Below are 72089 nucleotides of genomic sequence, written 5' to 3'. Positions count from 1 at the left end.
ACCAGCTTATGAGGTTTATTTAATGTTTATATGAATTTCTAGTAGACTTAAGGTATGAAGATACAAATTACAGAAAGATCCATTATCCGGAAAACCCCAGGTCCCGAGTATTCTGGATAACAGGTCCCATGCCTGTAGTAGTATTTAAAGGGCATGTAAAGGCAAAATGTTTACTTTCTTTAATGGAAAAGAAATCTATATTCAATATACTTTTATTAAAAAATGTGTACTGTTTTTATAAGACAGTTTTTATAATAACCCTGACTGTATGCAGTGAAATTCTCCCTTCATTTACTGCTGTGGGTAGGAATTGTCAGACGGCCCCTAACTGCTCTGCAGGGAAACAATCATACTTATGAACAGCAGTGGGAGCAGCTTTGTTTGTTTCCCTGTAGAGCAGTCGGCGACTGTGTAGAGATTTGTATTGGATTTTATTTTTGCCTTTACATCCCCTTTAGGGCAGAGACACATGCTGCTATTTTGGGAGATTAGTCGCCCATTAACAAATTGCTTCTTCTTCGGGAGACTAATCTCTCTGAACTGCCTTCCCGCCAGCTAGAATGTTAATCGCCAGTTGGATGGCGCTCCGATTGCTTCGGCTTTCTGAAGTTTCCTTGTGAGGCAACTTCGGGCGACTTCGGAAAACAAAACGTTCCGAGTGCCATCCCACCGGTGATTTATTTACATTCTAGTTGGCGGGAAGAATTGATTTGTCGATGGGCGACTAATCTCCTGAAATAGAAACTGGGATTCTATTTGGAGGATTATTTTGCTACAGCCACTGGTTCTGCAAAGTTGCAGAAAGTTTGTATTAAACAATACAAAAACTATAAAATCCACATTAGATTACATGACAACACAGGACCCAGTACAGTCTGTATATTCTGATTATTAATCAGTCTTGCTGTATCGGCTTCTGGAAGATATTATTTGACTCTTTTGATAATTTATGACGATCCCTAAGCAGCCCAGACCACACTGAGCGTGTGCATAGTCTTGGTCTTGCAAAGATGTTTAAAGGAAAACTATACCCCCAAAATGAACACTTAAGCAACAGATAGTTCATATCATATTAAGTGGCATATTAAAGAATCTTACCAAACTGGAATATATATTTAAGTAAATATTGCCCTTTTACATCTCTTGCCTTGAGCCACCATTTCGTGATGGTCTCTGTGCTGTCTCAGAGATCACCTGACCAGAAATACTGCAGCTCTAACTGTGACAGGAAGAGATCACCTGACCAGAAATACTGCAGCTCTAACTGTAACAGGAAGAAGTTGGAAGCAAAAGACACAACTCTGTCTGTTAATTGGCTCATGTGACCTAACATGTATGGTTTGTTGGTATGTTATTGAGTACAGTGAATCCTACGATCCCAGGGGGCGGCCCTTATTTTTTAAAATGGCAATTTTCTATTTATGATTACCCAATGGCACATACTACTAGAAAAGTATATTATTATGAAAATGGTTTATTTACATGAAGCAGGATTTTACATATGAGCTGTTTTATGCAAAATCTTTTTATAGAGACCTACATTGTTTGGGGGGTATAGTTTTCCTTTAACAAAGTTACAAGATGGTGACCCCCTGTGGCCAATTTTGAAAGCATAAATCATTTGTTTTATTAGGTTACTGGTTCAGTAAGTTTGTTTATATTTAGTATACAAAATACAGCATTTCTAGCCTTATTCTATTTTAGACTTTACTTCCCCTTTAATAGTGCCGCAAAGGTCTTAACTCTCCTCTGCTCTCCTGCAGGTGAAGTGATTAAACCTGGGGATGTTAAATGTATTCCGAATGAAGGGATGCCCATTTATCGGAACCAGTATGAGAAAGGAAACTTGATTGTACAGTTCCAGGTAAGGAATTGTATGTTGGTTGTCCAGTAGGTACTTTGTCATTCATTAGTTATTTAGTATTTGCAAGATTTGTATTATTCCTGGGCTGTTTGAAAGACTGAGCTTGCACGGGGTTGGCTTGCATGGTCACGTCGTTTTGCCTCTGGTACAAACACTCGGCCCTTCTTTGATTCAGGGTACTGATTGGTAGATTCTGTATTCTTATTACTGCTGTCCAGGGCCACCATCAAGGGGGGACGGGGTACAAGTGTCTTGCTTTCGAAAGAGCCGGGCCCCCCTTGACAGCGCCGAAGCCGTGTGGCCATTTCCGAAGGCCCGAACAGCTGAAATGCGGAAGTGCCGAACAGCCGTAGTCGTGAAGCGGCGAAAAGACCCAAAGTCACAAAAACAGCCGAAATTGAAGTCCTGGAGCGGCAAAATGTCCCGAAGTCATGAAAAAAGTCGAAATTGAAGTCCTGAACCAGTGAAAAGACCCGAAGTCATGGAAACAGTCAAAATTTAAGTTCTGAAGCGGAGAAAAGACCCGAAGTCATGAAAAAAGTCGAAATTGAAGTCCTGAAGTGGTGAAAAGACCCGAAGTCACGAAAACACCTGAAATTTAAATTCTGAAGCGGTGAAAAGACCTGAAGCCACGAAAACAGCCGAAATTGAAGTCCTAAAGCTGCAAAATTACCCGAAGTCACGGAAACTGCTGAGATTGAAGTCCGAAGCGGCGATAAGACCCAAAGTAAGGAAAACAGCAGAAATTAAAGTCCTGAAGTGGTGAAAAGACTCAAAGTCACAAAAGGAGGCGAAATTGAACCATCAATAACTTTTTATAATTTGTGTGTGTGGGGGAGTTACCTTTTTTAGCACTGATGTCTGTTTGGTCTTTTAACTGTTGTGTGGAGAAGGCGGGATCTGGGGTGGGGCTTGGGGGCTTGTGTGGGTGGGGCCATGAAAATGTTTTTGTACGGGGTCCTGTGATTTTTAATAACGGCCCTGCTGCTGTCCAGTGGGGTTGGCTGGAGCAGCACTGCTTTGAGAAACGCCACGTGTGATCTATCCTAATGGGCAGTTTTTTGTTTTTTTTTCTGTCCCGATAATTTTATCCTTCATCTTTCCCCCCAGGTGAAGTTCCCAGAGAACGGTTGGCTGGATGCAGAACAGCTGACCCAGCTGCAAGGCTTGTTCCCTTCCAGAGAAGAGCCGATCATTACTGAGGACATGGAGGAGGTCAGCCTGGCAGAGTACAATCCCTACGAGGAGCAGAAGCGTCGAGGCAGACAAGAAGTCTATGAGGAAGATGAAGCGGAACATTTGCAGCAAGTCCAATGCCAAACCTCATGATTGATGCGGTGCTGCCTCCTCTCTGCTGGATTTGTTTCAGAATCAGAGTAGTCGGTGCTTGTTTCTACCCTCACTTACGGGGCAGCTAAAAGAAAATTGGGCACAGCTGAGCCTTTCTACGGACCATTCTTGCGTCCTTTGCACGCCTGCACCTTGTCTTCCTCATCGTTCCGCTATTGGTCCTGGATGAAATGAGCCAGCCTCCACCATCTCCATGAAGTACAATTGTTAAAGCCACACCTACTATTGATGTGCGGGTCCCAACTGCCCGATATCCGCCCTCCCGTCCGAGCTGAGCCGAACTTCTGGGTTCCTTTTATAGACCCGCCCCGCCCAATTGATGATATCACAAAAGGGGCGGGGCAAGCAGGCGTGCGGCTATAAAACCGGAAGTCGGCAGTGTAAGGTGGCAGGCTGGAGAGCAGGAAGAAGAGCTCGACCTGGACCCCACCACCACCCGCAAATGAGGGTGCGAGGTCAGCCCGAACCTGATCGTCCCGCGGGTTCCGGGCCTGCCTGCACATCTCGAACACCTACTATTAAAATGGTGCTACCTACTCAAAAAAAAAAATATTTGTCTGGATATCTTGTACATTGTGTTTATAGGATGTAATTACGTGTATAGTGCGGGTAGGACTTTTAACCATGTCAGAACTTCACACATTCTAATGAACTTTGCTGATCTGCAATGGACTCAAAGCCAAAGTGGGATGTGGCCTGCCATCGGCCTTCTCATCAGCGACTCCACTCATTGGCTGACCATGTAGTGTAATGATCCTGCTCAGGGTGTAGCTTAACGAAGAGGAACCGCCATGTTCCAATCGGCTTACAGGGTACGGCTGGAGTGAGTCTCGGTGATGCTAGGGTAAGCAAATTATGGCTCCCAGCATGCACCAGTCCATCACTACAAGCAAAAGCCATAGGGTCACCACCATGGAGCCTCAGTTAACTTTATGATAACTAGGGATGCACCAAATCCACTATTTTGGATTCGGCCGAACCCCTGAATCCTTCGCAAAAGATTCAACCAAATCCTAATTTGCATATGCTAATTAGGGGTGGGAAGGGGAAAACATTTTTTACTTGTTTTGTAACAAAAAGTCATGCGATTTTTCCCTCCCTAATTTGCATGTGCAAATTAGGATTCAGTTCGGCCGGGCAGAAGGATCTGAATCGTAATGAAAAAGGCCGAATTCTGGATTCAGTGTATCCCTAATGATAACAAAAAAATGTATCTTTGGGATTTTTAAGACTCATCATTGTGTCTCTGAGAGCTGTATTGTTCCTGCTTCTTATTTATACGGGCAACCGTAGCAATGTTTTAATTCCATAGCGTCTCTTTAAAGGATAAGTAAACCTTTAAAATAAGCGAATGTAAAAATGATGAGGGGGCTATTCTAAGCACTTTTGTAATGTACATTCATTATTTATTTTGTTTTTATTCCAAGTTATTAAGGGATATCTTGGAATGTAAAAAAAAACCAAAATAAATAATGAGTGTAAATTACAAAAGTGCTTAGAATAGCACTCTCATCAATTTTACATTCACTTATTTTAAAGGTTTACTTATCCTTTATCAAGCTAGCGAACACGTTTCACTCGCTTCCTTTTATCCCCTTGGGTGCCACCTAGTGTACATTTTCTAGAAATTAAATTTTTACATCTGTGTGATCTGATACATCAGGGGTCCCCAACTATTTTCACCCGTGAGCAACATTCAAATGTAAAAAGAGTTGGGGAGCAACACAAGCATAAATTCCTGGGGTGCACTGCCAAATAAGGACTGTGATTGGCTATTGGTAGCCCCTATGTGGACTGGCAGCCTACAGGAGGCCCTACTTGGCATTATACTTAGTTTTTATGCAATTAAAACTTGCTGCCAAGCCTGGAATTCAAATATAATCAACTGCTTTGAGGCCACTGGGAGCAACATCCAAGGGGTTGGGGACCAACATGTTACTCACGAGCCACTGGTTGGGGATCACTATGATTCGCTATTAAGTTCTCTTATCTGTTTCTAATCAAGATACCCAACTTCATTCCAAAAAATAAATCTGTAGGTTACCTTTAAAGGGGGATATGGATCATTAAAATTCACCCATTAGGGGTCAAGCAATCCAAATAATGAATCGACCTCTATATCCAAGAGTTTTTGTTTGTTTTTTAACCCTTTCCCCGATCACTTTCTCTTCCTCCACCTTTAAACTGATTTAGAGCAGGTCCTGTCTCATGTTCTAAACATGTTTGGTCAAGTCTCTTGCAGCGTGATGTTCCCGAAGTCAGGCTCTGGTCATTCTTGATGTCCACCCCAAAAAAAAAAAGGATTTAATTGCACGAACAGCATTTTGTGGTAGTGTAGGAAAAGAAATGGGGGGCATTGTTGGGGTGCAGTTGCAGGCATGGCACGGAAATGACTTTTTTACTTTCTGTCTTAAAGTGTTTGTGGGCTTACATCTGCCTTGACCAACACAGAGACAAGAGGCTGCTCTGATGTTCTTCTGCTTAGGAAAGATTTGAGGGAGGTTTCTAATTATTTTCCTTTTATATTATTATATTTTTTAGTGGTCAGACTGGTGGGAAACTGACCAGCAGGTGGCGCTGTTGTAACAAAATTCATTCATATTAACAGTACATGTATCCCTTAATATCTTGGAATAAAAAAAAGAATAAATAATGAATGTACATTGCAAAACTGCTTAGAATAGCTCCCTAGTCATTTTTACATTCATTTATTTTAAAGGTTTACTTATCCTTTAAGCAACAGATAGATAAAAATTAGAAACCTGTCTCCTGACAACTTCCTTGACTACTTGGTGGTCAGACTGGTGGGAAATTGACCAGCAGGTGGCGCTGTTGTAACAAAATTCATTCATATTAACAGTACATGTATCCCTTAATATCTTGGAATAAATAATGTTAATTACAAAAGTACTTTAGAATAGCACTAATCAATTTTAAATTCACTTATTTTAAAGGTTTACTTTTCATTTAAATGAGTCCGTATGGTCAAGTTTTGTTCCCCCAATACATGTTTTATAACTTTGCTTAGTTTTTCTTTTGTTTTATTCCTGTCTATACTTTTAGAGATCTGCAGTTTATTGTCGGAAATGTATAAGCTGATTCTTTAATGATGGTAAAGTTGTTGAGCGTGGCCCCTCCCACAGCACAAACACATCATCAATATAAGCAACAACTTCTATAGATAGTAACATAGTAAGTTTGGTAAAATGCTAATGGGACCAGTCCCTGGATCAACTTGTACTATGAGCTATCTCCCATATCCCTGTATTCCCTCACTTGCTAAACACCATCCAACCCCTTCTTATACCTATCTAATGTATCAGCCTGTACCATTGATTCACTTCCCAGCTCTCCCTGTAACACCCCTTTCCCTCCTCTAATCTCATTGGCTCCCTCCTGTCTGCTGGTGAATAAAGCATCCGACCCTTCCTTGTACCTATCTAATGTATCAGCCTGTACCACTGATTCAGGGAGACAATTCCACATCTTCACAGCTCTCACTGTAACAAATCCCTTCCCAATATTTAGGTGGAACCTCTTTTCTTCTAATCGGAATGGGTGACATTGTGTCAGCTGGAAAGACCTACTGGTAAATAAATCATTAGAGAGATTATTATATGATCCCCTTATATATTTATACATAGTCATCATATCTCCCCTTAAGCGCCTCTTCTCCAGCGTGAACATTCCCAATTTGGCCAGTCTTTCCTCATAGCTAAGATTTTCCCTTTACCAGCTTAGTTGCCCTTCTCTGTACCCTCTCTAATACAATAATGTCCTGTTTGAGTGATCGAGACCAAAACTGTACGGCATATTCTAGATGGGGCCTTACCAGTGCTCTATACAGTGGGACCCCCTCCTCCCGTGACTCTCTGCCCCATTTAATACAGCTCAAGACCTTATTTGCCCTTGATGCTGCTGACTGGCATTGCTTGCTACAGACAAGTTTATTATCTACAAGGACTCCAAGCTCCGTCTCCATTATGGATTTGCCTAGTGCAGTCCCATTAAGGGTATAAGTGGATATTGTTACATCCCAGGTGCAGGACTTTACATTTATCAACATTGAATCTCATTTGCCACTTAGCTGCCCAGATTGCCAGTTAGTCAAGATCCTGTTGCAAGTGCCACATCCTGGATGGAATTAATTGGGCTGGATAATTTTGTGTCATCTGCAAACACTGATACATTACTTACAACACCCTCCCCTGAGTCATTAATGAACAAGTTAAATAAAAGTGGACCCAATACTGAGCCCTGAGGGACCCCCCCCCTCAAATTTGTCTGACATGACCTATCCTTCATAAAGCCATGCTGATTGTTGCTCATAATGCCATTCATTAGGACAACATTTTGAATGTAATCCCTTAACAAACCTTCAAATAATTTGCCCACCACAGATGTCAAATTTACTGGCCTATAATTGCCAGGCTGAGATCGTAATCCCTTTTTAAACATTAGAATGATATCAGCTTTTCTCCAATCCATAGGCACCATACCAGATGAAAGCGAATCTGAGAAAATCAGAAATAGGGGCTGGTGTAAAACTGAACTAAGCTCTCTTAGAACCCGGGGGTGTATGCCATCAGGCCCTGGAGCCTTGTTTACATTAATTTGTATTAAAGCTTTTTGAATCATATCCTGAGTCAGCCACTGACTAGATTGAGCTGAGCCATTAGTGCAGCTATAAAGTGAGCCTGGGAACTCACTGTAGGGAAGAACTGATTTAGCACATTTGCCTTACCTGTATCTGTTACAACCATACTGGTACCATTATTTAATGGAGCAACACTCTCAACCTGCATCTTTTTACTATTAATATACTTAAAAAACTTCTTGGGGTAAGTCTTAGCCTCCGCCGCAATTAACTCTTCATTTCCTTTCTTTGCCTTCCGCATTGCTGATTTACAACATTTATTACAGTGTTTATATTCATTAAATGCAGCTTCTGTTCCAACAGACTTATAGTTTTTAAATGCCTTTCTCTTTCCTATTCACTTCTTTACTTCTATATTAAACAACTAAAACTAGCCTACTAGAATGTAAATCGCTGATTGGATGGCAGTCGGATCGTTTCGGCTTTCCGAAGTCGCCCAAATTTTCCTCATGAGGCGACTTCAGAAAACGAAGTGCTCCAGGGTCCATCCCGCTGGAAATTTATATTCTGCGGGAAGGCAGTTCGGGGAGATTAGTCGCCCGAAGAAGTAACGATTTTTGGCTTGGGAACTAATCTCCCAAAATAGCACGGTGTGCCTTTACACTTTCTGTGATCTACATAAATAACTATTGTTTTCATGGACCCTCCCACTATGAACATATATCATATTATCCACAAAGGAATGCCATGATTCTAATATAGTAAGCAGTTATTACATACAGTGACCACAGGAGGTCAGTACTGTAACACTAAACCAAGAACAAGCTGAGACCTCTGAGTATCACTTATGTATTATAAGGGATAATGTACCCCCTACTGTAAATGATAAGGATATTAGAAGTCACTGAGGGGTTGTTCTGTGACCATATAAAGGCACAAGGCTGCAGGCTGAGTTATACAGGGAACTCTGAGTATCACTCATGTATTATAAGGGATAATGTACCCCCTACTGTAAATGATAAGGATATTAGAAGTCACTGGAACTATTTCCTATAATACACGCGTGCCAGGAGTCATTATGTGTTGGATTCTGACCCCTAACATGATATAGCAGATATAAAAAGTGGACTATATACTGGGGATTTAAGGAAAAAAACTATTAAAAAAGGTATATGGGAGTTATTAGGACATTCTTTCCCTTAAATTAGAACTAAAACCTAAAGACGGATTATGGATTTTTATTGGCTGCCTATTGTTCTACTGAGATGTTCTTTCCATATGGAGAAGATTAACTAGAGCGGGAGTAAAATATACGCCAAGCTCTTTCTTGCGTTTTTATGGGCTGAAATGTACATTTCAAGATGGAAACGACCATTTAAAGGGCAAGTATGACTTGGAAAAGAAATACACAGATGTTCAATATGCCATTTAATTTACTGTACCCAGGTATCAAATCAATGGCCTGACCCTAATACCACTATTCACCAGCAGATGGCGATGTTTATTCATGTTAATTCACAATCCAGGTACAGAGGGGCCGATTTATTACAGCAATGCCGAATAGTGAACTCTGAATGCTGCAAAGCAAGCTCTGCTATTTAACCAGCGGGCAATTGTACATCATGATACTCCGGTGGCAGTCAGTAGGTGCTGGGAGTTGTAGCCTAGTAACAGCTGCAATGATCTCAGACTGGCCCTGCCAGCATTAAAGGGCGCAAGCACAAGGATGTGACCAAAGCCAGGCCTAGTCTCACTGCCAGACACACACATTTCTGCTTTCAAAAGTAAGGAAAGTTTAGCTCTTAAACCCATGGAGGCTTTCTCCTGCCCCTGGTAAGGTGGCACTTGAAGCAGAACTGGCACTGAGCACAAGCGTTAGAGACCGACCAGGTTCCAGGAGTCGCTGGCAGTAGTAAGTCGCTCCTTGTTTCCCGACATTTAAAAGGGGGAACAAAGCCGATGTGATAAGAGGGCACAGGTTCCACCAACACTAGCGAGAGACAAAGGGTCATTATCTAACGAGGGGAAACCGTAGCTTCCCCCAAATCATTCCTGCCCTGTGCATTCCCAGTCCTTATTGCTGGAATCAGGTCTATTCATTCTAGGGACCGTCTCCTTGTTCCAACTGCCCTAAATCAATCTCATTGGGTTCACAGAGCTGCATAGATACTGGGACGCTCTCACCTCACTTGCTTTATGGATACGGCTAATGGCACAACGGGGTTCAGTGGAACTTACCTTAGGGTTTTTTTGCGGCTTTGGGACTCGAACTTCTGGTCTTTTTTATCGGATTCAGCTCCGTTTGCGGCTCTGGTACTTCTGGACTTTGGATCTTTGGCACTTCAGGATTTTGTACATTATCCCTTATAATACATGAGTGATACTCAGAGTTCCCTGTATAACTCAGCCTGCAGCCTTGTGTCTTTATATGGTCACAGAACAACCCCTCAGTGACTTCTAATATCCTTATCATTTACAGTAGGGGGTACATTACCCCTTATAATACATGAGTGATACTCAGAGTTCCCTGTATAACTCAGCCTGCAGCCTTGTGTCTTTATATGGTCACAGAACAACCCCTCAGTGACTTCTAATATCCTTATCATTTACAGTAGGGGGTACATTATCCCTTATAATACATGAGTGATACTCAGAGTTCCCTGTATAACTCAGCCTGCAGCCTTGTGCCTTTATATGGTCACAGAACAACCCCTCAGTGACTTCTAATATCCTTATCATTTACAGTAGGGGGTACATTATCCCTTATAATACATGAGTGATACTCAGAGTTCCCTGTATAACTCAGCCTGCAGCCTTGTGCCTTTATATGGTCACAGAACAACCCCTCAGTGACTTCTAATATCCTTATCATTTACAGTAGGGGGTACATTATCCCTTATAATACATGAGTGATACTCAGAGTTCCCTGTATAACTCAGCCTGCAGCCTTGTGCCTTTATATGGTCACAGAACAACCCCTCAGTGACTTCTAATATCCTTATCATTTACAGTAGGGGGTACATTATCCCTTATAATACATGAGTGATACTCAGAGTTCCCTGTATAACTCAACCATATACTGTATGATGTTCAATCAGAACAGGAGGAATTAAAGGGGTTGCTGTGGCTCCTTTTCACTTCTCCAGTAGTTGGTGCTCTATACACTGGCAGTTATGATTTGTTGTCAGATAGGTTTTTCAGTCTGTCCTTCATTACATGGATATTGGCCAGGATTAGTGGGCCGCTGTACATGTACTGATACTGATTGGCCAGCTTTAGGCTAATGCAACACAGGGTATTCTGTCTGCCACTGCCATCCACCCCTGTGACTGCCTGTTGCAGCTCATTTTTAAATGAAGAGTGCCCTTATCCACACAGAGGGAACAGCGACAGTCACACCTAACTGTCACTTTAGCAACAAACCCCACTTTATACCCAATTTATAGCTGCCATTCAGGTGTACATAGGGTTGCCACCTGGCCAGTATTTTAAAAATGATGGTTGATTCCAATGTTATTAATAGGGAAAAAAGATAAACATATATAAAGGTCGGTATTTTTTTTCCAGAAAAGGTGGCAACCCTAGGTGTATAGCAAGTGGTCAGTGATAGAGGTGGACTTGTTTGCCGCTTCTAACGGGGAGCAGTGCAGCGACTGTGAATGCCCATGTGCCGCAAAGACAAGGCTCCTGGCAGACAAGAGGTTTACTCTATACTTGCCTGAACATTATAACATTCGCTGCACCTGCCTGTTGTCAGTGCTGACAGTTGGATTTCCACTCAAAAGCATATTTTGGCCCCAAATGTCTGTCGCCAGATGTCTGTTCCTTTAATGCAAGCCGCAGGCTGCACAGACACAGTTGGACGCGTCTGCCCTCCCTGAAAAATGAATGGTGGAGAACGCGCCTCCTGCGTCAGAATCCCCCCCACACGTATTACAAATTTGAATTTTGATAAAGGGCCCCTGTGTGGCCTGAAATGTTGTCTCTATGCCACCATGAGCCAAGAAATCACTTAGTGGTAGTGATGGGCAAATTTGTTCCATTTTGCTTCAACGAAAAATTGCGAACAAGTCCTAACAAACAGTGGCGTAACTATAGGAAGCAAACCCCAGAGTCGCAGGGGGGCCCGGGTCGCAGGGTCTGCTTCCTCTATAGCTAATAAATAACCCTCCTCCCCAGCTGCTCTCTTACCTGTGGCGAAGTCTTGTGGGAGTGGGCGGAGTTGGGGCACAAGTGGGACATGGGCGGAGACAGAACAGGAAGTTGGCGGTTGGATGGGGATCGGAGTGCGCCAGTAGGGATGTAGCGAACTGCCGATTTGGTGTTCGCGATTTGGTGTTCGCAAAAAATGCGAACGTTCGCGAACAGTTCGCGAACAGTTCGCGAACAGTTCGCGAACACCGGCAAAAAATGCGAACGTTCGCGAACAGTTCGCGAACAGTTCGCGAACAGTTCGCGAACTTCGAACACCCGCAAAAATCGTTCGATTCGAACGATCGAAGGATTTTAATCGTTCGATCGAACGATTTTCATTCGAATCGAACGATCGAAGCATTCGATCGAATGCTTTTCATTCGATCGAATGCTTACATGCTTACAATGCTTCGAATGGAAATCGTTCCATTTTTAGCGGTCGAAGGAATTCGAATGGTCGAATGGTCGAACGATTTGTATTCGAATCGAACGCGAACTCAAAATGCGAACGTCGCGCGACGTTCGCGAACATTCGGCGGACGCGAACGGTCGAAGTTCGCGCGAACAAGTTCGCCGGCGAACAGTTCGCTACATCCCTATGCGCCAGGCCCCTCTGAAGTTACGCCACTTCTAGCAAATCACCAGGGCGTTTTCTGTTCCATTTTGGACCAAGCCCCAGCCATTGTGGCTCCATTGCAGCTTCCCAGGGGGTACTGAAAACCGTTTACAGATAAATCTTATTAAAGGAACACCTGCTAATAAGCTAAGAAAGCATTTAAGTGCCTTATTCCAGGAGGGTAAATATTCTGATTGCCTAATTTGCATAATGATAGTCACCCCTGCTCCCTGGCCGGCTCAGCTCGCTTTGAGACCCGGGAGAGGTAATACTGTTTGCCTTTGTGGGATTAACTGACAGATGGGGGCGACAGTGGAGATGCCCTGCTGGCCTGAGAGTTTAAAGAAACCTATTGAGATACAATGTAGATGAGCTTAATTTGTGAGACATTGGTCCCCTAATTGCGGTTGCCCACAGGCAAGCAGAGCCAATTATCTCATTCATTGATAATGATCCGGTGGGAGGCGGGGGAGGTCAGTCAGAGGAAAACAGAGAAAAACCCAATGAGAGTTTAGGCAAACAAATTGGCAGTTTCGCCTCTTGCTAGAGAATCTGAGTGGGACAAATGATTTATTTTATCAATTAATTGGTTCGTTAAGTACGTAGGCTCCATTCCAATGGAGAGGCGATTCTGAGACCAGGTCTGGACTGGGAGTCAAAATAGGCCCTGGAATTCCAAGGACACAGAGGCCCAAACAGCCCCCCACCAGCCCTCTAAATAGGGATTTTCTATAGAATCAACAGTAGCCCCTCTGGCATTTGCCAGCACCCACAGATTGCCAGTCCGGAGCTGTCTGAGACTCACTTCCTCCGTATTTTCAGGGTTCCCAGTGTCACTTGCACTCAATGAAGAAACTTTTTTAAAAACGCTATGTCAGGCCTTGCCCTAAAAGTTAAAGGGATCCTGTCATCAGAAAACATGTTTTTTTCAAAACGCCTCAGTTAATAGTGCTACTCCAGCAGAATTCTGCACTGAAATCCATTTCTCAAAAGAGCAAACAGATTTTTTTATATTCAATTTTGAAATCTGACATGGGGCTAGACATTTCGGCAATTTCCCAGCTGCCCCTGGTCATGTGACTTGTGCCTGCACTTAGGAGAGAAATGCTTTCTGGCAGGCTGCTGTTTTTCCTTCTCAATGTAACTGAATGTGTCTCAGTGGGACCTGGATTTTACTTTTGATTGCTGTTCTTAGATCTACCAGGCAGCTGTTATCTTGTGTTAGGGAGCTGTTATCTGGTTACCTTCCCATTGTTCTGTTGTTTGGCTGCTGGGGGGAAAGGGAGGGGGTGATATCACTCCAACTTGCAGTACAGCAGTAAAGAGTGACTGAAGTTTATCAAAGCACAAATCACATTACTTGGGGCAGCTGGGAAATTGACAATATGTCTAGCCTCAGGTCAGATTTCAAAATTGAATATAAAAAAATCTGTTTGCTCTTTTGAGAAATGGATTTCAGTGCAGAATTCTGCTGGAGCAGCACTATTAACTGGTTTATTTTGAAAAAAAAATATTTTTCCCATGACAGTATCCCTTTAACTCAAAGGTGAACACCCCCTTTCAACTTCCCAATCTCCAAATTATTCAACCACATACATGATCCAGTAAGTTTTCTACTCCACCATAAGCTACTTCATTGGCAGTCAATATCTTGCATCATCACAATGGCAACAAGATGGAAGTACAAGGTGTTTGGGCACCTCAATATGCACAACCTTTGCACTTATTTTAGGGTGACCACACTTGAGGCTTCCAGTCTATCCTCCCTGCACTACTGCTCCAGATGTTTGACTCAAGCTGGGCGGGATTTACACTTTATTGCCCCTCCAGTCCATTTTAGTTGCAATGACCCCCTTCCATCCCAGCTGGGGCAGCGACCCATAACCTCCCACCTAATCCGATCTGGATAACATAGTTAAAGGGACAACAAAGGGTTTGCTCAAGCCTGAAAGTGACGAGTAATATCACATAAGGGGAGGATTATATTTAGGGAGGGAGAATTGCTCTTGGCACTTGCTTCTCTATCCTTTCCAAGGAAAAAGAACAGCAGTACCACTTTGCTTTATGACAGGGATCTGTGTAACTGTCTTTAAAGGGGTTGTTTACCTTGAAATTAACTTTTAGGATGATAGCAGATAGCATTGGACTGGAGGGTCTTAGGTGCACTGGGGCTTCTACCATATGGACCCCACTTCCACCTCCGGGGCCCCTGACCCAATCTCAAACCCCCCCCACCTCCCCGAACCCCGATGTACCTGCTTCCTTCTCAGGGCTAGGGAGATTTCAGGGGGCAGTGTGGGGTCTCAGTAGTGTTGCCATCTTTTCACCCAGTGGACCCGGGCAGGGGGAGGGGTCGTGATGCGATGGGGCTATGACACAGCGATTGGACGGTCACCGCGTCGATTATAAGAAATCCTGCCTGGTTTTCCTAATTCGGAAAACCGGGCAGGCAGTTATGACCCGGGCAGCCCTTCAAAAAACCGGACTGTCCAGGGCAAAACTGGGCAGGTGGCAACCCTAAGTGTTAGGCAGGGTCGGATCTGGGGCAGCAGGTTGTTAGGGAACAAATTACCCTAGCAACCAGGCACTGGTTTGAATGAGAGGCTGGTATATGAACAGGTGAGGGGCCGAATATAAACATAAGTAGTAAAAGTAACAAGAACTATAAAATTGTAGCCTCCAAGAACAATACTTTCTGGTTGCTGGGGTCAATGACCCGCCTTTTGAAAGCCGGACAAATTCAAAAGTACAAGGTAAATTATTAAAAAACTAAAATAAATAAAAATGAAGACCAATTGAAAAGTTGCTAAGAATCAGCTGTAACATGCTAAACGTTAACAGGATGTTTGCCCTGGGCCCCTGCATATAATGGGGCTCCGCAGAGCAGCAGCTCGAGGGGTAGAAGAAATGGCTGCAGCCCCACGTGTGTGAGCAGTGAAAGGGTTACAGTCTCAGTGTCACACAAGGGTCCAGCCTTGGCCTCAAGAGCTCACACCTGAGCACACACTTGTGACTACACTGATGGGGGGGAGCTTTATGGGCAAGTGCCGGGAGTTTATTGCCGGGGGGCCGTATACCATTCTCAAGGGGCTGCTAAGTTATTCACACATCCCAGTCATTTCCTCTGCTGAATGAACAGCTGGGGAGAGACAATGCCGGGTTTCTCAGTGACTAATTGCTAGCTCTGCGCTCACCAGCAGGGGCAGTAACGGGACAGGGTATGAGTGCGGGGTTGTAACTGGCCCGCTATGCACAAATTACACATCAGATTCATCTTTTCCATTAAAATAATGAACTTGCTCGCTCCAGTACAGTCAGCAGCATGACTTGTAAGGGCCTGTCTATATAGTGACTTCCATCTCTCTATATTGAAATGAAAATAGGGGGTACGAGGGGGGGTAGGAATGTAGGAAAAGGGGAACTACAAACAAAATTTTCCAACTTACCAATACACGGTCATTAAAAATGGAATTGCAGTTATTTGTTAATGTCTTTGCTGACTGTATATGTTCTCTACACTGCTGGTTATGACTCATGAACGGTGCAGCAGAAGCTAGCTTATTAACACACCTGCAAGAGAACTGACTTCTGTTACATTGTGTGTGTGATGGTTTTGAACGGGAGGGGATACTTTGTTCATTGGGTACCCCTGGAACTATAGCAGGGTGACACCACAATGTTTCTATATATCTGTAACCTTGTTATGAGCTAAGGGGGCCCAGTCTGAAGGTCAGTTAGGGGGAGATTTGGGGTGAGTGCTTATTTGTACCCTGGGTACCCCTGTAACTATAGCAGGGTGACACCCCAATGTTTCTATATATCTGTAACCTTGTTATGAGCTAAGGGGGCCCAGTCTGAAGGTCAGTTAGGGGGAGATTTGGGGTGAGTGCTTATTTGTACCCTGGGTACCCCTGGAACTATAGCAGGGTGACACCCCAATGTTTCTATATATCTGTAACCTTGTTATGAGCTAAGGGGGCCCAGTCTGAAGGTCAGTTAGGGGGAGATTTGGGGTGAGTGCTTATTTGTACCCTGGGTACCCCTGTAACTATAGCAGGGTGACTGTTACCCCAATGTTTCTATATATCTGTAACCTTGTTATGAGCTAAGGGGGCCCAGTCTGAAGGTCAGTTAGGGGGAGATTTGGGGTGAGTGTTTATCTGTACCCTGGGTACCCCTGGAACTATAGCAGGGTGACACCACAATGTTTCTATATATCTGTAACCTTGTTATGAGCTAAGGGGGCCCAGTCTGAAGGTCAGTTAGGGGGAGATTTGGGGTGAGTGCTTATTTGTACCCTGGGTACCCCTGGAACTATAGCAGGGTGACACCCCAATGTTTCTATATATCTGTAACCTTGTTATGAGCTAAGGGGGCCCAGTCTGAAGGCCAGTTAGGGGGAGATTTGGGTTGAGTGCTTATTTGTGCCCTGGGTACCCCTGGAACTATAGCAGGGTGACTGTTACCCCAATGTTTCTATATATCTGTAACCTCATTATGAGACAAGGGGCCCAGCCTGAAGGTGTCACCATCTTGCCCTACTCGTTCCATCTTCTCTTGGTGTCGCTATCCTGCCCTACTGCAGGCCCGGACTGGCAATCTGTGGATTCCGGCAAATGCCAGAGGGGCTGCTATAAGGTCCCATAGAAAGTCACTATTTAGTGGGCTGGTGGTGGCTGTCTGGGCCTCTGTGTGGGCTGTTTGGGCCACTGTGTACCTGAAATGCTAGGGCCTATTTTAATTCTCAGTCCGGACCTGCCCTACTGTCTCCGTTTTCTCCTGGTGTCGCCATCTTGCCTTAAGTTCACCAACTTGTCCTAGTGTCACCATATTGCTTTACTGTTAGCTAATTCTCCTGGTGTCGCCATCTTTCCTTCATCTCACCAACCTCTACTGGTGTTGCCATATTGCCTTACGGTGACCAACTTGTGTTGCTGTTGGCAGTTTGCCCTACACACAGATCCTTCTCTCTTCACATCTCCTCATTTGACCCTCTAAATATTACTCTATGGCTCCTTTATCAACAATGGGCACATGAGTAGTAACTCATAGTAACCAATCAGTGAAGGCCTTTTTACCCTCCAGCTGCAGGTAGAACAATGAATGCCACAATTTGATTGGTTGCCAAAAGTTACTATTCATGGGTAAATTTGCCCAATGTTGATAAATGAGCCACTCTGTACTTATTATGTCTGAAAGAACTAATGAGGTTTAGCTCAATAGCAGGGAACTTTTTTTTTACCCATAAGTCATATTCAAATATAAAAGAGTTGTTGAGCAACACATGCCAATAAAAAAGCTTCTGGGTGCCAAATAAGGGCTCTGATTGGCTATTGGTAGCCCCTATGTGGAGAGACTCTGTTTGGCAGTACAATTGGTTTTTATACAACCAAAACTTACCCCCAAGCCAGGAATTCAAAAATAAGCACCTGCTTTGAGTCCATTGGGAACATCCAAGGAGTTGGTGAGTAACATGTTACTCATGAGCCACTAGTTGGGGATCACTGCTTTTTAGGATATTATATGAAAATGACGTAAAACGTGGTTTCCTCCCAGTTAGCTTTGTCCCTTGGTATTGGCATAACTATAAAATCAGCAGACCACATGGTGGGGCCAACAGATAGAGGTGAACCCAGTAAGACCCCAATCAATGTATGTCCCCGGCATCTATAGTTATTCCCAGATACAACTCTGCATGAGTTTTCAGGAGAGACCCTACAACGGCAGTAAAAAGATGGTGCTCCAAATCACTATAGAGACCCAAATTTTCTCTCTTTTTCTGGAAGGGTGAAGGGGTCACAGATTCTTAATTTGTTACCTCTTGGCCTTAACAGACTAACATGACATTTTACTGCTCTTCGTTTTACAGCCCCCAATGCTAAGCAAGTGTTTTGTCACCGCTGATCTGCCTGACCATAATCTTTGTGTCATTGTAGGAGATGCAACGGGGTCACATTCCACTGGGAGGTGAAGAGGAACCAAATAATTAGCAGTTTAGCTACATTACAGGAAGAGACCATTGCAATTTAATGCAGCTTAGTGCAAATAAAGGCATCTGGGACACCCACATTCAAAGGCAGAATGGAGCTTTAATGGCTCTGGGAACAACAACAACAGAGACGCCCGGGGCCCTTGATGTTATTATTGCAGGAGGCTTAAAGGCAGGTAAGTGGTTTAGGCCAATTCAGCAGGAGACTAAGCTGTTTGGGAAGAGTTTTAAGCAGAAGGAATGGCTCTAATGATGCCGGTGTATCTCAGTGATCAGACATAACCTCGGGCGCTGGGCTGAAGCTTCTGAACCTTAGCAAGTGTATAGGACAATGGATACAACAGATAAACCCCAAAAATAAAATGTTTCCTAATGAAAGAAGATGAAACTCTCAGTAACTTCCTATTATACAGTATATATTGCACATTGCCAGTGGTTTTAAAATTATTTTTAATTAAAAGTAATTGCTATGGAAAGCAGAGTCTGTCTCTCCCATTTTGCACTGCTGGTTCTGCTTTCTCAAACAATGTAGCAAAAATCAGCTCTCCAACAACCAAGACAGGTTTGTTAATCAGCTGGCTTCTGCTGAATTGTTTCAAAAGGCACATCTGTTATATCTCTGTATCATCCCAGTTACTATATGCTGCATGATAATGATCTGCCCGCCATCTCCATCTCCAGTATTATATGCTGAGTGGGGCTCAAGATAAAGCATCATCCAGTGTCGGACTGGGACACCAGGGGCCCACCCAAAAACCTTAGACCAGGGGCCATTCTCAGTACTGTTATTCATCATCTCCTCACTCAACCTCTATTCTCCTAGTCTGTTTTCTTTACATACTATAATCTATTATTCCATCTATTCAGCCTCTTTGTTCTCATAGAAAAAGGGAATGGCCATGAAATTGCCCAAAAGTTTAGCAGCCTGAGGGACCACTGACACCTGGGCCCACCGGGAGTTTTCCTGGTATCCTGGTGGACCAGTCCGACACTGGCATCATCTCTTTATCTATCCCTATCTATCTATCTATCTATCTATCTATCTATCTATCTATCTATCTATCTATCTATCTATCTATCTATCATCTCTATCTATCTATCTATCTATCTATCTATCTATCTATCTATCTATCTATCTATCATCTATCTATCTATCTATCTATCTATCTATCTATCTATCTATCTATTATCTATCTATCTGTCTGTCTGTCTGTCTGTCTGTCTGTCTATCTATCTATCTATCTATTGGTCTGCCTATCTGTCAGATATCTCTCTATCTCATTCTTAAAAAAATCACATCGTGGAACCTTTAGGGTGGTGGAACATGCAGCGTTCGGGGGAGATTAGTCGCCCAGTGACAAATCTCCTATCCTTTTGGCGACTAATCTCCCCGAATTGCCTTCCCGCTGGCTAGAATGTGAATTGCTGGTGGGATGACACTCAGATCACTTCGGCTTTCTGAAGTCGCCCGAAGTGTCCTCGTGAGGCAACTTCAGGCGACTTCAGAAAACGAAGCGATCCGAGTGCCATTTTGGGGAGATTAGTCGCCCAAAGAAGAGGAGATTTGTTGCTGGGCGAATAATCTCCCCTGAATGCTGGATGTGCCACCACCCTTAGGGACATTTATTTAGTGACCAGGACATTCCTTGTTTTTTGAGCAGTGTGTGTTGACAGGCTCCTTGCTTCTTCTCCAGCTGACAAATGGCACAAGCCCAATGGTGTCACAAGCCAAATGGTCTGGAAAACAGATATGAGACAGTATATACAGTATATACAACATATAAAACAAAGTCTGTCCAACCCAGGTAGGAGAAATAATAACTGTGGCTCTTGTCTCTAAAAAACAGGAAAAAAGTGGGTCTACTAGGGACACTTCAGAACTTGACACCATGGCCTCACTCTTGCAGAAATTATATATAGATAGAATTTAAATAAATATGTAGGCCCATGAGGGAAATAAGGATGGGCTGATGAAAACTATCTTAGACAGGGGCCCACTAGGAGCAGGGAGATCCTCAGGTGCTCTTGAAGGCAAGTCTGACCTTGGGTATAATTTTGATAAAAGCCCAATGTGTCCTGAGCCCTAGAAGCAGTGGGAGTTCTTCTTTACAAATAACATATAGCCTCCTGTTGGTCTGAGCAAGGTGCATAGAATCTCAGTGAAACCCTGGAGATCAAAGCGTCTGAGATAAACTTCTTATCTACAGACTTTGGACCTTTCTTTACTCTGTCCATCAAGACCTGTTCTGTTCTGGGGACTGATGGAAATACCTTTGGCCCAGGCCCATGTTCACTCTAATCTTTTGCTGTCCTGACCAAAGAAACCCCCAGCCCAGATTAAAAGTTATTTACAACAGAACAATGGGGGTTTAGGGAAGCACACACATTCTTGTTGGAATAACACTGCTATTTTGACAAGGTGGTCTCTGAGCAATGGTTGTTTAATATGATGGTGTCCAGCCTTCCCATTCACTCTCCTGTGGGGTTACTCATCTTGTGATGGCTCAAGGAATTGTTTTGTCCTCGCTGGGGATTTGTCCCTTCCCCTAAACTATTATTCTCCGTTTGCCTTTCCCATGTAAAAGAGGGGCTTTGCAATGACTCAGCAGCCAGCCTTTGGAATGGAGATAAGGGGCTGAATTAGCAGCCTTTATGAGAGTGACAGACACAGCAGGGGGTTTAGGGTTCAGGAAGGATTAGTCATTGACTCCTTTCATACTTTGGAATGTGTCAAGGGTATTCCTCACTCCAGAAAGGCTGGAGGGTCTCTACTAAAGTAAAGGTGGCCATACACGGGCCGATAAAAGCTGCCGACAGACCAAGTCGGCAGTTTATTGGCCCGTGTATGGGGCCCCCCAACGGGCTTCCCCGATCGAGATCTGGCCGAAAGTCGGCCAGATCTCGATCGGATGGGACAAAAAATCCCGTTGGATCGTGGCCGCATCTGTTCGTTGTTGCGGTCCCACGATCCGATCGCCCTAGGGCCCACGATCGGATCAGCTCGATATTGCCCACCTCAAGGTGGGCATATCGGAGAGAGATCCACTCGTTTGGCGACATTGCCAAACGAGCGGATCTCTCCGTGTATGGCCACCATAAGTCTCCACTGTGAGTCATAGGTTGGAAGAGATATATACACACAATACTGTGATTAACATGTAAAGTATATCCTTATAATTTGGGATCATTTATATCATCAACACAGCCTACCCCTTTACTTTAATACATAAGTCGCTATTTACGTTAGTCTATAACTTCTGAGATCAGTTAATTGGGGGAGCTCAGTTACTAAAGCCACGAGCATGTACCTAATCCAAACAGCAGAGACAAATTCACGTGTTTAGGTCGCCTCCTTCCCCAGAGACCCTGTATTAGAACCATTCCTTTTGGCTCCTGTACAAACTCTTTGACAGTAATGAGTTTTTCGTTACAGATGGTCTGAAGTATGTGGGACTCACCTCTCACCTAAGGCTTCCTAATGATGACTTCCCAGGAGCGAGCAAGCTTCCAGGGCTCAGCTTCTTCAACTAAGATCTTATTATTATCCTTCTGTTTAGATAGTGCTGACATAGCCTAGAGCAGTGATCCCCAACCAGTGGCTCATTGCTCTCCAACCCCTTGGGTGTTGCTCTAGGTGGCCTCAAAGCAGGAGCTTATTTTTCAATTCCTGGCTTGGAGGCAAGTTTTCGTTGCATAAAAACCAGGTTTAGTGTCAAACAGAGCCTTGTGTAGGCTAGCAGTCTATATAGAGGCTACTAAATAGCCAATCGTAGCCTTTTTTTGGCACCCGAGAAACTTTTTCCAAGCTTGTGCTGCTCCCCAACTCTTTTTACATTTCATTGTGGCTTGCGGGTAAAAAAGGTTGGGGACCCCTTTCCTAGAGGCTTCCCCAGTGGAACTTACGATCTAAGGTCCCTATCACAGTGACTCAACAGAGGCCACTGTTTAACTGTTTATATATTTATGAAATGTAACTGGTTGCAGCAAGTAACATTTTGGCATCTCCTTCTCCTATAATTAAGTTAGATATGCAAACTACACTAGGCCAATAAGTGTTGCTGGGCATTAGAATTCTAAACTAAGCTGAAATCCTATTTAAGGCCCCAAGACATCTGTAAGAATACTGTGTATTTTATCAATGAGAAGGTGAATCCCTGAACTGAGGTGAGGTGTAAATGAGTGCAGGAATTAATATCATTTACTTGGGTGCCATTATTACTTGGCCCAGCTCTGCCATATGACTCTTGAGCAGTGATCACCAACCAGTAGCTCATGAATAACATGTTGCTCACCAACCCCTTGGATGTTGCTCCCAGTGGCAGCAAAGCAGGAGCTTATTTTCAAAATTCCAGGCTTGAAGGCAAGCTGTGGTTGTATAATAACCAGGTACTGCCAAACAGAGTCACCTGTAGACTGCCATTCTACGTATGCACTACCTAATGACCAATCACAGCCCTTATTTGGCACCCCAGGACTTTTTTCATGCTTTTGTTGCCCCTCAACTCCTTTTACACCTGAAGGTTGCTGACAGGTAAAAAAAATGTTGGAGACCCTTGCTTTAGAGTATAATCTTACCAGCCCCATCCAGTCAAATCTCTTTAGGAAGTTCCAACCACTTCCTACATAGATGCCACATGGAGTCATGCAACTCTTCACTTCCATCTGCTTGGTGAAATCTTCCTCAGTAACTTAAGCAGGCCATGCGTGAGGCTACTCGTAAGGTCATTAAATAAGCCATTGCCTGATTTGGGAACTGAGGTGATGGGCAACGAAGTGGACCACATAGAAGACCCATCAGAAGAGAACCAAATATACTGTAATGCAACTTTGCTCCAACAGGGATTTGAAAGTGGGGATGGAGACAATAATGGCATTAGTGACCATTCATTTGGTGCAGGTCAGTTTCATCAATGAGCACAAGCCGAAAATGTAACCCTGGAATTACCACCAGTCTGCTGGTAATTCCAATGTTCCATCAGAGTAGGATAAGCAATTGCATTACATTCCGGTTTCAACCTTACAGTCTGGAATGGATGGTGATCTTTGGTCCTGCCACATGATGATGAAAAGATAAGATATATGAGTCTTCCTCAGCCTCTGGCCCATGTGTCAGTGATGGAGTAGGTGCTAAAACAGCTCACACATGCCTGTCAGTGCCTGAAGAGTGGAAGACAAACGAGGGGGCTTTGAATATAGAGAGAAGAAGTGTCTGGCAGAGCTGGGCAGCTGGGTAGGACTGGGTCTTTGTCCTTCCAGGGCAGTGTTAGAGACTGAACAGAGCTGGTGTTAGTCATGTGCAGTGCCGGAGTCACAAAGTCTAGCCCATGTGGTGAATCCCTTCCTAAATGCTTTGTTATTTCATTTTGATGCAAGGGCTGGTCCAATAGCAATTTGGAGTGCATGACGACTTGACTCACCAATCCTTAGATCAGGGGTCCCCAACATTTTTTACCAGCAAGCAACATTCAGATCTAAAAGGAGTTGGTGAGCAATACAAGCATGAAAAATGTTCCTGGGGTGCCAAATTAGGGCTGTGATTGGCTATTTGGTAGCCCCTATCAGCCTACAGGAAGCTCATTTTGGTAGTACGCCTGTTTTTTATGTAACAAAACTTGCACCTGCTTTGAGGCCACTGGGAGCAACATCCAATGGGTTCAGGCCCGGACTGGCAATCTGTGCGTTCTGGCAAATGCCAGAGGGGCTGCTGTAAGATTTCATATACAGTCATTATTTAATGGGCTGGTGGGGGGCTATTTGGGCTTCTGTTTACTTGGAATGCCAGGGCCCATTTTGACTCCCAGTTGGGGATCCCTGCCTTAGATGTTTCTTTTCAACCTTCTACTAGAAACTAGATCATCTAGAAGCCAAATGTGTGTTGCACTATTTTACTGAACTACTATGTACGTGTATCCAGTAACTGCTAAACAACGCTGCCATAACAATCAAAAAGGATACCATCACAACATTCCCCATTATCCCTAGGGGTGTTCCCTCATGCTTAACGCCCAACTATGTTTGCTTCTAGAGGCAGCAAGACTGATGGATTCCCCTGTAGAGTGCCACCATGGGAAACACTGTTTAGATCTGTATCTTGTGGTTGATGACACAATGTATATGCCTGAAGCAGGTCTTGTTTTAACACAACAATGCCAAATTAAACACATTTACACTGGGTTGAGAGAAACAGACAAACCATGGATCAGAATCTGTCTCTGCTTTGCGTAACTCTCTCTTTCACAATTATCTATCACGGATGCGCAACTTGCCTTCCACTCGTTGTAACTAAACTGGCTAATGTGAGATTTGTTTATCTCCAGCACTAGATCTTGAGCAACTATTCCTCAGAGTGCAATCAGGCAAGAACATACACCACATATACATACATTGCACAGACCTCGGCACCCTTGACATTTTTACGTTTTACCCTTCTCCGATGTGAATATTCATACAGGGTTTGTTTTGCCATCGTGGGGGAATCTATTTCCAGGCCCCAGCTTTCAGGAGATGAAAAATTCCCGATTATTGGCACCAATTTCTATGCTCCAGAAGACTTCATCTAGCAGTTTGTACTGAGATCTATTTATTATTATTATTATTAACATGTATTTATATAGCGCCAACATATTGCGTAGCACTGTAAAGTAACTGTGATTATACAACTACATCACATGAATTACATACATAGAATATATGGAGTAACAAACATCACAATCAATACAGGTACAAAGAGGTGAGGAAGGCCCTATGCATAGGCATACAGTCTAAAGGGAAGGGAGTAATACACAAGGTGTGGGAGTGGGCAAGATCGAAGTAAGTGGTGTTGTATGTGGTGTTGCGTTTGGTAGTTAAGCAGAGTGAGGGTAGGCTTCTCAAAAGAAGTGCGTTTTCAGAGATTTTTTGAAAGCAGAAAGGTTGGGAGAAAGTCGGAGAGATCGTGGGAGAGCGTTCCAGAGGAGGGGTGCAGCCCTTCCAAAGTCTTGAATGCGAGCATGTGAGGAGGTAATGAGAGAAGAGTTGAGTAGCAGGTCAGTAGAGGAGCGTAGTAAGCGAGTGGGTGAGTATATAGAGATGAGTTCAGAGATGTAGGGTGGTGCAGAATTATGAAGTGCTTTGAAAGTCAGTGTCATTAATTTGAATTTGATTCTGAAAGGTAACGGAAGCCAGTGCAGGGATTGACAGAATGGCGAGGCAGAGGATGAGCGGTTGCTGAGGTGTATGAGCCTCGCAGCAGTGTTCATTATGGACTGGAGAGGTGACAGTCTCTGGAGGGGGAGGCCAATTAAAAGAGAGTTACAGTAGTCTAGATGTGATATGATGAGAGAGTGAATAAGAATTTTGGCAGCGTCTTGGGTGATAAATGATCGTATTTTGGATATGTTCCTTAGGTGGAAGTGACATGATTTAATAAGTGACTGGATATGAGGAGTGAATGACAGGGCAGAATCTAGGATAACCCCAAGGCACCGGGCCTGGGGAGAGGGGGTGATAGTGGAATTGTTAACTATGATGGATACTTTGGGGATGCTACTGGTGTTTCTTGGAGGAAAGAGAACCATTTCAGTTTTAGAGAGGTTTAATTTAAGGTAGCGTTGCGACATCCAGGTAGAGATAGCGGACAGGCAGGAGGAGGCGCGAGTTAGGAGTTCTGGGTTGAGATCAGGAGATGAGAGATAGATCTGAGTATCGTCAGCATAGAGGTGGTAGTGGAAACCATACGAATTTATTAATTTGCCAAGGGAGGAAGTATAGAGGGAGAATAGTAATGGTCCCAGGACAGAGCCTTGAGGAACTCCAACAGAAAGAGGTAGGGGAGAAGATGATACTCCATTGTAGGAGACACTGAAGGAACGATTGGTGATGTAAGAAGAGAACCAGGACAGGGCTGTGTCACGAAGGCCAAGCGACTGGAGGGACTGGAGGAGGAGAGGGTGATCTACAGTGTCAAATGCGGCTGAGAGGTCAAGCAGTATTAGTAGTGAGAAATGATTGTTGGCTTTAGCGGTTAAAAGGTCATTAGTTAGTCGAGTCAGGGCAGTTTCCGTGGAGTGTTGTGGCTTAAAACCAGATTGTAGGGGGTCCAGCAGGTTATTGTCAGAGAGGAATGAGGTAAGTCGGTTGTAGACTAGGCGCTCAAGTAGTTTAGAGATGAAAGGTAGCAGAGAGATAGGTCGGAGGTTGTCAAGATTGGAGGGATCAAGAGAGGGTTTTTTCAGAATGGGGGTGACAAGAGCATGTTTTAGTTGAGAAGGAAACAGTCCAGTTGAGAGCGAAAGATTAAATAGGTGAGTTAAGGCTTTGATTAGACAAGGATTGGTATTGCGGAGAAGTTTCGAGGGAATTGGATCAAGCGGGCAAGTGGTAAGGTGAGAAGAGGCCAGAAGCTTTGAGACTTCCTCATCAGTGACAGGGGTGAAGGAGCACAGGAGAGACTGGGGAGTGTGGAGGGAGGGGGGTGGAAGTCTAGGGGGGTTGAGTAGTGTAATGTCACTTCTGATAGTGTCAATTTTGTTTTTGAAGTGCTCAGCAATATCTTGAGCAGAGACAGATGTGCATGGAGGGGGTTGAGAAGGGGAAAGGAGAGTGTTAAAGGTGGAGAAAAGTTGTGCTGGTTTTTTAGAAAGGGAGTTAATGAGTGAAGTAAAGTATGTTTGTTTGGCTTGGAAGAGGCTGGTGTTAAAGGAGCACAGGGGGAGAATACTTGTTTGTCGGGGGGTTACCAAATGGTCTATGTCTGATTTGACAATCCATGCAGTGGGCTAAATTAGTCTGATTTGATCATTGACCTGATCTGATCAGGGAGCATCCTATCAGTCTAGAACAGGGGTCCCCAACCTTTTTTTACTCGTGAACCACATTCAATGTAAAGAAAAAGTTGGAGAGCAACATAAGCATGCAAAAAATTCCCAAATATGGGCTGTGATTGGCTATTTGATAAACTGGCAACCTACAGGAGGGTCTGTTTGGCAGTACATTTGGTTTTTATTCAACTAAAACTTGCCTTCAAGCCTGGAATTCAAAAATAAGCACCTGCTTTAAAGCCACTGGGAGCAACATCCAAGGGGTTGATGAGCAACATGTTACTCACGAGCTACTGGTTGGGGATCATCGGTCTAGAACTATATTAATGTGCTGAACTGGTCCTTGTCTGATGCTGCATTCAAACCTGCCTATAGGCATCTGGCTGATTTTCAGCCAATAAGCTTCTGATTTGAAGGGGTTTCTGGCTTATATTGGCCCATTTGATGACTCTTAGATAAGCTTCTTAGATAAACTTATTTCATTCCCCTATGCAGCCTTTCTAAGCATCTTTAGGGTAAGGTCACACTGGGAGATTTGGGGAGATTTGGGGAGATTTAGTCGCCTCACGACAAATCTCCTCTTCTTTGGGGCGACTAATCTCCCCAACTGCTTTCCCCTGCCTTCCACCTGCTAGAATGAAAAATCGCCATCGCTTCGTTTTCCGAAGTCGCCCAAAGTTGCCTCACGAGGAGGTTGCTGGAACAAGCATCATTGCACTTTGCCGTGTGTTTGAGGATTCTGGGAAACGAGATTTGATGCATTTCAGCATGGGCACGATAATACGCCTGGTTGAAAAGCGTCTCCTTCCACCGATATGTAGTCTCATACGTATTTACGCAGTGGTCGACCTTTTTAAAAACCGTGCCATAAAAACGCATGTGTGTCCATGCCCTTATTAAGATGGACAGTATTTTGGGCCTCTATATCACTAGACATCAAACATATTCAAAATAAATGTGTCAAGTTGAGGGTGACATGCTAACCAAACAAAACTCTAAAACATACCACCCAACCTTCCTAAGGCACCCACCAACAGGTTTCAGCATAGCCTCAACAAAGCCTGTGTCATTTTCAGCATCAGTGCGCTCGAATGGGCAGCGTTAGCCCAGTAAGACAAGAAGCTGTTGTCACTGGCCTCAGTAAGAAGAATTCCTTCATGCACTCATGGTCCCTAGCCAAGCGTGACTCCGGAGGCACAGTGTTGCTAGGGCTGAGTGAATTGCTACGTTTCTCTTTTCTGCAGGGACAATTCTGAGATGAAGGACGTTATCAATTACTCATTGGTTGTCTCAATTTTTGTTTTCCATGTTTTCAAGAATGATTTTGAATTGTTTGCCTTTGTATTGCGTGTCTCTTCAAGTCCAAGGTGGTGGTAGCTCCAGGGTTCTCCTGTTTCAGATGGAGGAATTAGCAACCAGGTCTGGGATTTAAAATAGACCCTGGCATTTTAACCTAGAGACCCAAACAGTCCACCACCAGCCCTCAAAATAGGACCCTACTTTGTCCCTACTCCCTACGGCCCCCTGCAAATTTCAGGGTTTTCTTCTCTATGGTTGCTCATAAGAGTAATGGCCAACCAGACAATTTGAGAGTCTTTTGTCAATTGGCCCTGTCTAGTAACAGGCACATTTTGCTGAAACAATTAGCAGGTCCTCTGCCTGAAAGATTTACTGCTTTAGTTCCCAAAATATTCCAGGAAATATTCAGAAACATCCTGAGAACCAAAGTGAAAGCATAAAAAAGTTTTTAGCTCCTTGGGAGAGGGTCAAATCACAATTCACACTTCTGGTTGTCACCTCATACAAGCCTTCAGAATGAACCTCACACTACAATAAACTTCTTGTGAAATCAGGACACCTCCCAGAATCCTTGTGTGAAGGAAAAGTGGAATCCCGAACAGAGGGTGAGACAAATTCCAAAAGAAAGGGCAACATCTGGCCTCAGCAGATTTCGGAATAAGAGAAAAGACTTCAAATCTATTTGTGTGTGAGAACCAAGTTAGCTTTTGTAAGAAGCATCTACTTTATAATATTGAAGGTTACTGTTATCCATCATAGGGTGGAACAGAGGAGAAAAGCTTTCTGGGATGGCGTTCCATGGGAGGTGGATATAAGCTATTAATAATTAAGCCCTCACATTCATATGGACAGGAAGCTTTCATCCATTCTTTCCTCAGCCTATTCACTAATTTTTTTGGGGGGGGGGTATTCTTGGCTGTCTGCTCTTTGAGGAAGTCTTCTTCATTGACTAAATGAGAAAGACGGATTGCATTTTTCATTCTTTCCTGGTTATTCTACCAACAAACAGACGGGGGGGTTGAAGAAGAGTTTTGTAGAGGAGGGGTACAGCTGAAAGAGAACATTTTGTGGCTGGTTCTGGGGTATTATACATGGCATTGGCATGGTATTTATCCCACCGTGTGTTCTAGGGTATTGTACATGACGATGTCGCCAAACGAGTGGATCTCTCCCCGATATGCCCACCTTGAGGTGGGCCTTATCGGGCTGATCCGATCGTGGGCCCTAGGGCATCAACGAACAGATGCGGCCGCGATCCAACGGGATTTTTAGTCCCATCCTATCGAGATCTGGCCAACTTTCGGGCAGATCTCGATCGAGGAAGCCCGTCGGGGGGCCCCATACACGGGCCAATAAGCTGCCGACACGGTCTGTCGGCAGCTTTTATCGGCCCATGTATGGGCACCTTTACTCATGTTACTGAATGGGGGACAATGCGGAAGGGATATAACCTGGCAGAGTACACATGGCTTGGTTGTGTGGTGCACCTAATAATAATCAATGATGAAGACACATTTGGATTTGAAGCTATCATGCGGGGTAAAGGCTTCATCTATTTGACCACCCAAGTTGTGGACTAGACTGGACCAATCAAAAATTGTTTCTCTGGGCCAACAGTCAAAACCCTTTCAGACTTGATTCAGTTCACGACTGGTACAAGACTGGTATCAGAATAAGCACCTGCTTTGAGGTCATTGGATCAATATCCATGGGGTTGGTGAATAACCTCGGAAGCCACTGGTTGGGGATCAATGCTCTAGTACAGGGGTCCCCGACCTTTTATACATGTGAGCCACATTCAAATGGAAAAAGAGTTGGGGAGCAACACAATCATGAGAAAGTTTCTGTGGGTGCCAAATAAAAGCTATAACTGGCGATTTGGTAGCGCCTATGTGGACTGGAAGCCTACAGGAGGCTGTCTGGCAATACACTGGGTTTTTAATGTAACCAAAACTTGCCTCCAAACCAGGAAAAACCTGCTTTGAGGCCACTGGGAGCAACATTCAAGGGTTTGGTGAGCAACTTTTGCTCATGAGCCACTGGATGGGGACCACTGCTCCAGAAGATTAGAGTGCAGAGCAGCACTCAGTGCTACAAAGGGCGTAAACTGACATGTTTGTGCACTTTGTGTCTTGGCCTACACTCAACTAATCTCCCCGTCTGCCACGACCCTTAAAGTCAATGGGCGTTTTTTTTATGGCGACTTTTTTGTCCCAATGTTATTAATAGGGGAAAAGATAAGTATATAGGAAGGCTGGTATTTTTCCAGAAAAGGCGGCAACCCTAGTGCCCACCAATTTTTTTTTTCTTTAGCTTATAGAGGGCCCTGAACACCAAAACTTGTAGGGGGGGGCCCTGGGCACCAAAGTTCTTTTTTTTAACTTAATGTTTTAATGCTTGTTTTTTGGGGGCCCCAGAAATTTTGTTGTGCAGGGCCCCATGATTTCTGATCTATCAAGCCAAATACATTACCCCAGAACTAAAGTGTTGCAGAACTACTTAGTGAGACATTATGGCAAAGGACAACACATTTAGAGACAATGTACTCACCCCATGGATACCCAAGATTCTCATGGACATGTCTTTCCACTTTAGACTTTCCGGCATGTCTTGCAATGCCCATTTTTAAATCTCAAGGGCAGATTTTTAAAGTTGACACCATCAACTCCGTGCTCCATGTCATTAGAAGGTTTAAGTCATCTAAATGACTGCTCAGTGCAGCTCATAGAGTTTAATGGAAAGAGAACAGTAACACGCCATTGCGTTATACCCTTACCCTAAGCAGCCTACCTGGGCAAGAGCATTAAATCTACGGCAAAAACCAAGGGGCAATAGTTCTAAATGCCAACTAGGAAGTCTGTTGGACTTGCCATGGAAGTCTATGGAACCTGTTCAGTATTCCCCAATCCCTTGGGACTAATGATTTGTTTCTCATACACTATAATAAAATGAAGCATTGTTCAGGGCCCTATGTAGACCTGTTCCCCCACAACAGCCATTGTGATGCCCCTGTTCATTATGAATAGAGATGATGAAGTAGGAAATATCCTCCATCTGGAGCACGCTTTTTTCCTGAGCGCAAATTGCCTTTTTGTTATTATTATTGAATTGATGAAGGAGGATTTGGCGCTGGTTGCGGGCTATTCCTCGTCCGCTTTTGTGCTAACAATTAATTGTGCATTGTTGCCTGAGTCAATTAAATCCAACCAAAGCCTTGTAGGCAATTGGTCTCTGCCCTCGGATGATTTCCCTGCCACCACGGAAGGGAGAAAAGATTTATTGTTTGACTAATAAGTTCTCACATTTTTTACAGAATCCCTTTATTTTCAACGTCAATAATTAATTTTTTTCTCTCTAATATACAAGAGAACGACATATGCAATGGATTCAGTGTCCCAGGCTTGCTTGCCTTCCAAGTTTTCCTCAGATCTCCACCATGCTTTTGTTTATTATAGCATTATAATTGGATTGACTTTATTGTTTATATAATATTTAGAGAACATTCCAAAGAGCAACTCAAGCTCATCAGTCACTGTGCAAACTAATTGCTCAGTGTTTCCCATATATCAAATCTTGTGGAATCAACCAATGAGTGCCTCAGTTTAGCTGGGGTTCAGTAGGAGCAAGATGTTGGTACAACTAGAACTACCAATATCTATAAGAGTTAAAGACAAAAGGGATCATTTACAACTTCCCCCTGTTGTAAGTCAAAAGCACTAAGAACCATAAAAGCTCACCACTTATTGGTCACTTGGGTTGGATTTCTGGCTGGGGCAGTACAGAGTCCTGTTGAGGACTGCAAGAAACCATAGGCTCTCCATTGGTGGAAGGAGTAAGGTGACTGGTCTGATGGGGTCTTATGAAGGGAGTAACAGCGTGGGTGTGGCCATTAATTACCTGGATTCACTCATCAAGAAATAGATTCCCCCTTTAAAATATAGAAAGTACCAAAGGTCAAGGATAACTTTCATTTCCAAAACGTCATTGTGTATCCCAATATTCCACATGTTTTTTGGCAACAGTATTCCAAAGCTAGAGTCCCTTTAAATATGTCCTCTTTCAATGACCAAAGACAAAAAAATTTTTAGTATTTTTTCTTTAATTATAAAAAAAACATATTGACAAATAAATACTGAACATAGAATAAACTAGAGAGACAAGACAAGCACAACATTTCTAATGCACAAAGGGAAGCGTTAGACTACAGAATAGCAATCTCTACAAATGTGACGGCATACACTGAAACTGTATAAAATGTCGTGTTGAAGGCCACTAACAAAAAGAAGAAGCTCCAGTCTCCTAGCAAACATTACGTCCTCATCAGTTATGAACCTTCTGTTGAGCAATACTCTAGCTAAAGCATAATGAGTTAAAACATCTTAAAATACTCAGGCAGAGAGAACTCCAGCATCAAAAGGACACGCGCATAATTGTCCATTTCTATAAAACATTGCACACGCAACCACTGCTCCCATGGATTCACATAAATTCAGTTCCATCAATGGAGGGATCAAATATGTTTCTATGTCTGTGAGATAGCAACTATAGTAGGGATGGTGCCTATAGTAACAGTGGATAATAGTCTCTGGGAAGGGAGTGTGACTGTGGGATAGCAGGTATAGTAGAGAGAGATGGTGTCTATAGTAACAGTGGATAATAGTCTCTGGGAAGGGAGTGTGACTGTGGGATAGCAGGTATAGTAGGGAGAGATGGTGCCTATAGTAACAGTGGATAATAGTCTCTGGGAAGGGAGTGTGACTGTGGGATAGCAGGTATAGTAGGGAGAGATGGTGCCTATAGTAACAGTGGATAATAGTCTCTGGGAAGGGAGTGTGACTGAGGGATAGCAGGTATAGTAGGGAGAGATGGTGTCTATAGTAACAGTGGATAATAGTCTCTGGGAAGGGAGTGTGACTGTGGGATAGCAGGTATAGTAGGGAGAGATGGTGCCTATAGTAACAGTGGATAATAGTCTCTGGGAAGGGAGTGTGACTGTGGGATAGCAGGTATAGTAGAGAGAGATGGTGTCTATAGTAACAGTGGATAATAGTCTCTGGGAAGGGAGTGTGACTGTGGGATAGCAGGTATAGTAGGGAGAGATGGTGCCTATAGTAACAGTGGATAATAGTCTCTGGGAAGGGAGTGTGACTGTGGGATAGCAGGTATAGTAGGGAGAGATGGTGTCTATAGTAACAGTGGATAATAGTCTCTGGGAAGGGAGTGTGACTGTGGGATAGCAGGTATAGTAGGGAGAGATGGTGTCTATAGTAACAGTGGATAATAGTCTCTGGGAAGGGAGTGTGACTGTGGGATAGCAGGTATAGTAAGAAGAGATGGTGTCTATAGTAACAGTGGGATAATAGTCTCTGGGAAGGGAGTGTGACTGTGGGATAGCAGGTATAGTAAGAAGAGATGGTGTCTATAGTAACAGTGGATAATAGTCTCTGGGAAGGGAGTGTGACTGTGGGATAGCAGGTATAGTAGGAAGAGATGGTGTCTATAGTAACAGTGGGATAATAGTCTCTGGGAAGGGAGTGTGACTGTGGGATAGCAGGTATAGTAGGGAGAGATGGTGTCTATAGTAACAGTGGATAATAGTCTCTGGGAAGGGAGTGTGACTGTGGGATAGCAGGTATAGTAGGAAGAGATGGTGTCTATAGTAACAGTGGGATAATAGTCTCTGGGAAGGGAGTGTGACTGTGGGATAGCAGGTATAGTAGGGAGAGATGGTGTCTATAGTAACAGTGGATAATAGTCTCTGGGAAGGGAGTGTGACTGTGGGATAGCATAGCAGGTATAAACCAGGCTAAACCAGGAGTAGCCAGGGTCCCACAGTGATTGCACTCCACCAAGTGACTTTGAGTCAATGGCTGTTAGCAGGCTTTGGGCTGAACTCCTTAGAACGATCTGAAAGTAAGTATGCATGTACCCTTAATACTTCTCTGTCTCAGAATCATATAAAATACAGAGCTGGCCCTAAAGTGACAATATAGCAATGAGAATGTTGCAAATCTATGCATAGCGCTTGCTAAAATTGCACAACCTTGGGATGAGGGTGGCTATGGTCCCGTTCTCTTTATGTCCCATAATGAAAGTCATGTTGTATAGTTCATAGTAAAGCAGGAAGTGGAGGGATCCATGATGCTTCCATTGTCTCCTACACAAACCTTCCATATTTCTGATCTATCAAGACTTTCTCACTCTCCAGTACTTAGGATTTATATACAATCATATCTGTTCATTTATAATAACCTGTCTGTGGTTGGCTTGGATTTACTGACATTCTGGATTGACCCAAGAGATAATCGTGATAGGAATCCAAGGCAGAAAAACTTTTTGAAGGACATTTAAAGGAATGTTTTTGGAGAATGTTTTTTGTTTTTGGAGATATGACTCCCAGCATCTAACGTCTTCTCTGGGTGTTTATATCTAAGAGAGTACAGTCCAGTCTTTCTTATTTAAATCTAGTGCAAAAGAAAACTATTGTTTTTAAAAAAAAAAGCTCTTTCTTTGAAACAGATGCCTGCAGTTGGGTTCTTATGATGGTTTGTGCCCATTAAAACCTAAATGGAACACTCAGTTACTGGAAATTTGTTCACCAGCTCAGAAACCAGTTCTGCCTTAACACTTGCTACTTTTTTAAGGTCTAATGGAAAAACAAGACAAGAAAAAGAACTATAGACTATGAAGGACCAGGCATCATTGGACAACCCAAAGACTTAAAACATTCATTTTTCAAATTCATTGTGAATTGAGTTCAAAATCGAGATACACCTGGGATAACGGTATTGCTATGTGATACTATGGTCAATAGCTTGGTATAAAAACCCTTCCAAAAATACAAAAAAACAGCAATGAGATGCATCTAAAGTCTTTGATGTACGATTAGGAAGAGATGAATTCTTGTCGCATAATATGTGCAAACATTCTGCCAGACTATATAGAGGAATCTGTGGGAGAAAGAATGAATGTGGACTTGGAGTGTTGCTGGTTTCATGGTGTGCAGTAAAGTGGGTACTCTCTGCTTCACAGGGGTTGGTTATTAAAGGTTTGAAGACTAAGTTAGGCTGGGGAAGGTGAGGATGGTGCCTCTTATCCCATAGAGTTCTGTAAATTAGTCCCTGATGTAAATCCGTGTGCAGACAACATCATCAGCAGTCATGGTCTGAAAAAGATGAGACACTTGATAAGCAACTGGTCATTTCTGTAGATACAGAACCTGGCCGCCCAGAGTCAATGATAATGATATAGCCACAATAACTTACTGTAATTCATAAGGACATTAGAATAACCAAGATGTTTCTTGGCCATATGAAGGCACAAGGCTGCAGGCTGAGTTACACTGGGAACTCTGAGTATCACTCATGTATTATAAGGGATAATGTACCCCCTACTGTAAATGATAAGGATATTAGAAGTCACTGAGGGGTTGTTCTGTGACATATAAAGGCACAAGGCTGCAGGCTGAGTTATACAGGGAACTCTGAGTATCACTCATGTATTATAAGGGATAATGTACCCCCTACTGTAAATGATAAGGATATTAGAAGTCACTGAGGGGTTGTTCTGTGACCATATAAAGGCACAAGGCTGCAGGCTGAGTTATACAGGGAACTCTGAGTATCACTCATGAATTATAAGGGATAATGTACCCCCTACTGTAAATGATAAGGATATTAGAAGTCACTGAGGGCTTGTTCTGTGACCATATAAAGGCACAAGGCTGCAGGCTGAGTTATACAGGGAACTCTGAGTATCACTCATGTATCATAAGGGATAATGTACCCCCTACTGTAAATGATAAGGATATTAGAAGTCACTGAGGGGTTGTTCTGTGACCATATAAAGGCACAAGGCTGCAGGCTGAGTTATACAGGGAACTCTGAGTATCACTCATGTATTATAAGGGATAATGTACCCCCTACTGTAAATGATAAGGATATTAGAAGTCACTGAGGGCTTGTTCTGTGACCATATAAAGGCACAAGGCTGCAGGCTGAGTTATACAGGGAACTCTGAGTATCACTCATGTATCATAAGGGATAATGTACCCCCTACTGTAAATACTAAGGATAAAGTCACTGAGGGGTTCTGTGACCATATAAAGACACAAGCTGAGATTTGTCATGCTATTTATATCGTTTCAGGATTACATCCTTAAAGTTTATTTATTTATAAGACATAAGTGATGCCACAACTATAACATAATAATAAAAGTGCAGTTTGGTAGATGTTATATAAATGACTTACCAGGATAAGCTCTCCATCGTTGGTCAGTTCTCTGGTCCAGGCTGTCTTGGGTCCATCTCCTTTGAGAAGTCTTTGTTCACAAGCCATTTTGTTTTCACTCACCCATTTGGCCAGACTCTAGAAAGACAATTCAAAGTTCTGTTAGGAGACACCTACTATATAACAGAACCAGAGAGGTCAGATTGAGGCGGACCCTCTACTGTACATTAAATGCAGTAAAAGTTTCTTTAAACCTCAGTAAAGGAATTATGGGCAGGTAATAAAGTTATAGTGAACTAGGCATCCAAAGCCACTAGTTTAATAACACAGGTACAGCCAAAAAACTCAAGAGTCATAAATCTAAACTTGCAGATCGAAGAGATGGAACCAATTTTTCCTGAAGATAAATTCTTCAGGAAACCTCTGTAGTTCTTCTCTTTGGTTCTTCTTCTAGTTCAGGGATCCCCAACCTTTTGAACCTGTGAGCAACATTCAGAAGTAAAAGGAGTTGGGGAGCAACACCAGCATGAAAAATGTTCTTGGGGTGCCAAATAAGGGCTGTGATTGGCCATTTGGTAGCCCCTATGTGGATTGTCAACCTATATTGAGGCTCTGTTTGGCAGTACATCTGGTTTTTATACAACTAAAACTTGCCTCCAACATTGAGGCCACCAACATTGAGGCCACTGGGAGCAACATCCAAGGGGTTGGAGAGCAACATGTTGCTCACGAGCTACTGGTTGGGGATCACTGTTCTAGTTGAATACCTTGATACACTGATGAAGCCTAACAGGATTGCGATAGGATGTGTCCAAGTGGCTTTATTGTTTTATAATTGAAAGCTGTATCTGAGCTAATAAACCAGTGGTTTTAGTCACTTGGCTGCCCACAGAGACTAGAATAATTTGCATATTTCCACCCATAATTTCTTAAGTAAGGGGGGAAATATAAAATTTTTGGCCTTAAGGCAATGTGTGTTTCATGAGGCTTGTACATACCTTCTGTACTAAGAAGGCTTTCACTCTAACTACATAACAAACAGACTCTTCAGATAAGGATGCCCTATACCTCCACCACCATCCATCATGGATAGGAGACAACCATGTCCTCGTGGAAATACATTCCTAAGAAACTTTACACAGTCCATTTGTTCCTTTCTTCCCGATGTCTCTGACTTTCATTTGATTCCTACATGTAATGGTTGAAAGTGAATGAAGTGGGGGAGGGAGAGGGAGATACAATCAACAAAAAGACGTGATGCAGTCTAAAGGTTCAAGCAGTCTAAATGTTCACTGATGGATCTTCACTGATAAAGTACAAGAGAATTTTAAAAGTTTTCTAAAGGCTTCAGCTGACCACCAGGAATCGTTAAACCACTTGGAATTTCCAAAGTTTTTGTTTAGAAAAACTTTAAAACAAGAATGGTAGGACCACCCTCAGAATCCCACATTTTTCTAAGCAACCCACTTCCCAAGACAAACCATAGCATAGTAGATTTTCTTATTCAGGGCCTCAGCAGTGATATGGTCACCTTCAGCCGTGCTACCCATAGTCATACCTCCACTACACCTAAAAATATGGGGTTAACTCTTGCTCCCCTATATTCATGGTTACAAACCAGACAGTGTCAACCTCAGTAATTATAGGGCTCCATACTAAGTTAGCAGGCCCTTCCCTTGGGGCAGAGATCCCCAACAGTAGCTTGCAAGTAACATGTTGCTCCCCAACCCCTTGGATGTTGCTCCCTGTGGCCTCAAAGCAGGTGCTCATTTTTCGAATTCCAGGCTTGGAGGCAAGTTTTGGTTGTATAAAAACGAGGTGTACTGCTAAACAGAGCCTCAGTGTAGGTTGACAATCCACATAGGGGCTACCAAATGGCCAATCACAGCACTTATTTGACACCCCAAGAACATTTTTCATGCTAGTGTTGCTCCCCAACTCCTTTAACTTCTCGATGTTGCTCATAGGTTCAAAAGGTTGGGCATCCCTGCCCTAGGGGGGTTAGAATTACTAGCTTACTGGTCACCTGGACAACCCTGTGCTGGTGGACTCTGCCAAAAAATATTGGGGAACCATACTGAAATAGTGAACAGTAACGCCCCTAATCTGCCTTGACCACACCCCAGGATTCACATGAGTATATCAGAAGTGACCTCATGTTTCCAGCATTACAGGAACTCTGATAAGCCCGGTAAGACTTGTGCAAATGCAGCAAATTGCCTGTTTTGCTCTTGGTCATGCTTGGAGAAGCTAATCAGAGGCTTTTGTGCCAGGTGGCTCTGTGCCATGTGCAGGAAATATTTCATGCTTATTAAATAGTGATGATTCCCCTTTCAAATAGGCCAATGAGATGTTTTTGGCCAGTGAGTATGAGTGCACCAGACAGGAGGCTTTGTTTTATAATATATTGACTGCCAAAGGCTGTTGATGGATCTGGGACCCCAGGAAGGCACTGAGCATTATGCAATGGTCCCTGGTACTTTAAGGATTAAGCCTACATCTCACACTGTAATGAACAGCTTAACCAGCGTTAATGAGGGAGGCTTGGCGTCTGAACTGACAGTTTATGGATGGGCACAGCCGTGTGTCGGTGCTGAATTTCATTGTGGTGAAGTGTCCTCATAACCTCATTTTACCCAAGAGCAAACTGCCGCAGAGCATATGGCTCACGGGGGAACTGGACTTTTTTCTCCAAAATTGTACAGCTATTTGAATTGTTTAAGGATCAATAACCCTTCTTTTTTTACTTTCTCTAAGCTCCCTCATGATGTGCTTGTCTTGGCTTTAATAAGAGATTAACGAGTCAGCTTTCAGTTTTAGTCATGCAGAAGACTCCATAGTTCACTGGCTGTCTGGCCAGAACCTTATGTCCTTTCACTGTAGAGTGATAAACTCCTAAGGTCAAGTAAGAACTAATGGTGATTCCCATGGTCTGCAGTTGATAGGTATTCTAGAGCTTTTTGGTGCCCATGCAAAAGTAATTTTATGAGGGTAAGATGTCACTTTGGCCTGAAGGCTTCTGAACAGTGGAGCTTGGAGGACAATTGGAATCTTGCACCTTCCTATCTCCTCTGTGTCAATCAAACACAGCTATTTACATTCATTAGTCAAACACAAAGCATGTTGACTTACCAGGATGGGAGAGTGTGGGTGTAAATGCTCCTATTGTCTATAGGGATGTAAATATCTCACTATCTGTAAGAGTCATAGCACACAGGGCTCATCTCAGGCAGTTTGGTTCATTTTTTTCCTTAGTTAAAGTTACACTGAATCAAGGCCGCCATCAGGGGGGCACAGCGGGTACAGCTGTAACGGGTCCAATGGTTTTTGAAGCGTAAAACGGGGCCCAGTGGAGCTACACTTCCTGGATTTGCCAGGCCCCCTTTAAGTCACGAAGAATTGAAAGTCACCGAAAGCCGCCACCATATGGACCCGAAAGCTGTCGAAAAGACCCGAAGCCACCGAAAAGATCCGAAGCCGCCGGAAGGACCCGAAAGCCACCAAAAGGACCTGAAAGCAGCAGAAGGGATCCGAAAGAGGAGAAGGAGCCAAATGTAGCCAAACAAGAGTAGAATGAACCACTGAACACCAATGGTATTTTTTTTTAAACCCCTAACCACCAATGTTTTTATGTAACTTTTATAGGGGACCCTGGCCACCAATGTTTTTTTTCAACTTCTGGTCACCAAATGTTTTTTGTTTTCTTTAATGTAAGGGGTGCCCTTGCGACTTTTTTTAACTTGTGGGAGGGGGTCTGACTACCAATGGTATTTAACTTATGAAGGGCCCTAGCCACCAATGTTTTTTTTACTGTGTGGTGGGGGGTGGACCTGTGGGGTGGGGAGGGTGGGGCTTGCGGTGGGCGCAGCCCAGGGGGCCCAGGAAACTTTGTCATATGGGGCCCTGCAATTTCTCTTGGTGGCCCTGGGTTCATGTATCGAAGGAGTTTCCTCATCAGCACCTCTGAAACCTACAACTTTAGTTTCCTTCACTTTACTTTACTTTTTTGGGTGGGGAAAGGGGCTAGTGTTGGCTATGGTTTTCAAAGGCATGAGCGAACTGTTATAGACTTGGCCTTTTTTTGGGGGTAGGGGAGAAAGCCATAAAGGACAGAGGAGGGAGTTTGATGATTGGTTGTCCTCTGAAGGGTGGGTTTGGGAAGAAAATGGCAGTGGTGGTGGTTATATTGTTGTTTAAATGTGAGTGGCCTGACCCAAGGACTTTGCTCATCTATTTTTTTACTCGTTTGATTGAGGTGTGTATATAGAAATATTACTCCCTTGGTGCCTGGTTTGCTCACTACTCTACTAAATTGGCCTACAATCTCATACTGTTTGGAAGACAAAGATCTACGGTTGGCCTACTAGAGCATCAGAAGAGCTCCCAGTGGGCCCCAGCCTTGGACAATTACCATCCTTATTTTTACCAAAGGCCTAAATAAAATCATATACCAATTGGCATAATCTAATACATAGCTGTGAGGGTGGGGATAGGATTTCAGCATCTCTGGTGGGCCCTATAAGACCTAGTACAAAACTTCAAGGATCCATTGAATATATTTGATTAGCCAGTCAGTTCCTCTACCTTGCAAGGGCGCCCATCCACAGTCTGTTCATCAAACTCCTCCCCAATTTTGAAGTTGATCTCAGTGGTCCGAACTGTTGTTGAGGTTTTTATGTAGAACATCTCTCCTTCCTGCTTTATCTCTACGGCTGGTTTAGACGCCGCAGCCACGGCGATCTTCCTCAGCATCACATTCACTCCTAGGAGACATTGGAGAAGTTAGGACTGAAATGGAGACAATACAGATAATGAGCAGGTGCCTTTGTAGTTAATTAGTTCCTGTGCTACAAATGTAGTTGACCCGGATACCCCTGGAACTATAGCAGGGTGACTGTTACCCCAATGTTTCTATATATCTGTAACCTTGTTATGGGCTAAGGGGGCCCAGTCTGAAGGCCAGTTAGGGGGAGATTTGGGGTGAGTGCTTATTTGTACCCTGGGTACCCCTGGAACTATAGCAGGGTGACTGTTACCCCAATGTTTCTATATATCTGTAACCTTGTTATGAGCTAAGGGGGCCCAGTCTGAAGGTCAGTTAGGGGGAGATTTGGGGTGAGTGTTTATTTGTGCCCTGGGTACCCCTGGAACTATAGCAGGGTGACACCCCAATGTTTCTATATATCTGTAACCTTGTTATGAGCTAAGGGGGCCCAGTCTGAAGGCCAGTTAGGGGGAGATTTGGGGTGAGTGTTTATTTGTACCCTGGGTACCCCTGGAACTATAGCAGGGTGACACCCCAATGTTTATATACTGTATATCTGTAACCTTGTTATGATCTAAGGGGGCCCAGCCTGAAGGCCAGTTAGGGGGAGATTTGGGGTGAGTGCTTATTTGTACCCTGGGTACCCCTGGAACTATAGCAGGGTGACTGTTACCCCAATGTTTCTATATATCTGTAATCTTGTTATGAGCTAATGAAAACAATACATTTTCAAATATCCAACCTGACTTTATGTTAGACAAAAAAGGGGGCCTGATCCCGAAAAGTCAAAAGACTGTTAAGCAAATCAAAATAGATGTAAAATCTGCATAAGTTGGTGGAATAATCAGCTTGTAGAAAAAACAAGACAGATGTTCTGGGGCCATTTTTCCTCAGATCTGTCAGCAGAACAACAGAGGACACCCATCGCCTGAGACAAACACAACCAACCCACACCTGCTTTTGACTTTCCAGGTTACTGCCTTATTGTCAAAGTGGTGAAAGAATAACATCTTCTTGTATATAAATATTATGTTATTTGCAATATGAAAGCACATAAGGCTTAATATCACTGATGTAACAATTAGACAATTATTGGCATTGGGTTAGGGGTGACCCACAACATGCCACACATTGCAGCCATCATATCCTGGCACTTTTAGAATCCTGACCCCTAGATATACTATAACTATACTCTATAAATAAGAAAACATGTGTGTCCCTTCCCAGAGAAGACTGAACTCATTGCACATCGAGTGATCTCATAAGCTAATAAAGCGCAGACATTTGCCTTGTGAGGTGTTTGCCCGAAAGCAGAATAGACAGACATGTGATTACCAGGAGGCAACAAGAGAGGTCACGTCTGCATTGCAGACAGACATGATACAGCCTGATACGAGGGGGGAGAAAACTGTCATATTCCTTATATAAAACTTATCTTGTCTGTAATGAATAAAGGCCTTGTTTTATATCTGGCAAGGAACTGACAGCTGGCAAGCGCTGTTAACCCATTACTCTCCACAGCTTCAAACAATCTGATCCTTTCCCTCTGATACTCAGGTTTCCCCTCCAGCCTTGTGCCTTTATATGGTCACAGAACAACCCCTCAGTGACTTCTAATATCCTTATCATTTACAGTAGGGGGTACATTATCCCTTATAATACATGAATGATACTCAGAGTTCCCTGTATAACTCAGCCTGCAGCCTTGTGCCTTTATATGGTCACAGAACAACCCCTCAGTGACTTCTAATATCCTTATCATTTACAGTAGGGGGTACATTATCCCTTATAATACATGAGTGATACTCAGAGTTCCCTGTATAACTCAGCCTGCAGCCTTGTGCCTTTATATGGTCACAGAACAACCCCTCAGTGACTTCTAATATCCTTATCATTTACAGTAGGGGGTACATTATCCCTTATAATACATGAGTGATACTCAGAGTTCCCTGTATAACTCAGCCTGCAGCCTTGTGCCTTTATATGGTCACAGAACAGCCCCTCAGTGACTTCTAATATCCTTATCATTTACAGTAGGGGGTACATTATCCCTTATAATACATGAGTGATACTCAGAGTTCCCTGTATAACTCAGCCTGCAGCCTTGTGCCTTTATATGGTCACAGAACAACCCCTCAGTGACTTCTAATATCCTTATTATTTACAGTAGGGGGTACATTATCCCTTATAATACATGAGTGATACTCAGAGTTCCCTGTATAACTCAGCCTGCAGCCTTGTGTCTTTATATGGTCACAGAACAACCCCTCAGTGACTTCTAATATCCTTATCATTTACAGTAGGGGGTACATTATCCCTTATAATTGGAGATTGTACCTATGATGTACCTGCTGTTGTAAAATATAAGATGAGATGTTACCAAGGCTCTATAACTATATAACTGTACAATCCTGCAGTCTCTGCTTTGATCCTCTTCTCCCCCTAATAAATTCAGTCCCAGGCTAATAAAATATGTGACCATAAAGCCAGGAACAATTTACACCAGTGTGGAACAATAGAGCCGCCACTAAACCATTCAAGGGTTGTTTGTGCCTGTGAATTGGTGTGACCAGCTCAGCTGTAATAGAGAGATTGGGGCAGGCGTCAGCACTTTGTTATAAATCCAGGCTAACAGCCCAATATAAAGGGGTTACACTAAGGGTGAAGAGAATCAGAAAGGTTTATTAAAGACATAACAATAGACAGGGATCAGGTAAACAGTGGTGTTAGTTATATGGCAGGAAGATGAACCCCAAAGGCAACAGAATAAATGCCTCCTCTTCCAGGGATAATAGACATTATTTAGGAGTAAGGTTCTCCAGTGTAGAGACATTTACACATGAAGGGCACAGCCTATAGCTTGGAGGTGTTCATGCTATACACAGTATATACAGGTTTGGGATCTGTTATCCAGAATGCTCGTGACCTGGCGCTTTCCGTAATTTGGATCTTCATACCTTAAGTCTACTAGAAAATCATGTAAACATGAAATAACCCCAATAGGCTGGTTTTGCCTCCAATAAGGATTAATTATATCTTAGTTGGGATCAAGTACAAGTTACTGTTTTATTATTACACAGAAAAAGAAAATCAGATTAAAAAAATCTGGATTATTTGGATAAAATAAGTCTATGGGAGACGGCCTTTGCATAATGCTGAGCTTTGTGGATAATGGGTTTCCGGATAATGGATCCCATACCGGTTTATATACTGTATATATCAGGGGCGGAACTAGGGGTCGGCAGAAGAGGCACCTGCCTAGGGCACAATAATAGGGTGTCTCTGGGCAGGTACCTCTTAAATTGTCTTATGCCTACCCCTAGTTTGTGTTCACTCCCCTCTTTCGTTCTCCCCTCCATCGCTCTTCCACCGCTCCCCTCTATCATTCTCCCTGTCCTGCCGTCTGCTAGGCCCGCGTGCACATACCCCCCATCATTTTGGAAATAGAAAAAGGGACTGAAAGATTTTGCGGTGGCAGATTTATTTTACCACGCCCATTTTTGTGTGTGGCCACGCCCCTAATTTACAAAATTTGGCAGGTTATGAAAGTTTTGAACACACATCTGTGGTTTTAATGTGTTATTACAGTTTTGCTAATGAAGGTGTATTGCCCTTTAAGATGAAAGTCACAGTTTCCCCAAGAGACCTGCTTATCTTCAATTGTTACAATTGTTTCTTGGCTTATCTTAAATTGTTATAAAAGTGCACCTGCCACCTATTCTGGGCTCCAAAAGCCAATTTATTTAGAAACGTCATGTCACGGTGGGACAGGATAATCGTATATGTTTCTGCTACAGAATGCAGTTATGGGAAGTGGAAGAAATCCCATAATATCAGGCTGGGTCTGCTGGAACCAGTTGGCAGCTCTACCCTGGGCCGGAGCCAGAATTCTGCCGGCGATTGGCCTCTCCGATCTGTTCTGAACCAATGGAGGGAAACTCGATGCACCTGCACCTGTTGGGTTGGGTCTCTGCTGAAGGCTGATGGATTTCTCCCCGTAACCCTGTCGCTGCTGCTTTTGCAGGGTACAGGGCCCCATTTGGCAGGGGCTACAGGGAGATGATAATCCTCAGGATTTAGGAGACAAGAGACATTTGTGTTACTTTTAAATGGTAAGATCACATTTCTAGTCAATGCATTGCCCTCAATGTAGGGAACTGTGCAGTGCAGATTATGGGGCTGCCTTGTAACTGAGCAATGGCTCCCTCTCTACTGCTCTTCATCTTCCTCCTTTACTCCATTCCTGTTGCACTTTTCATGCTCCAGTCCCCTTTCCATTTCACTAAAGCTCTCCCTTCTACTTATCTCTTCCACTCTCCCTGTATTGTTACTTTCCATCCCCTTAACTCCACTCCTCTTACTTCTCCTTATCCCCTTCTGCCGTGTGGTCTGGGAATTCTGTCCCATTCCCATCCTATGACTTTTGTTACACTGCATTGGCTGGGGGCTGGGGGCTAAGCCTCCCTGATTTAACACCAATGAATCTCCTACAAATACCGGGCAGAGATATTATACATGGAATTGGCACTGTATTTATCCTGCTGTGTGTTCTGGGGTATTATATATGGAATTGGTCCTGTATTTATCCTGCTGTGTGTTCTGGGGTATTATACATGGAATTGGCACTGTATTTATCTGCTGTGTGTTCTGGGGTATTATACATGGAATTGGCACTGTATTTATCTGCTGTGGGTTCTGGGTATTATACATGGAATTGACACTGTATTTATGTGCTGTGTGTTCTGGGGTATTATACATGGAATTGGTCCTGTATTTATCTGCTGTGTGTTCTGGGGTATTATACATGGAATTGGCACTGTATTTATCTGCTGTGTGTTCTGGGGTATTATACATGGAATTGGCCCTGTATTTATCTGCTGTGTGTTCTGGGGTATTATACATGGAATTGGCCCTGTATTTATCTGCTGTGTGTTCTGGGGTATTATACATGGAATTGGCCCTGTATTTATCTGCTGTGTGTTCTGGGGTATTATACATGGAATTGGCACTGTATTTATCTGCTGTGTGTTCTGGGGTATTATACATGGAATTGGCCCTGTATTTATCCTGCTGTGTGTTCTGGGGTATTATACATGGAATTGACACTGTATTTATCTGCTGTGTGTTCTGGGGTATTATACATGGAATTGGCACTGTATTTATCTGCTGTGTGTTCTGGGGTATTATACATGGAATTGGCACTGTATTTATCTGCTGTGTGTTCTGGGGTATTATACATGGAATTGGCCCTGTATTTATCCTGCTGTGTGTTCTGGGGTATTATACATGGAACTGGCACTGTATTTATCTGCTGTGTGTTCTGGGGTATTATACATGGAATTGGCACTGTATTTATCCTGCTGTGTGTTCTGGGGTATTATACATGGAATTGGCACTGTATTTATCTGCTGTGTGTTCTGGGGTATTATACATGGAATTGGCACTATATTTATCCTGCCATGTGTTCTGGGGTATTATACATGGAATTGGCCCTGTATTTATCTGCTGTGTGTTCTGGGGTATTATACATGGAACTGGTACTGTATTTATCTGCTGTGTGTTCTGGGGTATTATACATGGAATTGGTCCTGTATTTATCTGCTGTGTGTTCTGGGGTATTATACATGGAATTGGCACTGTATTTATCTGCTGTGTGTTCTGGGTATTATACATGGAATTGGCACTGTATTTATCTGCTGTGTGTTCTGGGGTATTATACATGGAATTGGCACTATATTTATCCTGCTGTGTGTTCTGGGGTATTATACATGGAATTGGCCCTGTATTTATCCTGCTGTGTGTTCTGGGGTATTATACATGGAATTGGCACTGTATTTATCTGCTGTGTGTTCTGGGGTATTATACATGGAATTGGCCCTGTATTTATCCTGCTGTGTGTTCTGGGGTATTATACATGGAATTGACACTGTATTTATCTGCTGTGTGTTCTGGGGTATTATACATGGAATTGGCACTGTATTTATCTGCTGTGTGTTCTGGGTATTATACATGGAATTGACACTGTATTTATCCTGCTGTGTGTTCTGGGGTATTATACATGGAACTGGCACTGTATTTATCTGCTGTGTGTTCTGGGGTATTATACATGGAATTGGCACTGTATTTATCCTGCTGTGTGTTCTGGGGTATTATACATGGAATTGGCACTGTATTTATCTGCTGTGTGTTCTGGGGTATTATACATGGAATTGGCACTATATTTATCCTGCCATGTGTTCTGGGGTATTATACATGGAATTGGCCCTGTATTTATCTGCTGTGTGTTCTGGGGTATTATACATGGAACTGGTACTGTATTTATCTGCTGTGTGTTCTGGGGTATTATACATGGAATTGGCACTATATTTATCCTGCCATGTGTTCTGGGGTATTATACATGGAATTGGCCCTGTATTTATCCTGCTGTGTGTTCTGGGGTATTATACATGGAATTGACACTGTATTTATCTGCTGTGTGTTCTGGGGTATTATACATGGAATTGGCACTGTATTTATCTGCTGTGTGTTCTGGGGTATTATACATGGAATTGGCACTGTATTTATCTGCTGTGTGTTCTGGGGTATTATACATGGAATTGGCCCTGTATTTATCCTGCTGTGTGTTCTGGGGTATTATACATGGAACTGGCACTGTATTTATCTGCTGTGTGTTCTGGGGTATTATACATGGAATTGGCACTGTATTTATCCTGCTGTGTGTTCTGGGGTATTATACATGGAATTGGCACTGTATTTATCTGCTGTGTGTTCTGGGGTATTATACATGGAATTGGCACTATATTTATCCTGCCATGTGTTCTGGGGTATTATACATGGAATTGGCCCTGTATTTATCTGCTGTGTGTTCGGGGTATTATACATGGAACTGGTACTGTATTTATCTGCTGTGTGTTCTGGGGTATATACATGGAATTGGTCCTGTATTTATCTGCTGTGTGTTCTGGGGTATTATACATGGAATTGGCACTGTATTTATCTGCTGTGTGTTCTGGGTATTATACATGGAATTGGCACTGTATTTATCTGCTGTGTGTTCTGGGGTATTATACATGGAATTGGCACTGTATTTATCTGCTGTGTGTTCTGGGGTATTATACATGGAATTGGCACTATATTTATCCTGCTGTGTGTTCTGGGGTATTATACATGGAATTGGCCCTGTATTTATCCTGCTGTGTGTTCTGGGGTATTATACATGGAATTGGCACTGTATTTATCTGCTGTGTGTTCTGGGGTATTATACATGGAATTGGCCCTGTATTTATCCTGCTGTGTGTTCTGGGGTATTATACATGGAATTGACACTGTATTTATCTGCTGTGTGTTCTGGGGTATTATACATGGAATTGGCACTGTATTTATCTGCTGTGTGTTCTGGGTATTATACATGGAATTGACACTGTATTTATCCTGCTGTGTGTTCTGGGGTATTATACATGGAACTGGCACTGTATTTATCTGCTGTGTGTTCTGGGGTATTATACATGGAATTGGCACTGTATTTATCCTGCTGTGTGTTCTGGGGTATTATACATGGAATTGGCACTGTATTTATCTGCTGTGTGTTCTGGGGTATTATACATGGAATTGGCACTATATTTATCCTGCCATGTGTTCTGGGGTATTATACATGGAATTGGCCCTGTATTTATCTGCTGTGTGTTCTGGGGTATTATACATGGAACTGGTACTGTATTTATCTGCTGTGTGTTCTGGGGTATTATACATGGAATTGGCACTATATTTATCCTGCCATGTGTTCTGGGGTATTATACATGGAATTGGCCCTGTATTTATCCTGCTGTGTGTTCTGGAGTATTATACATGGAATTGGCACTGTATTTATCTGCTGTGTGTTCTGGGGTATTATACATGGAATTGGCACTGTATTTATCTGCTGTGTGTTCTGGGGTATTATACATGGAATTGGCACTATATTTATCCTGCCATGTGTTCTGGGGTATTATACATGGAATTGGCACTGTATTTATCTGCTGTGTGTTCTGGGGTATTATACATGGAATTGGCCCTGTATTTATCCTGCTGTGTGTTCTGGAGTATTATACATGGAAACGACACTGTATTTATCCTGATGGGTGTCCTGGCTTATTATACATGGAATTGCTATTCCTGGGCAATCAAAGCAAACGTACAAAGTTGGTTGGGCAGAAAGATAATAGTTTCAATCCATTTTCCTATTTAAATGCAATCTGTAGGTTTGAGCTGCTCATGCAAATAACCTGTGACTGCAGTTTCCTATTGTCTCTTTGCTTTTCTTGGGAAAGATCTGAGTAGAAACATAAACATTTGTGTTGGGTTTCCTAGCATTATAGCTTATCAACACTGGTAATGATGACCTAGAAAGCGGACCTCCTACTAAATTACTTTTCATATGTGTTTGGGATGGTCTTTCCTGGATTTAGTTTGATTGAGCTGGGAGTGCAAGGCCAACTCATAGAATAGGAAATGGAATATGACAACAGAGCACAACACTGAAAGTTGTGTATTAAATGAGATGTCACCATCTCTGAGGGTCAATTAAAGACACACTGGACATCAACCCTAGGATACAGCACCTGAAGCAACATATGGTTACAAAATGCTATTAAGAATGTTTTAGCAGAGACCAACATGACAATGAATATCCACATTTTGGAGACGCACCGACACAATAAACTTGTGTACCCTAAAAATTCAGTTTTGCTATAGCCATTCATCAGACCATTGGCTCAAGAATGGGTCTTGGGTTGCCACTATAACTTGGCCTATGAGTAAGTTCCCCAACAGACAAAAAACGCTTCAGGCCATGTCCTAATATGTCTTATTCTTTTACTTGCTGCTTTATTTTTTGGAGGAACTCACACTTTTGGTTTTGCCACTATAACATGGTTCCCATTCTTGATATTGAGGGGCAGCCTGGAGAAAATCACCAATAGTTGGTATTCACCCTATGATGTTGACACTAGTTTTAATCCAACAGACATTTGGGGGGTTAGTTATCAAAATCCGAATTTTTTCTGATTTTTTAAATAAAAAAATTATTCTTATTTACTATTAAAAAAGCTTGACTTAATCGGCTCGGGTAAAAACCAATAAAACTGAGCAAAAACCCAAATTGTACAGTTTTGATTTTCCTAATCACTCGATTTATTCCGACTTTTTCCTGAAAAGCCAGAATTTTTGCCCGAAAAGGTCAGATATTTTGGCTAATTCCATCGCAGACCACAGACCACACAAAATAGGAAAGGGTCCTTTGCCATTGACTTATATACAACCTAGGCAGGTCTGAAATTCAGCCTTTTTGCTGCATCAGGCTTTAATAAATCAGTATTTTTTTTAAAATTTGAGTTTAAAAAAAAAAAAATGAAAAATTTGAGGTTTAAAAACAAACCCGAAAAATTTGAGTTTTTCCACAAAAAGCCCAACCGGAGTTTAGTAAATAACCCCCATAGTATCAAATTCTGATCATCACTCATACAGCCAAATTTGGGGTCTTATTCACACAGACATATACCCCACTATATGTACTACAGTCCCCTTCTGCCTCATTTTATATACACCCTGTCCCAGCCTATAACATTTTTACAATGGTTTAGCATTTCGAAGGTTATGATGAAATAAAACAGTAACCAATCAGCAAGTAGCATTTACTGGTCCTGAAGATCTGATTGATCGATATGAATTACTAGCCCTGTAATATTTATTATAATACAGATATGGGACCCGTTATCCGGAAACCTGTTACTTAATTTTATCCAAATATTCCTTTTTCTGTGTAATAATAAAACAGTAGCTTGTACTTGATCCCAACTAAGATATAATTAATCCTTATTGGAAGCAAAACCAGCCTATTGGCTTTATTTAATGTTTATATGATTCTCTAGAAGACTTAAGTTATGAAGATCCAAATTACAGAAAGACTGGTTATCTGTAAAACCCCAGGTCCAGAGCATTCTGAATAACAGGTCCCATACCTGTACCCCTCCACACAAAGTACCCCACAGAGAATATCTGCAATATTACGTGTGCTGTGCAGAATAGTTGTTGAAGTTTGGGGGGATTTAGGTTCCCCCAGGTTATGGATTTTATCAATCAGTGACCCACATGAATGACTGGTAACAAGTTGTTACATAGAGTTCTATAGAATCTTAAAGAAAGTAACAGTAACACAGAAAAAACCATTGGGGCAAGTACCTCCAATCTGCACATTTTAGAACCAACACCCAAACCATGTGCAGTCTAACATTTCTGAACCGTAACTCCCAGCAGTCTCAGTCAGCCGGAATCAACACCAAAAAGTAAGAAGTTATGGGCATTTTTTATTTCCTTGCTGGCAGCAGAGGATGCTGGGAATTGTAGTTCAATTTGTACATTTCAAACCCTGGTTCCTATGTCGGACTGTCTCTTATAATAAGGAATACGTGTTCGTGCAATGTGACACTGCTTCCTATATTTGTAGGCCCAGCAGGGAGTGCCAGTTGGGGAGGGTGCTGATAGATTACTATCATATCTATGTAGTGCGCTTAGTCTGCTAATTTGGGCCACCCTCAGCATTACCATATTGCTCCCAGAGGGGAGGGAGATACAAGTAGGGCTGCCACCTTTTCTGTTAAAAAATCCCGGCCTTCCTATATATTTATCTTTATTCCCTATTAATAACATTGGGATCACTGACCTTCCTATATATTTATCTTTATTCCCTATTAATAACATTGGGATCACTGACCTTCCTATATATTTATCTTTATTCCCTATTAATAACATTGGGATCACTGACCTTCCTATATATTTATCTTTATTCCCTATTAATAACATTGGGATCACTGACCTTCCTATATATTTATCTTTATTCCCTATTAATAACATTGGGATCACTGACCTTCCTATATATTTATCTTTATTCCCTATTAATAACATTGGGATCACTGACCTTCCTATATATTTATCTTTATTCCCTATTAATAACATTGGGATCACTGACCTTCCTATATATTTATCTTTATTCCCTATTAATAACATTGGGATCACTGACCTTCCTATATATTTATCTTTATTCCCTATTAATAACATTGGGATCACTGGCCTTCCTATATATTTATCTTTATTCCCTATTAATAACATTGGGATCATATCACTGACCTTCCTATATATTTATCTTTATTCCCTATTAATAACATTGGGATCAGCCATTATTTTTACCGGCCAGGTCAGTAAAATATCGGCCAGGTGGCAACCCTAGACACAAGGCAATCACCCCTTTCATGCCTATGGAAAAATGAATATGATATAATTCTGTTCCAATCTGTGTATTAGTGGCACACGTTGGTATATTGGGTACAGGGCATCGGATTGCCAAGAGCCAGATGCTGCCCAACAAGAGTTATTTTTATGGTGCCGCCCTAATAAAATGTACTGTGAAAGCTCTGATATGTGTATATTAGTAAAGTGTGAGGAGGGTCTCCTAGTTGATCATTATCAGCAGATACTGTAGGTGGTCCTATGTCTCAGTATTAGCAGATAAGTTGTAGGTGGTCGTACTCAGCAGGTAGGAGGGAGGTTCCCATATGTCTCATTATGATAATAAGATTGGAAGTAGTTACCCTTGTGTATAAGTTTTGGTGCCCTGGTGCCCAGAGGGGTGAGACTTAGATGTTTGCAGGTACATGTTCTTGGTTGTAAGTGATGAAGAAGATAGAGGTCATTAAAGACATAATTATCCCTGTGTCTGTGTATTTCAAGGGGTATGTGGGGGTCATTTATAAAGTTCGTGCAGCGCATATTTATTCGCAAGTGGTTGTATTGCCCATGTCTTTTCCTGAACGCCAATATATTGTATAATACAATGCTGTGCCCGTCTTTCTAGTTTTTGCGAATTCGCATCGAGAATACATTTTCATAAATGAGACGGGCATTTGCGTGAGTGCGCCCACTGTGCGAAAATAGCATTGACACTAACCTAAATTGGCGAACTGTTTTGCGAATAATTTCTTTGCCACCAAAGTTGTGGCGTAATTCAAACACAGAGTGTGCACATAATATTCGCAATTTCGCAGAGTGAAAAAAAAACCGCGCAATTCTGTTTTCCGCTTTATAAATATAACCATGTGTAGGGCAAATATATTCACTGTGTGAACCAATCTGCCCTGCGCGAAGTTTATAAATGAGCCCCAGTGACTTTAGGGGTGCACATAGTCAGCACTCTCCTGCTCATGGACTATGAACACAATCACTTTTATAAGAGGTTGGTGCCCGGAGCTCTGCGTTTAGAAGTGCGGGAGCTTAAGGATACAAAGTCAAGTTGGCTGGAAAGAGAGTGGTAGATACAGAGAAAAGCCCTTAAGCAGAGGTGGTGGGTTTTGGATACATGAATACAGTAAAAAGTGCAGATATAATGCAATATCAGAAAAAAAGAGACTCAATGAACCAGCTGGTTCTTATCGACCATCATGTCCTGTGCTGAAGTCACGACAAATGAAGCCAAGATGGAACTAAAGTTACTGCACAAATAATCCCATGGCACCCAGCCTATACCCTGCCCATAAAGATGCCCACCCAGCGAATACCAGACTCACCCAAAGCCTTCAGCATCTCCTCAAAGTTCTCTGACTGCTTCATTTTCCAGTGTCCAGAGAAGTTGGGCATCTTGGCTCAGAGTCAGGGGGCCACGGGGCTAGTCAAGGGGGTCCGGCTGGTAAATTGCTCCCTCTGTAGCACAGCACTAGTTTCCTGCAATGTGCAAGTCTTATCCAGGCGTGAGCTATAAATGTGTGTGTATCAGTTCCCTCCCTAAGCACCGTGTGTGTGTGTCTTGCCTCTCAGGTTGGACTAATGCAGCTCTCTGCTGCTCTCGCTCTCTCTCTATATATATATATACCTCCCCCTCCTCTCTTTCTCTCTGCCTCCTGTTGTAATACAGCACCCCCCCCCCTGCTGCCCTGGGGAGGGGTCTCAACACAAAACCCTTCTCTGCAGTCCCACCTGTTGATCAATCCAACAATTTTGCATTTTGTGCATTTTGAATCACTCGTTTCACGCAGAATGTGCAAAAAAATTTATAATATTGTGTCATTAATGTTACACCTGATGTTAATGGCATATTCCATGAATAGGAAGTGAAAGGTACAAAGGAAATATTTTTTCCAGCTTGCTACAAAAATGCACAGAGCTCATTGGTACAAAAATGCACATGGCTCATTGGTACAAAAATGCACAAGGCTCATTGGTACAAAAATGCACAGAGCTCATTGGTACAAAAATGCACAAGGCTCATTGGTACAAAAATGCACAAGGCTCATTGGTACAAAAATGCACAAGGCTCATTGGTACAAAAATGCACAAGGCTCATTGGTACAAAAATGCACAGAGCTCATTGGTACAAAAATGCACAAGGCTCATTGGTACAAAAATGCACATGGCTCATTGGTACAAAAATGCACAAGGCTCATTGTACAAAAATGCACAAGGCTCATTGGTACAAAAAATGCACAAGGCTCATTGGTACAAAAATGCACAAGGGCTCATTGGTACAAAAATGCACAAGGCTCATTGTACAAAAAATGCACCGAGCTCATTTGGTACAAAAATGCATCATTGGTAGCACACCTGGTACACAAATATGCATCATTGGCACTAAAAATTGCACAAGGCTCACAAAAATGACTCATTGGAGCAAAAATGCAAAAATGCACAAGGCTTGGTACAAAAATGCACCAAGGCTCATTGGTACAAAAATGCACAAGGCTACAATTGGTAGCAATTGCACCAAGGCTTCATTGGTAACAAAAAGCACAAGGCATTGTACAAAATGCACAAGGCTCATTGGTACAAAAATGCACAAGGCTCATTGGTACAAAAATGCACAGAGCTCATTGGTACAAAAATGCACAGAGCAGAATACTTGAATATCGGTTGATCGACCCAGGCTGAAAATTTTATTGGGTGCCTTCAGAGGCACCCGACCATCGACCACAGTTAAGGTGGCCATAGACTTACCTATAATATAATAGGAAACTAATTTTTATACAACATTCGATGCGTGTATGGTGGAAGAAGAGCGAACTGATATTGGCAGAAAAATTGGATATCGGTCGTCTCATCGATCAGGCTTTATTAGAAGCCTCTCTCAAATCTTTCCTAAGCAGAAGAACATCAGAGCAGCCTCTTTCTTTCTCCTGACAACTTCCTTGACTACTTGCTGGTCAGACTGGTGGGAAACTGACCAGCAGGTGGCGCTGTTGTAACAAAATTCATTCATATTAACAGTACATGTATCCTTTAATATCTTGGAATGAAAAATAATTAAATAATGAATGTACATAACAAAAGTGCTTAGAATAGCACTCTCATCAATTTTACATTCATTTATTTTAAAGGTTTACTTATCCTAAGGGATACATGTACTGTTATTATGAATGAATTTTGTTACAACAGCGCCACCTCCCTATAGTAGGGAGAGATGGTGCCTATAGTAACAGTGGGATAATAGTCTCTGGGAAGGGAGTGTGACTGTGGGATAGCAGGTATAGTAGGGAGAGATGGTGTCTATAGTAACAGTGGATAATAGTCTCTGGGAAGGGAGTGTGACTGTGGATAGCAGGTAATTTTATAGTAGGGAGAGATGGTGTCAGTACAGTGAATAGGGGAAGGAGTGTGACTGTGGGATAGCAGGTATTAGTAGGAGAGAGATGGTGAGTAACAGTGGATAATAGTCTCTGGCATGGAGTGTGACTGTGGTATAGCAGGTATAGTGGGAGAGATAGTGAGTGATAATAGTCTCTGTGTGACTGAATAGCAGTTGGAGATGTGGTGTCTAGTGGAGCAGTAATTTATAACAGTGGATATATAGTCGTCTGTAATCTAAGGAGTGTGACTGTTGTTATTGTGACAGTGGATAATAAGTCTCTAGGAGGGGGAGTGTGACTGTGGATAGTATAGTAGAGAGATATAGTAACAGTGGATAATAGTCTCTAGGTGTGGACTGCAGTATAGTAGGGAGAGATGGTCATAGTAACAGTGGATAATAGTCTCTCTGTGGGATAGCAGGTATAGTAGGAGAGATGGTGTCTACAGGATATAGTCTCTGGAAGGAGGTACTGTGGAATAGCAGGTATAGTAGGAAGAAGATGGTGCGTTATAGTAACAGTGGGATAATAGTCTCTGGGAAGGGAGTGTGACTGTGTGGGATAGCAGGTATAGTAGGGAGAGATGGTGCCTTAAGTAACAGTGGATAATAGTCTCTGGGAAGGGAGTGTGACTGTGGATAGCAGGTATTAGTAGGGAGATGGTGCTCTATAGTAACAGTGGATAATAGTCTCTAGGAGGGGAGTGTGACTGTGGGATAGCGGTATAGTTAGGGAGAGATGGTGTCTATTAGTAACAGTGGATAATAGTCTCTGGGAAGGAGTGTGACTGTGGATAGCAGGTATTGTAGGGAGAGATGCGTTGTCCTATAAGTAACAGTGGATAATAGTCTCTGGAAGGGGAGTGTGACTGTGGATAGCAGGTATAGTAGGAGAGATGGGGTTCTATAGTAACAGTGGATAATAGTCTCTGGGAAGGGAGTGTGACTGTGGGATAGCAGGTAAAGTTAGGGAAGAGATGGTGCCTATAGTACAGTGGATAATAGTCTCTGGGAAGGGAGGTGACTGTGGGATAGCAGTATAGTAGGGAGAGATGGTGCCTATAGTAACAGTGGATAATAGTCTCTGGGAGGGGGAGTGTGACTGTGGGATAGCATGGTATAGTAGGGAGAGATGGTGTCTATAGTAACAGTGGATAATAGTCTCTGGGAAGGAGTGTGACTTGTGGATAGCAGGTATAGTAGGGAGAGATGGTGTCTATAGTAACAGTGGATAATAGTCTCTGGGAGGGGAGTGTGACTGTGGGATAGCAGGTATATCTGAGTGAGTTAGTGCTGAGTTAGGAAAAGAGAGAAGACACAGGCAGTTCTGTAGGAGGAGAGGCTGCTATTCATGACTAATAAGCAGGGGTTTGCCCCAACATGCCCCAAATCTGGATAAAGTGAGACTCGTGAACTCCAGGGGTGGGATCTTCCCAACGGGATTCAGATCTGTCATCTCCAACCTTTCTTCATAAACCACAGCGAGTTGGAACAATTTCTTTATGGATTAATTATAATACAAGTAAATAAATGAGCCTGTAATGAGATCAGTATAGAGAGTAACAGACGGTTCTGTGTGTAAAGGATTAGGGAAGAGCCGGGAGAGCTGATAATGGGTTTTTCAAGGATAAAACCTTCCCCAGCAATCCTATTACCCCATATAAATGGTTGGCCACAGCCCTTACAGTTGGTTTGTTGTGCTTTAATCTTCTTTTTAAAAAATTGACCATAAAGTAAATCATAACAGACGGATGTAGTTATATGTGCAAAGTTTGCCCCAGTAGAGTAAAGTTGCCCACACAGAGGCAAATAATCCCAATGAGCCAGTTGCATTCAGTCCCTATGATCCAAAACTATGAACGTTTGAACACAGTTCTATGTGTCATTACAGTTTTGCTACTAAAGACGAATTGCCCTTTAAGCTACAAGTCACAGTTTCCCCAAGAGACCTGCTTATCTTAAATTGTTACAATTGTTTCTTTGCTTATCTTGAATTGTTCCGAATGTATCAAAGTGAACCTGCCATGTATTCTGGGCTCTCTGCCAAAAGCCAATTCAGTTTTAGAGACTTTGTATCTTTTTCTGGCTTTTCAGTGCAGGAGATCAAAGAGAAAGTCGGCACATTTCAGTAACAATCCGGGACTGCGGGTTGAGCTGTCAAAATCGTGACTGTCCTGCGAAAAACGGGACAGTTTGGAGGTATGTTTTTCCCCGTGGATGCAATGGATCCCACCAGTGGGGTATAGAGGGGAGTGCCCAGTGCAAATGGGGAAACCAAATACTTATAGGCAAAATTTGGGTGAATCAGGGGCAGGTGGGCATATGGGGCGCTACATTTCCATATTTAAATCAGAAACGTGTTTAATCTATTGAAACTGACTTGTTTCCGACATTTAAATCCTACTAAATAAATCAAAGGTCGTTGCACACTGGTTACTATGAATTGTCAGGAACTTGGCCTATAACCACTTTGCCCAGTGTATTTGTTTCTTCCTTCATATCTAGTTCATAGGAATTAATTGTCCCTCAAGCTTTTGTAGACGATTCTGGGTTGCAACTTCATTGTGCTCCAGTTGTTGGGGAAAGAGACTAATAAAGTGATCAAGGGAAAGCTGATCAAGTAGAAGACAGGTAGGAACGTGAGCAGTGTCTGCAGTGCAGGAAAAGTCTCCTTGTCATTTAAGATCTTATATATAACACCTTGCACCTCCCAACTCACAGCTGGTACATTCCTTAAGGGCGGAGACATACACTGCTATTTTGGGAGATTAGTCGCCCATCGACAAATCGCTTCATCTTCGGGCGACTAATCTCCCCGAACTGCCTTCCTGCTGGCTAGAATGTAAATCGCTGGTGGAATGGCACTCAGATCGCTTCGTTTTCCGAAGTCGTCCGAAGTTGTCTCACGAGAAATCTTCGGGCGACTTCGGAAAGCCTAAGCAATCCGAGTGCCACTAATCTCCTGAAATAGCAGCGTATGTCTCTGCCCCAGTGTCGGACTGGCCCGGCGGGAAACCGGGAAAATACCCGGTGGGCCCCGACCCTCATGGGCCCCCGCCGGGCCAGAACCCCTCTCTAAATATTTATATTTAAAAAAAAAAAAAAAAATTATCGGCGCTGAGCAGCGCCGCCTGCGCATGCGCGCCAAGCGGCGCTGTTGCGCATGCGCGCCGAGCGGCTTCCTTGCTGAGCCAGCGCGTCACAGAGGGGGGACGGGTGGCTGGAGGGGGGCCCTCGGCAACAGTCCCGGTGGGCCCCGGTCCCCCCAGTCCGACCCTGCTCTGCCCTTAGTTTGTAAGCTCTTGTGATCAGGGAAGGAGGGCCTCCCAATCAGATTTATTCCATAATCATTTAATTTCCCATATAAATGATGAATGTAAAGTGCTGTGTTAAAGGGATACTGTTATGGGAAAAAAAAACATTTTTTCAAAACGCATCAGTTAATAGTGCTGCTCCAGCAGAATTCTGCACTGAAATCTATTTCTCAAAAAAGCAAACATTTTTTTTTATATTCAGTTTTGAAATCTGACATGGGGCTAGACATATTGTCAATTTCCCAGCTGCCCCAAGTCATGTGACTTGTGCTCTGATAAACTTCAATCACTCTTTACTGCTGTACTGCAAGTTAGAGTGATATCACCCCCCTCCCTTTTCCCCCCCCAGCAACCAAACAAAAGAACAATAGGAAACAGCTCCCTAACACAAGATAACAGCTGCCTGGTAGATCTAAGAACAACACTCAATAGTAAAATCCAGGTCCCACTGAGACACATTCAGTTACATTGAGAAGAAAAAAAAAAGAAGCCTGCCAGAAAGCATTTCTCTCCTAAAGTGCAGGCACAAGTCACATGACCAGGGGCAGCTGGGAAACTGACAAAATGTCTGGCCCCATGTCAGATTTTAAAATTAAATATAAAAAAATCAGTTTGCTCTTTTGAGAAATGGATTTCAGTGCAGAATTCTGCTGGAGCAGCACTATTAACTGATTCAATTTGAAAATACATTTTTACCCATGACAGTATCCCTTTAATTGCTGGCACTATATCAGACACAACCTGATTTTGACTAGATCCTTTGGAGCCGTCTCTGCTAAGCCCAAGATCTCACACGGATATTGTAAAATAAACCCGGAACATGAAACTCAAACAAAAACACTGTCTCTTGGATCCGCAGCAACAAATTCATGTAAAACCTTTAAATGCCGGCTGAGTAAATGGTGCCAAGGAAAGACTTCCTAAATGAATCTAATGAGCATTAATTACCTCCTGCAGGAGGTACAAACAAACACTCTCGAAACCTTATTAACACTTTACTGAAAGGAACATTTCATATTAATGCCTGCTGAAAGTATGCTTAATCAATCCACTGTACTAAGCACAACTCAGCAGGAACATCCCCCTAAAGGCGATTTGGCGATTTTGCCAAACCAGCGGATCTCTCCCCTATATGCCCACATGGAGATGGGTGATATCGGGCTGATCAGAATGGAGGCCAATATGGGTGGTCGGATTGAGGGACCGCATCAACGGCCCCCTGTACTAAGCACAATTCAGCAGGAACAGTCCCCTAAGTTTGCTCATAGCCTGTACAGAGGGATCCCATAAAACTATGGCAGCATAGGTATTCCCCTGTACTAAGCACAATTCAGCAGGAACAGCCCCTAAGTTTACTCATAGTCTGTACAGAGAGATCCCATAAAACTATGGCAGCATAGGTATTCCCTTTACTGAGCACAATTCAACAGGAACAGCCCCTAAATTTGCTCATAGTCTGTACAGAGAGATCCCATAAAACTATGGCAGCATAGGTATTCCCTGTACTAAGCACAATTCAGCAGGAACAGTCCCTAAATTTGCTCATAGTCTGTACAGAGAGATCCCATAAAACTATGGCAGCATAGTTATTCCCTGTACTAAGCACAATTCAGCAGGAACAGTCCCCTAAGTTTGCTCATAGTCTGTACAGAGAGATCCCATAAAACTATGGCAGCATAGGTATTCCCTGTACTAAGCACAATTCAGCAGGAACAGCCCCTAAGTTTGCTCATAGTCTGTACAGAGAGATCCCATAAAACTATGGCAGCATAGGTATTCCCTGTACTAAACACAATTCAGCAGGAACATCCCCAGGTTTAATAACATCCTCATGTGCTCCATACGCCGCTCCGCGTGTCACTAAGCCTTTCCATTAATGACATGTATTTTGCTCTACGGATCAAATGCTAAACTGTAGGGTCTATAAGTGAACAATAAGTCCCAGGAGAGCCCAAAAGAGCTGGATATGGAGAGCAGCCTGTTTTATCTCTCCCTCAGGGGGTTAAAGGTCTGGCTGAAAACGTCCCCTCCTCGACCCAATGATAAATGATAGAAAATCCAATTCAATCAGCAGATTTCCTCGTGACACATAGATCTGTTTTTCCGCGGCCCTTGGAGGAGACGGAGGAAGTGCGTTTACATTCCTGCTATCAAAGTCACTTACCTCTGACGCTGAGCGTATACTCAAATGAGCTGATTTTGGCTCCGGCACCACGGAAAACTGCCGGCCGGCTGGATATTTTAGCCCGTCCTAAAAGCAACGGTGATGTGAGCTGCTCAGAACAGCACTTTCTCAGGTTTATCCCCCCTTCCTGCTCATTTAACAGATTCATCTGGGCTACCTGTTTGTGCAACGGCTCCTGGTCATCTGCTAATTCACTGTTTAAAGAAACATTAATAACAGAACCCAAGTTGAAATTGGGTGAAATCCTAATTTGACTTGTAACAGAGAAAGCAAAAGCCCTGCAGACCTGCTTCTCTGAGCACTTTTGCATTTTTTTTTCCTTTTCTAACCTTGGTTTTAAAGGATATGTAAACCTTTAAAATAAGTGTAAAATTGATGATAGTGCTATTCTAAGCACTTTTGTAATGTAAATTCATTATTTATTATTTTTCATTCCAAGATATTAAGTGATACATGTACTGTTAATATGAATGAATTTTGTTACAACAGCGCCACCTGCTGCTCAGTTTCCCACCAGTCTGACCACCAAGTAGTCAAGGAAGTTGTCAGGAGAGAGAAAGAGGCTGCTCTGATGTTCTTCTGCTTAGGAATAAAAAAGAAACGTTTCTCAAATCTTTCCTAAGCAGAAGAACATCGGAACAACCTTTATTTTAAATGTTTACTTAACCTTTAATAGTTAGACATGCTGGACGGAGAACCTTAGACTTATAGGGATTGTTCACCTTTAAAATAATTTTTAGTATGATGTAGAGAGTGATATTTTGAGACAATTTGCAATTGATTGTCATCATTTGTGGGTTATTTAGCTTTTTATTCAGCAGCTCCCCAGTTCGCAATTTCAGTAATCCCGTTGCTTAGGATCCAAATTCCCCTAGCAACCATGCCTTGATTTGGATAAGAGACTGGAATATGAATAGGAGAGGCCTGAATAGATAGATGAGTAATACAAAGTAGCAATAACAATACATTTGTAGCCTTACAGAGCATTTGTTGTTTTAGATGGGGTCAGTGACCCCCATTAGAAAGCTGGAAAGAGTCTGAAGAAGAAGGCAAATCATTAAAAAATTATAAAAAAATTAAATTCAGTTGAAAAGTTGCTTAGAAATTGCCTTTCTATAACATACTAAAAGTTGACTGAAAGGTGAACCCCTCCCCTTTAATTGTAAATATGTAGGTGGTGTCTCTAATGAGATGTTGCTCTGCATGATGCTCCCTAATTGAAGCGTTTAATTCAACTCAGCACAGCTTTTTAAGATCCTCCTTTTATAAAGTTTTACACCCACAATCAGGACCTCCATGAGAAATCATGGGGCCCATACAACAGACTTTTCTGGGCCCACCCCAGGCCCCAAGCTCCACCCCAGTAAAACGCCACACAGACAAAGCTAAAAACGGTAAACCCCTCCAAAGCCATTGCTGGTCAGGACCCCCCTATGAATTAAAAAAAAAACTTTGGCCCCAGGGCCCCCATAACAGTTTTTTTTTAAAAACATTGGTGGCCATGCCCCCCCCTATAGGTTAAAAAGAAACATTGGTGGTTAGGGGCCCCATAGAATATTTAAACAAAAACCATTGGTGGCCAGGGGCCAATATAGAATTAAACGAATACATCGGTGGCCAGGAGTTTAATCAAATTTTTAAAAAAACACATTGGTGTTAAGTGGAACTTACCTTGGGCTCCTATCGTGGCTTCGAGAAATTTCACGGCTTCAGGACTTCAGCTTTGGCTCCTTTCGTGGCTTCGAGCACGTTAACGGCTAGCTCCTTTTGTGGCTTTGGGTCTTTTCGCGGCTTCAGGACTTCAAACTTGGGTCTTTTCGTGGTTTCAGCTCAATTCGCAGCTTCGGGTCTTTTTGCGGTTTTCAGCTCAATTCGCAGCTTCGGGTCTTCAGGACTTCGGATCTTTGGCTCTTCTGGTTGTCGGCTCTATGGGACTTTGGCAGTTCGGTGCTGTCAAGAGGGTCTGGCGTATTCAAAAAGCAAAGCACAGCTGGGCCCCCTTTCGGCCCGCGCCTGGTACAAATGTAAAGAGAGATGTAAAAGGGCAATATTTACTTAAATATATATTCCAGTTTGATAAAATTCTTTAATATTTCAATCAATTTGACATCTGTTGCTTAAAGGATAAGTAAACCTTTAAAATAAATGAATGTAAAATTGACTAGGGAGCTATTCTAAGCACTTTTGCAATGTACATTCATTATTTAATCTTTTTTCATTCCAAGATATTAAGGGATACATCTACTGTTAATATGAATGAATTTTGTTACAACAGCGCCACCTGCTGAGAAAGAAAGAGGCTGCTTAGGAAAATAATTAGAAACCTCTCTCAAATCTTTCCTAAGCAGAAGAACATCAGACAACTTCCTTGACTACTTGCTGGTCAGACTGGTGGGAAACTGACCAGCAGGTGGCGCTGTTGTAACACAATTCATTCATATTAACAGTACATGTATCCCTTAATATCTTGGAATGAAAACAAAATAAATAATGAATGTAAATTACAAAAGTGCTTAGAATAGCACTCTCATCAGTTTTACATTCACGATTTACTTATCCTTTAAATATTCATTTTGGGGGTATAGTTTTTCTTTAACCAGTTACCTCCGCAAAGACAGTTGCTCCCCTCAGCTCATTATCCAGTAGGGAAGGAGCAATAAGCCCAGCAGCCAATGTATTAATATAAAACTGCTAAAAATAGAAAATGATAAATTAGAAAAGTGCACAAAAGAATAATCTGCAAAAATGTTGTTTTCATTCACTCCCCTTTAAATCGTTTCACTATTAGGTAAATGTAATCTCTTACGGAACTGACTTACATTCCTGCCCCCCCCCACCAAATCCATTGAATTTAAAATGGAAAAATGATATGATAACGGTGTCCTAGTAACTAAAGGCACCACGGCTTTAATGATCCCACCGAATGTGCTGATGTTGTTGCTGTACTTCGCTTACGTTCCGCAGATGAACCCACCGCACCCGACTGTATGAAAACAAACAACATCGCTCATTCCATAGCCCAGCAGGACGACTTAGACTCCATTAGGAGGTTGATGTTTTAGAAGCAAAAATATATTTTAGCCAAGTAATAGGGGAGGGTCACTACTCACATCAACTTGCTCAGATCAGTCTTTAGACTTGTATAATGGAAACAGGTTTCCATTATACAAGACTGGCCCCCATAGGGGAGCTCAAAATAGTGGATACAGGTATAGTATATGTTATCCGGAAACCCGTTATCCAGAAAGCTCAGAATTAAGGAGAGGCCATCTCCCATAGGCTTAAATTCTATCCAAATAATCCACATTTTATAAAGGGATTTCCTTTTTCTCTGTAATAATAAAAAGTGGCTTGTACTTGATCCCAACTAAGATATAATTAATCCTTATTGGAGGCAAAACCAGCCTATTGGGTTTATTTAATATTTACATGATTTTCTAGTAGACTTCATGTCTAAAGATCCAAACTACAGAAAGATCCACTATCCGAAAACCCCCAGGTCCCGAGCATTCTGGATAACAGGTCCTATACCTGTACTCTATTGTTCGAGTTGGTACTACTACAGCAAGGTGACTGTTAGTCCAATGTTTATAGATAGATAGATACTGTAGATGATAGAGATAGATGATTGATAGATAGATAGATAGATAGATGATAGATGATAGATAGATAGATAGATAGATAGATAGATAGATAGATTGATGATGATGATAGACAGATAGACAGACAGATAGATAGATAGATAGATAGATAGATAGATAGATAGATAGATAAATAGTCAGGTAGATAGATATTCAAGCTGCTTTTCCATTAGAGTAACCAACAACAAACACCCGTCTATGGAGGTACCCAAGGCTGAAAATGGGCATTTGCATTTCTAACTGGTCTTCAGGTTGAGCAGGTCATGATCATGAATAACCAAATTGCTCATTATCTTTATACTGATGAGTTTCAATACCCCCCCCCCCCATTAGCCTTTTTTGTGTGTCCAACCAGTAGAGTCACACTATAGAACTACCCGGTGGAGTACAAAATGCAAGGGTGGTTTATTCTGTCAGGTAACAGGCAGTCCTTATACCCACACATAATGGCAGTTTTCATGTCGCCCTTTTGAATGAATTCATTGAGAATTAGAACCTTTAGAAAGGACATATTCACATCCCAGTGGCTGCTTTGAGCCTCGGCCAACGGGCACAGTGGAAAAGTCATTTGGCTCTTCCTCGTTCCGACTCCTGCAGGATCTGCCAGCTGGTTTTCATTAGCTGTTAGTCACAGGCACTTGATATATTACCTGCTCTGGGTACAGAGAGCTTATAAGGAAAGTATTTATACACCGCCTGCCACTGCTCATAGACGCACAAGCTGAAACACGTTGGTCTCTGGCAGCCATGAAAGTGCTAGCTCTCACATGCTTTAACCCTTTTGCTGAGCTGTGGTGGTCCTTCAACCCCTTCCCAAGGTGGTTACATACTATTGTAGTTGTGTCATCGTGCCCTAGTGCTGCCATCTTGCCTTACCATCATCACTTTACTCTACTGCTGTCTTGTCCTCTTATGCCTGATATCCACCACCTGCTCTGTAGGGTCACCAGGAACAGCCAAACCCTTTCTCTAGACCAGAGATCCCCAACCAGTGGCTCACAAGTAACATGCTTCTCACCAACCCCTTGGATGTTGCTCCCAGTGGCCTCGAAGCAGGTGCTTATTTTTCAATTCCAGGCTTGGAGACAAGTTTTGGTTGTATATAAAACAGATGTACTGTCAAACAAAGCTTCCTTAAGACTGCAAATCCACATAGGGTCTACCAAAGAGCCAATCAAAGCCCTTATTTGGCACCTCCAGGAACTTTTTTCAGGCTTACATTGCTCCCCAACTCTTTTTACAATTGAATGTGGCTCACAGGTAAAAAAAATAAAGTTGGGGACCCCTGCTCTAGACCCACACCACATATAACACAACAAATAAGCAAAGGGATAAAAACTAGCCACTACCAAACACCTACAGAATTAACATAATATGGACCTTTCATGACTTTCCCTGTTGTGTATTAACTGACAGCATCTGTGTACTTGAGGCTAAAAGTAACATTTTTTCCCAGACCAGTCTCTCATAACCTCTTTCCTATCAGTCAGTGGACAGTAGAGGCAACCATAACTTTATCCAGTCTCTCGTTTTTGTGTCATCCTAAATGAGGCCTCCATGATCAACCAAGCATGCTTAGAAAGAGATATAAATGTCAGTTGGACCACATCACAGTTTTAGAGGCATTTTGGGTACTATTAAGCTCTACGTATAATCACTTCTACAACATGGAAGAGAAGATGTGTATCCAGATCTGTGCCGCCTAGTAAAAGTCATGGATGGGAACCCTTTCAATTGTATAAACCTAAACCAGGGTTTGGTTCTATCTTGAGGCATTCTAAGAATATATCTGAGAAAACTTCAGATAGTCCAAAGGGGATCCAATATGAACAGCACCATCAAGACCTCCATCAGAAATCACGGGGCCCCGTACAACAAACTTTTCTAGGCCCCCTGGTCCCCTCCCACCCCACATCACAGCAAAAAAGCCACACAGAGAGCGCTAAAAACGGTAACCCCCTCCCACACACACATTGGTGGTCAGGACCCCCCTTTAAATTAAAAAAAAACTTTGGTGCCAGAGCCCCCCCTAACAATTTAAAAAGAAACATTGGTGGTTAGGGGCCCCATAGAATATTTTAAAAAAACATTGGTGGCCAGGGGCCTATATAGAATTAAAATAATACATTCGTGGCCAGGAGTTTAATAAGATTTTAAAAAAACACATTGGTGTTTAGTGGAACTTACCTTAAAGTGGCCATAGATGTAGAGATCCTCTCGTTTGCCGATGTCACCAAACAAGTGGATCTCTCCTCGATATGCCCACATTGATATGAAACACTGGTCTTCAACAGCCCAGTTGAAGGGCAAACTGCAATTAAATACCAAAAATATGGATACCCCAAGAAAAAGTGTTCCAAGTGAGTCATTATGAAAGTAAGAATAAAATGTTATTAGGACATAGAGAGCCTAACGCGTTTCATGCCTATTGGGGCACCTACTAATAGGCATTCTATATCTCACTACAATGATAGCGTACATTAGACTTTTTGTCACTGAAATAGGGTCAACCACTCCAACTTTCTTCAGAATATGGTTATAGAGATATGAAATAATAACCGTCACCCACCTTCAGTGTCGGACTGGCCAGGAAAACTCCCGGCTGGCCCAGGTGTCAGTGGGCCTCTTGCTTCTAACCACTTGGCCAATTTCATGGTCATTCCCTATTTCCTTATGGGAACAAAGAGACTTAATAATGGAAGGCTAGAGTATAGTATGTAGAGAAAAGAGACTAGGAGAATAAAGAGATTGAGTGAGGAGAGGAGGAACAATAGTTTGGAAAGTGGGCCCTCAGCCTAAAGTATTCAGGTGGGCCCCTGGCATCCCAGTCCGACACTGCCCACCTTCGGTAAGATGGTTATCCAGAACATAAAATAGGCATTCATATATAACTGTCAGTCTAGCTGGCCTTTATGATGGGTCACGTTTCCACTGCACTGTGCCCTTCTTGAGGCTAGTGCCACAGTTTGGGAAGCATTGGTGTAACAGGTCAGGAATGGAGGCCATGGCCGATATATCATCAAACCAAGGTGCAATTCTTGGGGAAGGCTGGGGCTAGCAATATAGCTGTGTATACATATCAGTATGAAGAGTAGGAATTCTTGTGCACACTATAAAATATTTACTGTCTATACAAGGGGAAAACAATGGAGGACATACCCTTCTTATGAACTTTATTAGTGGTATTGAATGATGGCAAAGACTTGAATTGGTTTAATCGATGACATTGGTTCAGTGCCGCTCTATGACCTCTCCATGTAGCACTTCTTTTGTAGAGCCCAAGGCTCTCCCCCACCCCACCAGCCTGAGCAATGTGCTCCACGTTGCTTCATGTTGCTTGTAAATTCCAGTTTCCCCACAGGAAACATTAATGGGCCCTATTAGAACTGCAGGGAGTTTTTCTTTCATTTTGATCACCTCTCACGTTTTTACTGGAGGTCAGCGGGGTTTAGTGACACGCATTTAGGTAGGAGGGTAATAAAGTTAGTCTGGAATTAATGTAGTTCTGAAATCCGGTATTTCCTCATCAAGGCTCCTTCCTCCCCTTCTCCACTGACCTCTTTGTCGCCTGCAAAAAAGAAATGCACACCAACAACAAACCCTTAACTAGCCTGTTAATGACCATGTATTAGATTTTCTCATATTTTGCCCTTTTTATTTTAACATTCACATGTAGAAGTCATAATCACTAGACATGGTTATGCTGGAAGTGCAAAGTATTTCATATTTCCAGGCACATCAGTGGGCATGAAAATGGGCACAGTGGTACACAGTGCTTTACTTACGCTAGGTACTACTTTACTTATTGTGCCTACTTTGATGTGTGGGTCATTAGTCACCTGCCTCAACCAGGCAGTAAGTACAGGGTGCCTTTTGTGTGTTGTGCCAATCGAATCACATAGTTAAATAGTTACATAGTTAAGTTGGGTTGAAAAAAGACCAAAGTCCATCACGTTCAACCCCTCCAAATGAAACCCAATATCCATACACACATCCACTGAAACTATATATACCAATATCTATAATAATTTATATTCTAATGTACTTGTAAAGTGTAATCATGTCTCCTCTCAAGCACCTTTTTTCCAGAGAAAACAACCTCAACCTTGTCAGTCTCCCCTCATAATTAAACTCTTCCCTCCCTCTAACCAGTTTAGTTGCACTTAGTCTCTGCACTCTCTCCAGCTCATTTATATCCCTCTTAAGGACTGGAGTCCAAAACTGCCCCCATACTCCAGATGAGGCCTCACCAGGGACATGTAAAGAGGAATAATTATGTTTTCATTCCTTGAGTTTATGCCCTTTTTTATACGAGGCAGAACTGTATTTGTCTGGAATTAGACAACTTTTTATCCACAAAAACCCCTAGATATTTCTCAGTTAAGGAAACTCCCAACACACTGCCATTTAATGTATAACTTGCATTTATATTATTTTTGCTAAAGTGCATAACCTGCATTTATCAACATTGAACCTCATTTTCCAGTCTGCTGCTCAGTTTTCCAATTTAGTCAAATCACTCTCCAAATTGGCAACCGGCATGGAACCTTTAGTTCTGCACAAAAATAGAAACAGTACTTTCAATGGCCACCTCCAGGTCATTAATAAACAAGTTGAAAAGCAAGGGACCTAGTACAGAGCCCTGCGGTACTCCACTAACAACACTGGTCCATTTAGAAAATGTTCCATTTCCCACCACTCTTTGTAGTCTATCTTTTAGCCAGTTCTCTATCCAAGTACAAATACTATGTTCCAGGCCAACATTCCTTCATTTAACCAGTAACCTTCTGTGTGGCACTGTATCGAATGCTTTAGCAAAGTATAGATCACATCCACTGCCATCGCAGAGTTGAGGTTCCTGCTCACCTCCTCATAAAAGGCAATTAAATTAGTCTGGCTAAAGCCATGCTGACGCAAACTCATAGTATTATGACTTGCAACGAAGTCCAGTATCTGATCCCTTAATTTAACTGAATATGCAGCTGAAAGGTATGTATGTATATGCCCATGGCCTGCACGCATGGCATCTTATCTCTCACAGCCACAACTTTACAAACAGACACCATTCATATGCTTTTATAAAATGTTCTGTTGGGTGAACTAATGCTGGAGTTCTGGGAAGGGATGTTGCATTTTGGGTGCAAAAAAACACAAAGAATTGGGACACTTTTTTGCATCATTTTGTAAATGAGCCTTTAAGGTTGTATCCAACTTTTTTTTCTGATTGAAATAAAATATTAAATTCTGACCAGCTGATATCATTGAATGAGAACATCTTTTAGCATGTTTGGACCTTGACCAACCTGGCCATTCTATATACAGTAACCTTCTCATAATTCGGAGCTCTCTGGATAATGGGCTTCTGGATAACAAAAGCCATACATCTATAGGTGTTTGCATGCTTATCAAAGACCAAACACAAACATGCCTTATGGACCTTTGCAATGTGTCCATCAATGTATAGGATAAAATTACATACGATTCAAGGATCATGGGGTAATCTTGCCATAGCTGACTGTCCTTATTGTATCAGTAAGGGTTTCAAAACTACAGTCAATCATAGGGTTGTTACTATGTAGGGTAAAGTGAGCCCATTGTTGGTCTCACAAATGTGGTGGTGGTGGAGCTTGATGATGCAATCAAGTAGGCTTTGAATGAGTTCTTTGGGAACTCACCTCAACCTAAAAGTTTGGGAAAACAGATTCTCTTCTCTGGTCTTCAGTTCAAGGCTTGTCTTAAGCTTAGAGCACAATTCTCCTTTTTGTGGTCCCCTCATTAGGACTTGGTGGACAATGTTACTGTCAAATGGAAATCACTCAGAGCCATTGACTTTGTCTTTCCCTGGAGATCTCCATCTTACATCACCAACAATTGTATGTATCCAGTCTTCTAATGTGAATGGAGCAATTTGTCCACTAGTAATATATTTCACTTAATAATAAATTTATTGGTTCGGAGATGCTTGGAAAGACATCATAACATTGAATCCTGAATCCTGGCAGGACATGCAACAAATGTTGGATGAAATTCTTTTGTAGACGGTGATTTACATTCTATTGAGAAAGGCAGGACTCAACTAAGTTGACTTGGGCCAGGTCGCTTTAAAGATTCCATAAAAGGCAGGAGCGCATAGCACCAGCACATCTGGAAAGAATTTTTAAGGTCTTTTTTTTCTTTTTACTCGATAAACCCTTTCTTCCTCTTTCTGGAAGCCAAGGTGGATTTTTGAGAGACAAACTTTTTTTTTTTTTTTTTTTTTGAAACCAGGATTTGCATTTGGGGAAATTAAAAGGCGCTGTGAATTCTAATGTGCGCAGATATAAGGGAAACAATGGTAATATAGAAAAATAACTTGGAACGTTCAACATCTCTTTGGAAACATTTAACCTTCTGTTTTTTATGAGTTGGCAATTTATAACAATTATTTTTTTAAAGGAAGGGCAATAAAATGCTTCACTTCATCTTGGGGATGCCATTTTATAAACATATATTAAGATATACTGTATATTTATGTTTATCCATTTTGAAGTCCAAAACCAAAATTATTATTATTATTATAAATCTCCTTCTTTTAATAGTCATCTCTAGTAATAAGCATAATAGGTTA

General features: G+C 42.5%; 2 protein-coding genes across 2 annotated transcripts in view; one reads left to right on the top strand and one right to left on the bottom strand.

Annotated features, from left to right (window-relative positions):
• Positions 1–3764, top strand: part of dnaja4.2.S (DnaJ (Hsp40) homolog, subfamily A, member 4, gene 2 S homeolog) — a 12699-nt gene extending 8935 nt beyond the window's left edge. Inside the window, 2 exon segments of the mRNA NM_001086173.1 lie at positions 1764–1864; positions 2975–3764. Of these exon segments, the coding sequence (NP_001079642.1) occupies positions 1764–1864; positions 2975–3193 (320 nt within the window). The 3' untranslated portion in view covers positions 3194–3764.
• A 30641-nt stretch (positions 3765–34405) lies between these two features.
• On the bottom strand, positions 34406–54570 carry crabp2.S (cellular retinoic acid binding protein 2 S homeolog). The gene is made up of 4 exons (XM_018233491.2): positions 54295–54570; positions 41521–41699; positions 36958–37074; positions 34406–35872 (listed from the first exon to the last, which is right to left on the bottom strand). The coding sequence occupies exons 1-4, from the start codon at positions 54362–54364 to the stop codon at positions 35822–35824; spliced, it is 417 nt and encodes a 138-aa protein (XP_018088980.1). The 5' UTR covers positions 54365–54570; the 3' UTR covers positions 34406–35821.
• Positions 54571–72089: the final 17519 nt, after the last annotated feature.

This window comes from Xenopus laevis, chromosome 8S, assembly GCF_017654675.1.
Source record: "Xenopus laevis strain J_2021 chromosome 8S, Xenopus_laevis_v10.1, whole genome shotgun sequence".
In the NCBI taxonomy this organism is placed as follows: Eukaryota; Metazoa; Chordata; class Amphibia; order Anura; family Pipidae; genus Xenopus; species Xenopus laevis.
The sequence above is the reverse complement of the archived record's forward strand: the minus strand, read 5'-3'. Positions and strand labels throughout refer to the sequence as shown.

Bases quoted from the DNA above. Each gene is read 5' to 3' on its own strand.
- crabp2.S (XM_018233491.2), bottom strand. From the start codon at position 54,364: ATGCCCAACTTCTCTGGACACTGGAAAATGAAGCAGTCAGAGAACTTT. The intron at 41,700-54,294 runs GTGAGTCTGGTA...AATGTCTCCTAG, and splicing joins GGAGATGCTGAAGGCTTTGG to GAGTGAATGTGATGCTGAGG. The intron at 35,873-36,957 runs GTAAGTCATTTA...CATCTTTTTCAG, and splicing joins ACGATGGAGAGCTTATCCTG to ACCATGACTGCTGATGATGT.